Raw genomic sequence first — 72089 nt, 5'->3', positions numbered from 1 at the left:
ATTCACCCCACATATCCAATCCGTCACCAACACCTGCCGGTCTCACCTTCACAATATTGCCAAGATCTGATCTTTCCCCTCCATCCAAACTGCCACCTTGCTGGTACAAGTTTCATAATATCCCGACTGGATTATTGTGTCAGCCTCGTCTCTGATCTCCCTTCCTCCTGTCTCTTCCCGCTCCAGTCTATTCTTCATTCCGCTACCTGAATCATCTTCCTAGAGAAACGCTCTGGGCATGTCATTCCCCTCCTCAAAAACCTCCAGTGGTTGCCTATCAACCTTCTCATGAAACAAAAACTCCCCACTCTTGGCTTCAAAGCTCTCCATCACCTTGCCCCCTCCTACCTCACCTCCCTTCTCTCTTTCTACCTCCCACCCCGTACAATCTGCTCCTCTGCCACTCACCTCTTCACGGTCCCTCATTCGCACCTGTCCCACCATCGACCCCTAGCCCACGTCCTACTGCTGTCCTGGAATGCCCTCCCTCCTCACATCCACCAAACTAACTCTCTTCCCCTCTTCAAAGCCCTACTGAGAGCTCATCTCCTCCAGGAGGCCTTCTCAGCCTGAGCCCCCCCTTTCCCTCTGCTCCTCCACCCCTCCCCATTCCCCCTTCTCCCACCCTCTGCTCTTCCCCCTTCCCCTCCCTACAGCACTGTGCATATTTGTATATATTATTTATTACTCTATTTATTTTGTTAATGATGTGCATATATCTATGATTCTATTTATCACGATGATATCTATGCCAGACTACTTGTTTTGTTTTGTTCTGTTTTGCTTTGCTGTCTGTCTCCCCGGTTTAGACTGTGAGCCTGTTACTGGGCAGGGATTGTCTCTATCTGTTGCTGAATTGTACATTCCAAGCGCTTAGTACAGTGCTCTGCACATAGTAAGTGCTCAATAAATACAATTGAATGAATGATTAGAAACCAGGACCTCTGACTCTTGGGTCTGTGCTCTTTCCACTAGGCCACGCTGCATTTTGGGAAAGCCACTTCACTTCGCAGGGTCTCAGTTTATCGGTTTTCCCTCCCTCTTAGACTATGAGCCCCATTCGGAACAGGGACTGTGTCTGATCTGATTATCTTGTATCTACTCCAGCACTTAGTACAGTGCTTAAGAAACACCACAATCACCACTACTCTATGGTGGTGGGTAGAAAGACAGGGGCTTCTGTTCCCCAGAGGCAAACAGAGGGAGGGGGTTTACAATAGCTTGTGAAGGGCAGCCCAGAATGGAGCATTAAGAATCCCAAAGTGACTGAGAACTATCTCCCTCAAACCAGCAATGAATTGTCATTTTGCCATTGATTTTAATGTTCTTATTTCAGTCCATTTTCTTGCCCTTCACCTCCCACTTTCTCCCTGTCTGCCAGACCTCTTGGAGCGTGAGTTCGTTGTGCTCCAGGGACTGGGACTGAATCAAAGCCCAAGGATTCTCCCCCTTGCTCAGTACAGGGCTTCATACACCCTAAGTGCATAATTAAGGTTAGTATTAATTGATTGGCTGATTAAAAAAAAAATCACAGAGAGCTCAACAGGGATAATGAAAAACAAAGACAGGCTGTCCTGCAGTCCAGCTGTTGGTTGCTCAGTGATCAAGTCATCAACATGCATGACAGATTTCAATTCTAGTGTGAGATCAAATTTTGATCTGGAGATCAAAATATGGCACTCGCAGCATTTTAGATGGAAGGAAACTGGAGCTGCCTTTTGGAAATGATGAGATAAACAAGACTTCAACCAACAGAGGGTCTTGGGAGATATTGTCAACTGTGTTGTCTGCTCTGATTCTGTTCTAGAAAATCACAACCGAGAGTAATTCAAACAGGAGTGGTTATCCCAGCTCTTTGTCAGCAGTCTCAAAGCTAAACTCTCCAATAAGCAGCATCCATAATTCATACTGATTTTAATTAATGCAATCAGCAATTCCAGCAACTTCACTGCTTGCCCAGATACACTACTGAATGCAAATGAAACAGTTCAGCTCTCAGCCGTCACCTGTGCAACCTCCAACCCTATCCCTGCAGAGTACTGGGGAGGGCAAGCTAATTTGGGGTTTATGTGAAAATGCTCTTGGGCCTCAACCAAATCTGAGGCCAAGGTTACTTGGGAGGTGAGTGGCAAGACAAGAGGAAAATTCGCAACAGTCAATAAGGGCTTATTTTGTGAAGTGCTTTGTGGGTCAATTGACTAGAGTGCTAGTTGACACTACTCTAGAACGTTTGCAAATTCTTTGGGCCCTGTTCTTCCGGAATTATCATGAAAACGTTTTGACAACTTTCAAACTGGGACCACAGTTGGGGATTGGAAAAGTCCAGTGAGAGAGAGCACATTCAGTCATATCAACCCTTGGTGCCTCCCATGAGGCTCTAGGGCTGGACAAGCCTGATCTTAATGAAAAACCTGAAAGAGGATGCTACCAGGGGATGGGAGGAGGAGGGATGGAGGTGAAAGGAGACACTACCACTATCACCAGTTGCCTGATCAAGTTGACTTTGGACTTGTTTTTAGCCTTGACCTCAAGTTTATCTAGCACCACTGAGGAATCAGGTGTTACTCTACTTCCACTTTCTGAAGGATTAAAAGACATGAACCCAGAAACAGTCAAAGATGCTAGGTGGGAACAGATGCTGAAAACCTATCATTTTCCTCCAGCTGGAGTCTATCTCATCCAACTCTATGAGCAGAGGTCTCAGGCCTGTTACCTGAAGCCAGGCCAGGACCCCATTGAGAAGCAGCGTGGCTCAGTGGAAAGAGCACGGGCTTTGGAGTCAGAGGTCATGGGTTCGAATCCCGGCTCGGCCACTTGCCAGCTGTGTGACTGTGGGCAAGTCACTGCACTTCTCGGTGCCTCAGTTACCTCGTCTGTAAAATGGGGATGAAGACTGTGAGCCCTACGTGGGACAACCTGATGACCCCGTATCTCCCCCAGCGCTTAGAACAGTGCTCGGCACATAGTAAGCGCTTAACAAATACCAACATTATTATTATGCTTTTCTCCCCTTTGGCTTACTGACTGGTAGTTGATGCCAGAGTCCATCCTAATGATAAGCTTCTTAAGACTAAATGTCAGCAGTTACAAATCCTGGATCTCTCAAAAAGCTTGTAAGACACATAGCTTACAAAGTTGGACTTTGGGAGAACTGAAATGTCTGGTCAAGGATGGCGGAGGAAGTTCCGTTCTAGGGGACTTGTGAGGGAAAGCCAGTGCAGCCCATGACACCGGCTTACGGAAAGACTGACAGGGACAGAAGGCGAGTGGATGAAGAGCAATCTCCTCTGTCCAATCCCTCCTGCCTATTCCCCATGAGACGGGCCAGGTGGGAGCAGCTGGGCTTGCACGACTGGTAAATGCGGTCTGTGTCTGGAATGGGAAAAGAGGCCCTAGCTGTAAGTCTGCCTCTGGGATAAATGCAGGTTGTGTGCAAAGCAAACAGCACTCGACTTTATTTGAGTCTCTGGGCTCTCCCCACAAACGTAAAGTAAACCTAGGAGGAAGAGATGAAAGGGATAGGAGGAGGAGAAATCAGTGTCCCGAGAGTTAAGATTCTCTCTAATTTGGTCAAAAACATACCGTAGAGAGACTTTGCTAGTTATGGTCATCAGTGACCTCTGTAGAGCCAAAGGATTATACCCCACCCTGATCCTCCTCAACCACTCAACGCTTTTGACCCTGAGGGCCATTCTCTCTCTTGACAAATCTCATTATTATGGGAGAGACTGTCATAATTTAATTAATTTAATTTAATAATGGCATTTTTTAAACACTTACTATGTGCCAGGCACTGTACTAAGCACTGGGGTGGTTACAAACAATTCGGGTTGGACACAGTCCCTGTCCACATGGGGCTCACAGTCTTAATCCCCATTTTTTGCAGATGAGGTAACTGAGGCACAGAAAAGTTAAGTGACTTGCCCAAGATCACACAGCAGATAAGTGGCAAAGCCAGGATTATCCTCCTAACTCTCTGACTCCTCTTCTGCCCCACATCCTTTGACCGTTCTGTTCTGACCATTCTGACTATTCTGACTTGCATTCTGCAAGGCTCTGTTCTGGGTTCCCCTACTGGTCTCACTTTAAATGTACCCACTTGGGGAGGTCATTCACAGCCATGCCTTCAACAACACATAGTAAGCACTCAATAAACACCAGTGATTGATTGATTGATTGAGAGCTTATGTGTGCAGAGCACTGCTTCCCAAGACCCTCCATGTCAATCTGTTTTGAGGCTCTCCACCAACTACCCCCATCTTACATATCTACCCTCTCTATTCACTACTTCCCAGTTCGCTCACCATTCCTCCCAAACTCATCTTCTAATGATGCCTCATGCTCAACTCTCCCACTTCTATTCCCTCACTTTCCCTCTGTTTGGAACTCCCTCTCAAGATCTGATAGACTACAGCCCTGCCCATATTCAAAGTCCTCTTGAAATCTTGCCTCCTCCAACAAGCCTCCACTAATGAATTCCCAGCACAACAAATAGAATAAACCCATCAGGCATCTTTATCACTTGTACACTTATTTATACCTAACTCAGCACTTATGTATGTATTTTTATCATTTTAGAAGCAGTGTGGCCTGCTGGGTAGATTATGGACCTGGGAGTCATAAGGACCTGGGTTTTAATCCTGACTTTGTCACTTGTCTGCCGTGTGCCCTTGACCAAGTCACTTAACTTCTCTATTCCTCAGTTATCTCATCTGTAAAAAATGGGGATTAGACTGTGAGCCCCATGTGGACAGGGACAATGTCCATCCCAATTTGCTTGGATCCACCCCAGGATTTAGTACAGTACCCAACACATAGTAAAGCATTAACAAATACCATTATTAAATTAAATTAATTACATTATGTCAGTCTCCCCCATAATAATGATGAGATTTACTAAGAGCTTTACTATAGCACTCTATCAGCTCTCTTCCTCCTACTTGTCCTCGCTCCTCTCCCACTCAACCTACGCTTGACAAATCTCATTAAGGAACGCTTCTTTCCTCTCATGCCAACCTACTCTCTGGACCTTATTCTCATCCTTCTTGTTTCCAACCCCTTGCTAACGCCCTCTCTTCCACTTGGAACTCCCTCCCCTTTCACATTACATTACGTTCACATCTTTATACTCTGTCTCTTCCTCCTACCTGCAGTTTATAGTGTCTATCTCCCCCACTAGATTGTAACCTCCTTCAAGGCAGCAATCATGTCCACTAACTTTACTGTATTCTTCCAAGTGTCTAATGAAGTCCTCTGCACAGAATAAGCACCCAGTAAATCTTACTGATAGATTGCTATGTGGCCAAGCATTGGACTAAGCGCTGGGGTAGATATCAGATAGTCAAATTGAATAAGTCTCTGTCTCAGATGGGACTCACAGTCAATGAGCCAGTCAGTCAATCGTATTTACTGAGTGTTTACTATGTGCAGAGCACTGTATTAAGCTCTTGGGAGAGTATAATATAACAATGAACATTTTCCCTGCCCACAGTGAGCTTATGGTCTAGAGGTAGGGAGGGAGAGAGAATAGGATAATATCCTCACTTTATATATGAGGAAACTGAGGCACATAGAGGTTAAATCACTTGCTCAAGGTCACAAAGCAGGCAAGCAGCAGACCCAAGACTAGAATTTGGGTCTCCTGATTCCCAATCCTCTGTCCTTTTCACTACGCTATATTGCTTCCCCTATTTGAGTGGTAAGCTTCTTGTGGGCAAATAATTTGTCATTGTTTTCTACTTCCCAAGTGCTTAGTACAATGCATTGCACCCAATGGGTGCTCAAGAAATATTATTATTATTAATAATAATGTTGGTATTTGTTAAGCGCTTACTATGTGTGGAGCACTGTTCTAAGCGCTGGGGTAGATACAGGGTAATCAGGTTGTCCCACATGAGGCTCACAGTCTTAACCCCCATTTTACAGATGAAGTAACTGAGGCCCAGAGATGTTAAGTGACTTGCTCAGTCACACAGCTGACAAGTGGCAGAGCAGGGATATTATTATTGCTACTACATTTGGGCCCCTCAAGCCCCTTGACTAACCTCACTCCCCAGAGTGAAGGATTAATTGGCTGGTGTTGTAAATGCCCAAGGAGTCTCTCCAGGCTCCCTAAATAGGTAAAGTGTCTTATCATTAAGAAATTGTGAAACATCATCTGCATCACATCACCAAATTCTGTCAAATCAATACAGATTGATGGGTGGGACTTAACTCCCATACCAAATAACGTAGACTTTGTCTCGATTAATCAATCAATCAGTCATATTTATTGAACACTTACTGTGTACAGAGCTCTTTACTAAGCACTTGGGAGAGTACAAACAACAATATAACAGAAGTACCCCCTGCCCACAACAAGCTTACAGTCTCGAGGAAAACCATGGTTTCTCCGTTGCCTTGGACCATCATTTAAGGTTGGGATGTTTTCACTCCATTTCAGCTCCTAGAAGCCAATGTTCAAATCTATCGATCAACAGTCCTGAGTGCCTACTGTGCACTTGGGAGAGTGTAGTATAATAGACTTGGTAGACATGATCCCAGTTCCACAAGGAGCTTACAGTCTCATCAATTACAGCCTGGAGTGGCAAATGGTACATGCCAGTGTGACGTCTTCTCTTATAGATCCGGCCCCTGCCAGCAACTGAGCTGGGAATGCAGCTTGGTCTCTTCACTTCCAGTCCAGTGATTTTTCCCAGACTCACTGTGATGAATCATTAGTTAAATGTGCTGACGTGGTCCAGCTGGTATCTCCCCAGTTGCATATCGACTGAACTTTGACATTCGTATGATCAACCTTATCATGTATATGGCCATTAACCAATTCTGAATCACTTGAAGAAAAATGAGCTTACTTCAACGAAGTGTTATTCATTGATTGCCACTTCTTGGTTTTTATCTAGAAATGCCATTTGAATAGACAGTGCTCCTTTACACTTTCAAAGAGAAAGACTCTCAGATTTAGATCAAAACTTTGCTTTTGCCAAGAAGGTGAGTTCCCCCGCAGTCTTTCTAAGTAAGTTACCTCAACAAAGGTGCTTTGGAGAGCACTCAGTGATGGAAAACTAAAAGAGGAATGACTTGGTTTCAAGTACCCATTTTCTGGATATAGGGAACCTAATCAAATGGACTTCTTCCTAATCTTTGTTAGACAAGTAAGAATATAATCCATAGCCAAACACAGGACGTTTCCCCCCTCCCAGACTTAGCAACAGCCCATTTTCTCAATCTCCAGTAGGCTTGAATTGTGTTATTGCTAGTTTGCTTGATGGGAACCCAAATCAGGGCTAGCAAAGCTGATCAATTTTGATAGAATAAACAGTAATGATGATGATAACAATAAGAATTTTAGTTTTTGTTAAGCGCTTACTGTGTGCTGTACTAAACGCTGGGGTAGATAAATGATAATCAGGTCTCCCACAGGGCTCACAGTCTAAGTGTGAGGGAGAATAAGAATTTAATTCCCATTTTACAGATGAGGGAACTGAGGCACAGAGAAGTTAAGTGTCTTGCCCAAGGTCACCCAACAAACAAGTGGAAGAGCCGGAAATAGCACCCAGGTCCTGTGACCCCCAGGCCTCTGCTCTTTCCACTAGACCACGATATTTCTGTGATCAGAGCCTGTTGTTGGGTAGGGATTGTCTCTATTTGTTGCTGAATTGTACTTTCCAAGCACTTAGTACAGTGTTCTGCACACAGTAAGTGCTCAATAAATATGATTGAATGAAAATGAATGAATCAGAGGTCAATCGATCAATCAGTGGCATTTATTGAGGTTTTACTGTATGCAGAGCACTGTATTAAGTGCCTGGGAGAGTACAATACAGCAGAGTTGGTAGACACATTCCCTGTCTACAAGGAACTTACAGTCTAGAGGGGGAGACCAACAATGAAATAAATTATGGCTATGTACATAAGGGCAGTGAGGCTAAAGGTGGGTTAGCCCTTCCTGCTAGACCAAAAACCTCAGAGAATGAGTTTCTGTTTAATGGCAAGGGCTGGCCGATGTGGTTTTCATGAGGAATGGCTACTAATGTGTGCTGGGGTCTTCATCATCTCTCCCTGCCCACTGACAAGGCAGGTGTTCCCCACGTGGTGATCTGGGAGTCCTGACTGCCTAATGAGTTCTCAAGCACAAACCTCTGAAACATTTGGTTCCAATGTTCACCACAAAGACCAAAAAGACCGTGTGCCCTACTGGGGGCACACCGTTTCTACAGCCAAAGGGAATGAATGGAAAAGAGTTGTGATTGTACAACTCTGCCCAGCTTCTCCCACCACACTCACTCAGCTTTCACGGGAGCCCCCGTATCCTGAGACAGGAGAGCCTGAAAACAGAAAGGGAGCTTTCAGGCAGCGATTTTACATCAGAAAGGGCCCTAATATCAATAACAATGGAGGATAATTAATTAAAATCCTGAAAAATGTTTTGTATTGTTCTGCTGAATAATTTATCACCACGTCATCAACTAACTCAAAGAGGGCCAAAAGCAAAAGCAGCAGCTGCTCCCCTTCTGTCCCCCTACTCCCTTTTCAATCTCGGGCTTCACTGGGATTTTAGCAGTGGACCCCAGAAAGTAGGTGATTCTTTCAGAGAAGTTCAATATTTCTCTGCCTAAAATGGAGAGCAGAAATTTCCATTTGATGTGATTCCGCAACACAATGAACAGAATGACATACCATTTTCAGGGTTTTTTTCGACCAACTGTCACCCCTGCCCACATACACTTCCTGGTTATGCTAAAGAAAAAAGCTCCTCGGAACTTTTGTAAATTCTTCATTAAACCCCAGTCCGTAGGAGTCATTCTGGCCCTCATCGCCTGGCCATTCCCAAGGGTCCAGTTCCCAAGCTGAGTAAAACACCACTGTATCCTCCACTTGCTCAAGTCATCTTCCCAAGCCACCTCCCCTAAAGGGAAGAAGGATGGCCTAGTGGATAAGTCACAGGTCTGGGAGCCAGAGGACCTGGGTTCTAATTCCAGTTCTGCCACTCGCCGGCTGTGGCGAGTCATTTAACTTCTCTGTGCCTCAGTTTACTCAACTGCAAATTGGGATTCAATATGTGTTCTCCCTTCTGCTTAGGTTGGGAGCCCCATGTGGGACAGCAACTGTGTCCGACCTGATGAACCTGAATCGATCCCAGCACTTAGAACAGTGTTTGTCACATGGTAAGCTCTTAACAAATGCCATTAAAAAAAAAAGGCTCCCTGGGTGCAAGACCCAGTTCCCTTGCCATGGTAAAGTCAGAAACCCAGAAAGGGAGCAGAGGGGTTGTCACTTATCAATGACTGAGTGCAAGCCAGATGAGAAGTCTTGAAATCCTCACTGTTTCCACTGTGGCCCCTAGTTGAGGCCGATTCATAGGAACCAGACACATGAAAAAACAACACATTATGCAAATGCGGACACAAATGTAAAATGATAAATTAGCAAGCTACCATTTAATTATTACTGTGACTAATTCCTGTAGATAGTGCCCCAGCTAATGAACCTGAAGTTGTCTGGGTTGACTGCAGTGTTCTGTTGAAACATTTCCATTTGGTTTGTTGGCTGCTTGTGTAGCTCACTGAAGTAGATAGCATCTGTTTAATGAGCTCCCACTTCATTACAGAGCTGGACGACTTACTGAGTCATTCTCCTTAAGCATGCAGGCTGTGTGCTCTGGTGTTGTTTTAAAGCAAATACTAATTTATGATTACCTGTCACATTAGGCCATTGAAAATTGTACTCACACTGGCTTGCAGGAGCAGAATACTAATGAGCTGATTATGGACTGTAGTGATGTCTCTTGCTTACAACCCTTGAACATAAATTCAGATCCCAGTGCAATGCTGGCTCCTGAACAATGGATGCTGGTTTAGAGAGGGAAAAAGATTAGAAGGCCCAGGGTGGGGGGAATCTCTGCCTGTAAATGCACCGGATTTCAAAGATCAACACACTCAGAAAATGACCTGATTAACTGTTCGGGGATCATCAGAAACACCCAGTTATACTGTGTCATGTCCAGGGGAAGATGAATGGCTCTCAAGCTATTCACTCACTGTCATGGTCATTATCTAATTGAAGTCTGATGTCCATGCAAGGCTGATCCTGACATAGTGTCTGCAGACTCCTATTGTATGGGTTAAATCCTGTGGGCAAATCTAAAATTGAAACCGTGCATAGGAAATTGCAATCGATACTTCTTTTCAAGCAGCAGTGTCTCATCTCCAGAGCCCATATTTTCCTTTAAGCTTGGGAGTAATCCTCTCAAAAAAAAATAAAAATCCTTTTTTTTTTTTTCCAAGTGTGCCATCCCACATTCAAATTCAGGGAGAAGCAAAATCCTTCTTTGGATCCATTATTCAACTGTTCATTCCCTGTAATTTGCCCCAGCCATTACAACCAGGGGTAGAGGCACTGGATATTTTTATTGGTTGGGGGCTGGCTTTGTCTGATCACCCTGCACAGAAACCTTTCTTGCTAATACCCCCCCAGTCAGGAACACCACTCAGCTGGAGAGGTGCTATTCCCCGGCTCACACCTCCCCGGCCTGCTGGATGTTTCCAGGGAAAGGCAGTCTTTTAAACAAACAGGCACGGAGAGTAAGTGGAACCAAGAGAGTTGAAATGGCTATGAAATATTGGGAGTGTCTCTCATTTCCAAATCAGAAGCACCCCTAGACCTGTAATTTAAGTGTGTTGGGTTAGTATCCATTACACTTAAAACGGTTTTCCAACCTGCCAATCCACACCCAAACATTGGCAGGAATACAAGCGACATGCCTTCAGAACTCCTCCCCCTACACGCAAAAGCACTTCTCCACTGTAAAGGTCTCCTCTGGCTAGGGCAACTGCTCTTCCCCCAAATTCCATCTTTGTCTATCTGAAACTCAAGCTCACGGATAATAAATAGCTTGGGTTATATTTTTTTTCCTCAGGAACAAAAGTAAAGACACACAAAATGCATTTTAAGAGATCTATCCAGTACAGACTAGCCTCTGGGATGATGTATAGGAGAAAAATGTGAGTTTTCTTAGTCTTGACGTGTCTGCCTGCCAGGCTCATCATCAGAGCCAATGCGACACGCCCTCTTCCCTCCCCCCCACCGAAAAAAAGCACGAACAGGGATGATGCAGGTCCTCTGCAATCACCCGATCATTGTGGACATTAACAGTTACCACCAGTCTTCAGCCTGGATGAATGGCAATTGCGTTCCTTGTGGTCCCCCTACAACTAGAAATTCAGGAACATTCATGTTGGGTTCAGTTGTCTGGGACTGTAAGTTCTGGAAACATTCATCCTGACAGTTTTTATTTGCTTTTTCTCTGGGGACAAAATCAAAACAGCTTGAAAAACAAGAACACCACTCTCCAAATCCCAAACCCAGATTGAATTTGGAATACCACCCAATTTGCACGACCAAGGGTCCCACATGTCCATTTCCAAAAGAAAGCACAACTGAGTCATACCATCACACCCCCTTGAGAGGAATTTGTTCAGGCAGGTCTGATAGGGCTGGACAACCTGCAAAACCAATTGCCAGCCTTGGTGCTTAGCAGAAAGGGTTCTGGTGCAGTCCCAATCTGGGATTCCCGTATGCCAAATGTAAGCTTTAAGACATAGGGTGGCCAATTAATCATCTGCTTTTCACTACCCTTTGAATGGTGTGGTCTCTTTTCTAGACTTTCAGAGCATGGAAGGGTGCTGCAATTTTCCCAGGACAGACAACTCATCTTTTCTGATATTCTGGAAGGAAAAGATCGATCACAACCCATTTCACACCCTAGATAATCCAATTTGCTTATTTTGCAAACAATCAGAATTCTGCTTTCATAGTTGGCAAAAGCAGACTGGCACTCCCTGGGGCCCTTGCTACTTGAATACCAGGCAGTTGCATGAGCCCAGGGGCTGTACTTGATTTTCAAAAAAGAGTCAATTAAACCTATTCAGTTGCAGGAGAGCTCCCTGCATGCATTTCCAGGGCACAATAGCCATCCTTCATGTTTGAAGACAACAATTTTCAGTATGTACTTACAGAGATTACCAAAAAAGTAAAACCTGTTGGAAGGGGTGGAACCAGATGTCAAGAAGGATGCTGTTTTGACATTTGGTCAGTTAAACTTACGTGGCTTGGCCTGACCTGCCATTCAGGGCCTTGCAAGCCCCTCCCAGATCAAGCAGTGAGACTCAGCAGAAACTGAGATGAGTCTGATGGGGCAGGGGGGTGGGGGTTAGGGGGATGACATGAATTGCTTATGGAAACCATCAACACTAAGAGGAAACAATCACTAAGTCAAGAGCAACAAGGCTTAGAAAGGGCAATAGACTGGGGAAATATTGCTTTAGGTGTTGAGGAGCAGGGGGGCGGGGGGTGAAGGGCAGGTGGGGCAAAGAAACAGAACAGAATTGGCAGTTTTTCTGGACCCAACTGTGGGTTCAAATGGCATCTCAACCCCCTGGGCCTGGAGACCTTGACTAGACAAACATCAGAGCAAAATGCATTCTTCTTGAAAGACAACACTTAGATCTTCCTAAGATTCTGGTAAACCCACCAGATGGTCTTGCATCAGTCTCTTCCTCTCCCTAGTTCCCCTTCCCCTCCACCTCCACCCCTCCCAAAATAATGGAGAGGACAAAAGGAAAATGGAAAAGTGAAAAGAACTACAGCGCTCAACATCTTGACTTCCAGGAGAGACTTGGAAATAGCCCTGAGAGGGCAAAACCCTAACCGTCCCCTGGCAGTTGCAAGATCCTCTGAATAAAGAAAGCGACAAGCAAAACTAATTTGCAAAGGCGGCTGGCGAACATCCTGCCCTGCATAAAACAAACAAAAAAAGCCCCAACCATCTCCAAGTGTTTCCTTTCCCAGGGATATTTGGAGACAGGTTGGAGCTCTAAACACATTTTCCGGTCAGGGGGAGATTCTAGTCATCATTTTGCCACTGAAATAACTGAGCTTGTTGTAAAAATGGCCAAGTTAAACAGTTAGCAAAATCATTCAATTCACCCTTGTCCACAGTCAGGCACTTCCTGGGGCCAAGCTTTCTGAGTGTGACAAGCGGGAGGTAACACAACAAAAAGACCAAAGCCATCTAGGGCAGCGAAGCTTGGTCTTGGAGGAGACTCCAGGGCAGGTCTTTGAGGAGGTCACGTGTTCTGAATCCCAAGCCACCCGCGCTCCAGACCAACTCCTCTCTGAGGTCAATCCATCAATCAAGCAAGCAATGGTGTTTATTGAGTGCCTACTGTGTGCATAGCACTGTCCTAAGCCCTCGGGAGAGGACAATAGAACAGAGTTGGTAGGTACGTTCCCTGCCCGCAATGAGCTTACAGTCTAGAGGGGAGATACTTTTCCTTTGAAAGCTAGTCTTCCTCAAAAGGCATCAAGTGTGCCACCTGCATGCCTCCCCAACCGCCGCCCGAAAGGGTGCAAGCAGCAGCACCTCAGGCAGCAACCTTGACATAGTGGTGACGGCGGCAATGGGTGCAAAGAGGACTAAGCCAAGTTGGCAGAGAGGCTGCATTTATTGGCTTCGTTCAGACGTGCTGAAGCAATGATCCTGGCAGCATGTTAGCAAAACATTAGAAACACTTTAGTAAGCAAATAATTTAATTACAATCTTCTCTGAGGCAGTTTATATTGCTTGACCCTTGACCTCTTCTATTGCTGTACCGAAACTCGGCGTGGGATTCACACTTCCTATTCTTGTCACAGAATCTCTCCATCTTGTAGCATTTAATATAGTGTGCTCCAGGTGTTCTGTGGTGAATGAATAGTTATATTACTACCTGTCAGACACAATCACACTCTATTCATCATTTGCGGCTGGCTGCGTGAAGCCCTGCTTCCAGCAGGCTCCCTCTCTATTTCCTTGTTCAAACGTCTGCGCTGCTTTGGGTCCATCTGTCAAGGCTGTCATTTAGAGGGAAAACAGTATCAGCGCTTTAAATATATGGAGTTCTCTATTGAAACAGTGCTGCGATTGAACTGTCAGCATCCGCGGTATCACAGGCAGTAATTCATGAGTGGTCAGAGCTCCATTTAGGTTACTATTACTACGTTGACCCTGAAGGGTCAGGCTGAGGGTTTTTCCTCTACAGTTTGGTCTATAAATAGTGCAATTAACCTTTCAGAATTACCAAATGCTCAGTGCTTTCCATCCACTCATTGCTTATGACATTTAGAGAAAGGGGAAGGCGAGAAGCAGGGGGTGGGGGTGGGAGGTGGAAATCCTTCAAAACAGTTTGCTGCAATGTATGCCACACCTGATGAGGATGGGAGAGAAATAAATATTGCTCTGAGTGTGCCAGGGACAGAGAAACATAGCTTAAACCACCATTTGCTGTTTTGGAGCAAGACAGCATATGCTACATTTTCTAACTGAGATTAAAGGGTTTGGGAGTCTGAAATAAAATGTGATGGATACTAATGAAAAGACTTCTGTTCATCCTTATGGAAAGAATGAAGTGATGGTTTTCAATTCTCAAAGTCATTACATATTAAAGAGCGAGTCTTGAGATTTCCCGGCTCTGTTTCTTAGCCCAAACACCTGCAGTCCTAGCTGAACCCAGAGCTGAATGGTATGTATAACCTTGGAAAACAAAACACTGAAAGGAGCAGTTTGGGGGCCTACATTAGCCACGCATTTTCAAGAATAGGAAATGACTGCTGACTGCAGGTCTCCTGTGCTCTGGCCCTCTTTGTCTGAGGACTGGAAGGATTTTTTTAAAAAATGGATTTCCTCCCATTAGAGCCAATGGGAAACTGAGGCACGTGAAAGGCCCAGTCATTACTTTGGGACCTTGGAAAATATCGACAGGGGCATCAGGAACAGCATCAGGGATTACTTACTGTCCACCGGCAAGACTTCTCCATTGGGCTCCCCTGCCTCTCCAGAAGAGTGAGAGAAGGAAGACGGGGGAGTGGGAGAGAGAGCGAGAGGAAAAGAGAGGAATGGGAAAAGGCGAGGCGGGGGCAGAGGGCGCTCTGACAATGGCTCAAGTCTTTGTGCACCTCCCTATTCATGCATGCATGGGCTGACTCTTTAACGGTTCAAAGCAATGCCTTGAACTGAGTTACACAGATCAATTGTTTAGGCTCTTTCGCCTCTCCGGAACAAACACCAAAAACAGAAACAGGAATGTGCAGGCTCTCGGTGCTGCTCAGTTGCATCACAGATGAATGGTAGATTTTGCTTTTCTTTGTAGGAACATAAATGGCTGCATTATGCCTGGGAGCCCCACAACTCAGACACACGGCGAGTTCTCTTTACTGCACGGTACAGTGGCCAAAGCCAAGGACCCTTTTCAAGATGAGTGACTCCGGGGTCAGATGGCGGAAATACCAACAGTGGCTCAGATTGCTGTTCCAGCCTTTTCCCTTCTCCAGAAGGAATTTGATCTGGGTTTGGGGAGGTTGGGCCTATTTTGGGGTGTGTGGGGACAGCAGGAAAAGCTTCCGAGGTCCAAAGGGAGCCCTTACCGCCTGGATGTCAGCATGCTTTTTCACTCTTAAGTCCAGCAGGTGCCTTTTCTCCAAAGTGGCAGAAAAAAAATCACATTTTTAAAGAAATTTTTCTTTAACCCCTGATTTATCATGGATGTAACATTAGAAAACCTCCACTGGGTGAAATGATTTCTTAAAGACAGAAACAAAAGTAGAGGGGCACAAAACCTGCCCCAGCTCCTGGACTGTGAAAACAAATGTCTTTGCTCCTTACTGATGCTGAACCAGTCTAATTAAGAAGTAATTTCCACCAGTTAGGGAAGAGTTTCTTTTTAGGAAAGGTAGAGCAGGGCACAACAGACCTTGGCCTTCACTGTTTTCATCTGTGATCTTCGGTTTCCTCCACCCTCAGTAGGAAGGCAAAAAGCTTTTGCTTATTATAGAAGCGGAATAAGTGCTAGTCTCATCCCATTAACTGTCAGATTACCAGGCTCCATGCATTCCCATTTGAGTTTCACAGAGCATTCAGAACTGCTTAATTATGTACAGTAAAAACAGACTGCCGTGCCTTTTCCTTCCTGATTAACATGGCAGTGGAGGGGCAGAGGTCATCTGCCTGACTTATTCTTGCCTGGCACAGAATTAACTGAGAATGACAGAGGCCTTTTGTACTTCATAAAAAAATTAAAGAGCTGGTGAAAAATAGAGATGCTTGCATCCAAGGATAAAAGCTACGTTTGATTTTTGCAAGCTTTCCCTTCTCCCCTTACCGCCCCCCCACCCTTTGGAGGCAGTGGCCAACAGCACAGTGCATTCCTTAGGAATGATTCCAGCCTTCGTTAATTCCAGTGTGCTGACACTGCTCGGCAGAACTAAGTCAACTGCATGCTTTGTGGGCTCAGATTTTCAGAGCTGTTTATTCTTCAGAGTGTTGTAGGGCTGAGCAAGCAGTCACTGCTACCATCCCTTTCTTTAGCCTTTCCCGCAGGACCTATTTTCACCCCTGCCACTTCAGCCCTGAAAGACAGATGTGTGCTGTACAGACTGGCAGCAGCATGAATTCCCCCAGCCTAAATAGATGGTACCTTATGCTGCTGAGAAGCTGGAGGCAAAAATCTTCTCTAAACTCTCTCTTCAGTCCCTTTCCTGCCCTACAGGATTGACACATTCATTCAACAGAATGATTCCTTGTGGGTTCCCTCCCCAAACTTGGAGCGGGTAAGCCCTCTCCAGCAGAAAGCCCTGCCTGTTCTTGGATTCATTCTCAGAGTGCTGATTGGGGAAGGAGATTGGGGACAGAGGCAGGGCAGGCTGGCGGCAGTCCGATGGGCTCTATTATTGGGAACAAAATCACCAAGTGGAGCTGCCTCTCCTCCCTCCATAATTTTGTGTTCAAGCTATTTCAGTAAGCAAGTGCACATGCATGTACACACACACACATACACACAGCTTCTTTCAAACCCATAAAAGTGCCTGAACATACAACAGAGAGGAAAAATTCTAAGCAAATTTCACCTGTAAAGCTCTAGTGTTTTGACACACACTTCAGTTGAAAGGAACATTTTCACAAATGAAAAATCTATTTCCAAAGAAATATTACCTCTGGGATTAAAACAAAACATCCAAAATTGAGGCAGTTTGAATTTGAGTGGAGCATCTGCTTGGAGTAGCAGCAGCAGCAGCCACCACCGCCCCCAGTCAGGGGGTGACTTTGCTGTCTGCTCTGTCTGCCTAGAGCAGAGAGAGTCAGCGTGGCCTAACGGAGTTTGCAGGACCTGGGTTCTAATCCCGCCTCTGCCACATGTCTGCCGTGTTACTTTGGGCAAATCATTTCACTTCTCTGTGTCTCAGTTACCTCGCCTGCAAAATGGGGATTAAGACTCTGAGCCCCATGTAGGACAGGTACTGTGTCCAACCTGATTTGCTTGTATCTACCCCAGTGCTTAATACAGTGTCTGGCACACAGTAAGCACTTAACAAATACCACAATCACTGTTATCATCATTAGGCCATCAGCTGTAAAACAGAAAAGGGTGGTGGCCTGAGGGTGTCACTGTACCGGGCCCCAGGTTCTTTTGATTTGGGGCTGGGGGAGTGCTTGCCTGAGACCCCCTTGGCCTTGTGCTTCTTTCCAGCCAGGTTGTCTTTCCCATCTTCTCCTCCCTCTGGAGCCAAGGACCTGGTGGCTCTGTCCGACTCTGCCTTGCTTCAGTCCCTCACTGAGAAGAAACCAGAGGGATTCCTTTCCTTTCAATACTCCCTCGAGACATATTAAACCGATGTTAACAGGGAAATGGAGCCGCCCTTTATAGCATGGTAGAATAGCAACAGAGCTTGCAGGTAGGAAATGAACTAGCAATCTGTTCAAAGATCATTAGGTTTCTTCAATCTTCATCAATACATTTTTATAACCCCAAAATGCTTACTTTTCTAGATGTAACCACTCTGGCTGCATGCAGTCCATATTTATACTCTCCACTCCCCCTAGGTAAAGAGATGACAAGAGCCTGATTTTTCCATGACTTGTGGCATTTTCCTTAGCCAAAGAGGGATGGGATGGCTTTAGCCAAGCCAATGGCTAAAGGGACAGCTATCTGGGTCTCTCCCCACCATCCCCTCCACCCCTCTCTTTGGGAATAGGGGTAATAAGAATAATGATAATAGGCTTATTTATTATGTGTTTCTTCTATGACTAGTACTGTGCTATGGGTTGGGGTAGATACAATGTTATCAGATCAGACACAGTCCCTGTCCCACATGGGGCTCACAGTCTAAGCAGGAGAGAAAACAGGCATTCTATCCCCATTTGACAGATGAGAAAACTGGGGCACAGAGAAGTCAAGTGACTTGTCCAAGGTCACTTGGCCTGCAAGTGGTGGAACTGGGATGAGAACCCAGATCTCCTGACTCCCAAGCCCACGCTCTTTCTACAAGGCCACATTAAGGGTCTTTGCAGTGATGTGGATAACATGTTCTTCTCTCTGCAAGCTAAGTCCTGCGGTTAGTGTACTGCTTCAGCATGAACTCGAAGCTCCTCAGCTCAAGGCTACTGCTGAGGAAGAAGCCTTCTGGTCCAAAGTACTCTTTATATTGGGGACTCCATGCCTCACCTGGAAGGAAAAACTTCCAAACCTCAGCTGTCAGAATTAACCCCCCTCCTTTCCCACTCCAGCTCCCTAGGTGGCTCCAGGCAAGATAGAAAAAGGACAACGAGCAACTCAGTGAGTCACATATCCTTCAGCCTTCCCCTACTAGGCCCTCCTACTCCTTTCTGTGTCACCCTTGCACTTGGAATTCACCTCTCCTTCAGCCCCTCAGCACTTATGTACATATCCTTACTTTATTTGTTCATATTAATGTTTGTCTCCCCCTCTAGCTCATTATGGGCAAGGAACATGTCTACTGATTGTGTTATATTGTACTCTTATAAGAGCTTAGAACAGTGCTATCCACAAAGTAAGTTATCAATAAATATGATTGATTGATTCAGCCATTCAGGTCCTTCCAGGAGGCAGTACTGATTCCTGAAATTTACCATCAGAAATAGATTACCTATCCCACTGATGTTGAAAATGGGGATATCAAGGCACCATCCAAAGGGCCCAGTCCAAAAGGGCTAGAATTTGTTCTGGTCCTCCTCGATCTCTCCACTACCTCCTTGTGTTTTGAGGAGAAAGATACTGCAGAGTGAAATGTAAGACCCTAGTTTTGCTGACACAGTATTAACCTGGTTCTCTTCCAACCCCTCGACCATGCTTTCTCCAATTCGTTTGCTGGTTCTTTTTCAGCCACTCACCTCTTAACTGGGGGCATTCGCAAGACTGTTCCTGGTGTTCTGAGTCCCCTACTTCTCTCCCTCTCTTTTTTATGGTATTCATTAAGCACTTACTATGTGCCAGGCACTGTATTAAGCAAGGTAGAAGCCAATCAGATTGGACACTGTCCATGTCCCACACAGGGCTCACAGTCTTAATCCCCACTATAGAGATGAGGTAACTGAGGCACAGAAAAGTGAAGTGACTTGCCCAAGGTCACAGAGCAGAAAAATGGAAAAGCTAGGATTAGAACCCAGGTCCTTCCGACTTCCAGGCCCTTGCTTTATCCAATAGAAGCAACGTGGCTTAGAGGATAGAGCATGGGCCTGGGAGTCAGAAACACCTGGGTTCAAATCCTGGCTCTGCCACATGTCTGCTGTGTGGCACTGGGCATGTCACATAAATTCTCTGGGCCTCAGTTACCTCATCTATAAAATGGGGATTAAGACTGTGAGTCCCATGCGGGACAAGGACTGTGTCCAACCTGACTAACTTGTATCTACCCCAGCACTTAGAACAGTGCTTGGCACGTAATACAAATTCCCTAATTCCCCTAGGCCAGGCTGCTTCTCCATAGGAGCTTGCCTATTCTCACACTAGACTCACTCCTTTGGGGAGCTCATCTGCTCCCATGCCTTCAGCTACCACCTCTATGTGGACGATTTCCAAATCTACCTCTCTAGCCCCGATCTCTCATTTAACCTGCAAACCCTTATCTTCCTTTGCCTCCTGGACATATCCATATGGATGCCTTGCAGGTATCTCAAACTCAGTATTTTTCCTAAATGGAACTATTCATCCTCTAGATGCTAAGCTCCCGTGTGTAGGGAATGTGTCTAACAACATTTATCTTCTCCCAAGCACTTAATACAATGTTCTTAGGACCAGCCTCTCCCCTCTCCATTCTATAATAAACACTGCTGTATTGATTGACATTTTGAAGCTTCATGTGGTACACATCTCTCCACTCCTCAAAATCCCCCATTTGCTTACAGGTTCCCTCAGCATCAAGCGAAAACTCACAATCCATTTCAAGACTCTCCACCGACTCTCCCACCTTACCTATCTGTTCTCTCCATCTTGCTCTCTTTTCCTCCCAAACTCAACTTCTAATGGTGCCATGTTCTCAACTCTTCCCCCTCTGTCCCCTAATTCATGCTTTTCCCCCAGCTTTGAACTCCCTCCCTCCCAAAATCTGATAATCAATCCTTCAATCATATTTATTGAATGTTTACTCCATGCAGAGCACTACACTAAGCACTTGGGAGAGTACGAGACAATAGATTTGATAGACATGTTCCCTGCCCATAAAGAGCTTAATGTCTAGCTAGACCATAGCCATTCCCATATTCAAAGCCTTCCTAAAATCTCACCTCCTGAAACAAGCCTTTCCTGATTAATTCTCACCATCCTAAGTTACATAAAACCCTTAGCCATCTCTAGTAATAATAATAATTAGCTCAGTGGAAAGAGCATGGGCTTTGGAGTCAGGGCTCATGAGTTCGAATACCAGCTCTGCCACTTGTCGGCTGTGTGATTGTGGGCAAGTCACTTAACTTCTCTGTGCCTCAGTTCCCTCATCTGTAAAATGGGGATTAAGACTGTGAGCCCCACGTGGGACAACCTGATTCCCCTATGTCTACCCCAGCGCTTAGAACAGTGCTCGGCACATAGTAAGCGCTTAACAAATACCAACATCATAATAATTATAATATTTGTTAAGCAGTTACTATGTGCTAGGCACTGTTCTAAACACTGGGGCAGATACAGGATAATCAGGTCAGACACTGTACCTGCCTTACATAGGGCTTGCAGTCTAAGTAGGAGGGAGAGCAAGTATTGAATCCACATTTTACAGATGAGGAAACTGAGGCACAGGGAAGTGAAGTTATTTGCCCAGGTCACACAGCAGGCATCTGGCAGAGCCGATATTAGAACCCAGGTCTTCTAACTTTCAGTTCTGTGCCCTTTCTGTTAGGCCATGCTGCTTTTCTACCTCTTATGAACTTCTTTATACTCATTTTCAGACCTTTTTATATGAGTTTACTCAGTTGTATATTTAATTGTTTATTTTGAGTGCTCTTTTTGTAAATATTTTTACATCTGCCTTGCCTATTAAATGACTTCTTTCTGGGCAGGGAACATGTGACTGTTTGTTTTGTACTTCCCAAGTGCTTATTTAGTAGAGTACATTGCACCCAGAGGGTGCTCAATAAAGGCTATTATTATCACTAGTACCACCCTAAGCAACTCTTTTTCCCAGGGGACTCACTTCCTGCAATTGATTTTTCTGCACCTTTCATATTTCCAAAGGCCAGCAACTAGCCACTTCAAACTCACACTGCTTTCCTCCATGAAGTAAGAAACAACTACACAATCACTAATTCTCCAGTAACAGCTTAAGAGAATTGGTTTTTGTTTATGCATAATCCACAGTAATTAAAAAGTCAGTTATTGGTTACCTAATAGGCCGCATAACAATAATAATAATGATAGTATTTGTAAAGTGCTTACTGTGTGCTGAGCACTGTTCTAAGTGCTGGGGTAGATAAAAGGTTATCAGGTTGTCCCACGTAGGGCTCACAGTCTTATTCCCCATTTTACAGGTGAGGTAACTGAGGCACAGAAAAGTTAAGCGACTTGCCCAAGGTCACACAGCAGACAAGTGGTGGAACTGGGATTAGAACCCACAACCTCTGATTCCCAAGCCCAGGCTCTTTCCACTAAGCCACACTGCTTCTTAATAATGATGGTATTTGTTAAGTGCTTACTACGTGCCAAGCACTGTTCTAAGCACTGGGGTAGATACAAGGTTATTGGATTGTCCCATGTGGGGCTCACAGTCTTTATCCCTATTTTACAGATGAGGTAACTGAGGCACAGAGAAGTTAAGTGACTTGACCAAAGTCATACAGCTGACAAGTGGCAGAGGCGGAATTAGAACCCATGACCTCTGATATCCAAGCCCATGCTCTTTCCACTAAGCCACGCTGCTTCTAACAAGAAGAGCACAGGAATCAGGAAATTTGGGTTTTAGTCTCAGTTCTGTCTCTGGCCTGCTATGACCTTAGGCAATTTGTGTTACCTTTCTGGGTCTCAGTGTCTTCATCTGTAAAATGCAATTCCTACTTCACAGGGAAATTGCAAAGATAAAATAAGACAGTTGATGTGAAAGTGCTTTGAAAAAGTGAAAGCTCCATACAAAAAATAATATATAGGTCCTATTATTATTGCTTTGGTTTTCAACTTTGCTCGATCCAGTTTGAAGCTTGATGCTGGAGACTCTCCCTACTTGTTTTGGTTTCCTTTGGAATCTTTTCAGCAGTTTTTCCAACTTTTACCGAGCAGTCATACCGTGAAACTGTTCACCAGCAATGGGTTGTGCTTCCTCCATATGATACAGTACACATTAAAGCCTGTGAATAGCCCGTTTTTACCAGTACCCTCAGACCCATGCTGAATATAAGCAAAGTGTTCTGTCAGAAATAACAGACAGCTAATTTAGAAAAAAGCTACAGAAACTTCTAGGAAACGGAGTCAGTTCAACAAGTGACATGGGCCCCCATGCTGGTGGAGAACAAAATTGTGCACCCCACCCAGACTGGAGGATTTAAAAGCTGCAGAACCTCGAAGGGCACCCAGAAACCCATTGTCTGAGCAACCAGGATGCCACACACCAGAGACCAAAATGGTTCCTGCCTCCCATCCTGCAATGGAGTAGAAAAGGTAAAAACTACCCCTTGCAAGTTTTAAAATGTTGGGAAGACTGCAGCATCTCACCACATCCTCACCAACCTAGACACCTGTTCACCACATCCCTATTCTTTCTCCCCACCATCCTGAACCATCCCATTTCCAGCTTCCTGCCCTATCATTTCCTCCTATCCACCCAGACCAATCCCTAGTACCCTCCCCTCTCCAGGGCCCACCCTACAGCCCCATCTAGATATAACCTGTGGATCCTACCCCTATTGCAACTGCACCCCTATTGCTCTCTGCCGAGGGGGCATTTTCACCCATTCCCCAAGAATAGCTAGGAAAGGAGGAGTTGGCCTGCTCCTCTCCCCTCAATCAATGGTATTTATTGAGTGCTTACTGTGTGCAGAGCACTATGCTTGGGAGAGTACAATACACCAGAGTCAGTAGAGATGCTCCTTACCCACAACAGGCTTACAGTCCATGTTGCTTTCATACCTCATACCTCCCGCCACCTCCATCCCTCACATTCTCTTCCTTGGAAGCACACATCATCAGCCATTGTCTACCACCCCCATGACTCTGCCTTTGCTTTTCTGAGCAACTCTGATGATTCTGAGCAACTCTGATATTTTTCTCCCCTTCCTTCTCTCTTCCTCTACAACGTTTCCCAAATCTGTTCCTTCATATCTATCCAAATTGTGATCACCCTGGTCCAGGCACTCATCATATCCAAGCTAGATGACTGTATCAGCTTCCTCACTGGTCAGCCCACCTCCAGCCTCTCTCCTCTCCAGTCCTTCCCTCTGCTGCTCGAAGCCTCTTTCTAAAATGCCATTTTTCATCTTTCTCTTCTACTCCAAAACGTTTAGTGGTTATCCTTTCCTCACCATCAAAAAGCAGCTCCTGACAATTGGCTTCAAGCCACTCCATCATCCCACTCTCCCTTACCTATCCACTCTCTTTTCTTACCAAGCTCACCTTCTCACTGGGCCTTGTTCCTGACATTCTCGCCTCTGACCTCTGGCTCACACCGTTCCTCCTGCCTGGATCTCCCTCCCACTTCAAATCCCTAGATTTCAGGTCTCCCCATCCCTTCCCGAAATTCATTCGTTCAATAGTATTTATTGAGTGTTTACTATGTGCAGAGCACTGTACTAAGCGCTTGGAATGTACTATTCAGCAACAGATAGAGACAATCCCTGCCCAATAATGGGCTCACAGTCTAAACGACGGGCTCCCGAAATCCCACCTCATCCCAGGAAGCTTTGCCGAATTAATTTTTCTTCTCCCCAAATCCCAACCATTCAACTATCACCTCAACACTTTTGCACTCACTCCTGTTGCACTGTTGAACTAAATGATTGATATAATCTTCTCTTAAAGTACTCCTTCCTATCTGTAAATGATTAGGTGTTTGTTTATGCCATTAGATTGTAAATTCCTTGTGAACAGGGATCACATCTCCGACATCTCTGTACCATGCTCATCACAGCCCCCCAAGGCATAGGGACAGTGTCTAATTTCCAGCTGTGTATTCTTTCCTAGCGCTTAGTACAGTACTCTGCATACAGAAAAGTCAATCAACCAGTGGTATTTACTGAACACTTACTGTGTAAAGATGACTGTACTTCATGCTTAGGAGGACACAATAGAGTTGGTAGACATGCTCCCTGCCGACAACGAGACTACAGTCTAGAGGGGGAGACAGACATTTAAAGAAGTTATGGATCGACAAATCAATTCATCAGTCAAGTTGAATCAAGGATAATGTCAAGGTCATGGGCTTATGGTACAGGAAAAATAGTGCTGTGTTCTACAGTGATATGAAAGATAGGGGGAGAACAGCATTTGGGTGGAAATATGAGGAGTTCTATTTTGGACTTCTTTGATTTGAGGCATCAGCAGGACATCCAGGGCGGGAAGAAGCAGCATGGCATAGTGTAAAGTGCACAGGCCTGGGAGTCAGAAGATCATAGTTTCTAATCCCAGCTCCACCAATTTGTCTGCTGTGTGACCCTGGGCAAGTCGCTTTAAGTCACCCAGTTACAAGTCACCCAAGGTCACAAGTCACTTTACTTCTCTGTGCCTCAGTTACTTCATCTGTAAAATGAGGATTGAGATCGTGAACCCCATGTGGGCCAGGGACTGTTTCCAACCCAATTTGTTTATATCTACTCCAGCACTTAATACAGTACTTGGCACATAGTAAGTGCTTAACAAATACCATTATTATTATTATTACTATTATTATTTTTAAATGCGAGACTGAAGAGGAGGAGAGAGGTCAGGGCTGGAGAAGTAGATTTGGGAATCATCCATTTGGAGATGGTAGTTGAAGTCATGGAAATGAATGCATGCAAAATCTCATCCATTTCATTTCTTTGCTGACCTCTCTCTTCATCTGCCCTCTACACCTTTCCAACCATGAACCATACCTGACTCTCCATCATCATCACACCATCAACAGTGCTATTGAGCACCAGTAAATGTGAAGCACGGCACTAAGTGTTTGGGAGAGTATAATAGAAGCAAGACACACAATCAATGCCCTCCATTCATTAGGGTGGACACAGAAATTTGTGGGAGCAGGAGGAAGACCAAAGATATACTAGAGAGTACTACAAATGCATCGAGCTGAATAATTATAAATAGGATAAATAAATAATTAGGATAGGAATAAGATATTTAAGTACTAATGATAATGTTGGGTGGATGTGACTGAGATGCTTGAGGGCTGGGATCAAGTCTCCTAATTCTGTTGTACTCTTCTAAACATTTAGTACAATGCTCTGCAATAAATCAAGCAGTGATATGTATTGAGCCCTTCCTGTTTTCAGAGCACTGTTCAAACCACTTGGGAGGGTATGGTGCAATAAAGTTGATTGACACGATCTCTGCCTTCAAGGAACTTGCAATCTAGTGGAGGAGCTTACACTATGGAGAGTGAGCACTCAATAAACACTATTGTTTGATTTATCAGGTGCCGTGAATTCATTAGTTTGGCTTCCTGGATGAGATGAGAATTAAGGGGTTTGAAGATGAGAGCTGCATTCTGGAATATTTGTAGGGGAGTGAGTTACAAGCTGAGGGAGTAGAGTGAGTGAGGGGGTCAAAGGCGGGAGAGTCCAGAGTGAGTTTCAAAGCGAGCTTGGGTGGAGTGAAGAGTGAGAACTGGGAAGCAGCAGGATAATAATGATGGTATTTGTTAAATGCTTACTATGTTCCAAGCACTGTTCTGAGCGCTGGGGTATATACAAGGTAATCAGGTTGTCCCACATGGGGCTCACAGTCTTAATCCCCATTTTCCAGATGAGGTAACTGAGGCACAGAGAAGTGAAGTGACTTGCCAGCTGACTTGCCAGCTGACAAGTGGCGGAGCTGGGATTAGAACCCACGTTCCCTGACTCCCAGGCCCGGGCTCTTTCCACTAAGCCATGCTGTTTCCCAGGATATGTATGAGAGCTGATCTGTAGGGTGAAGAAAGCTGGTGTAGCAGAAAACTCCACAACTAAGGAGTTTTTACTTGGCATGGTAGGAGATGGATAGATGGTGAAAGTGTCTGAAGAGTGGAGAGGTGTGCCTAGGGATGCTTCAGAAAGGTATGTCGTGCAACATTTTGCAGCATAAACTGAAGCAGGGAGAGGTTGGAGACAGAGAGAGAACAGTGATGAGGCTGATTCGGCAGTCTAACCTTAATATGACAAGAGCTTGGACCAGGGTAGTAGCTGTTTTTGTGGGGAAGAAGAGGAAGATTTGGGAAATGATTTAAAGGAAGAACTGGTAAAATTTACCAGCTGAATGAATTTAAGAGCTGAAAGACAAAGTTGAAGATGACACCAAGGGAGGATGGTGGTGTTATTGACCAGAGATGGGAAAGGTAAGAGGAATTTGAGGTTCCATCAGGACACCTAAATGGAGATGTTCTGAGGACAAGAGGAAATGTGGGACCTTAGAGTTTAGTGAGAGTTTGGGACAGTGCTAAAATCTGCCCTTTCCTCTCCATCCAAACTGCTACCATGACAATCTAATCATTTATCCTATCCTGGCTTGATCACTGTATCAGCTTCCTTGCTGACCTCCCAACCTCCTGTCTCTCCCCACTTCAGTCCATACTTCACTCTGCTGCCCAGATCATTTTTCTACAGAAACATTCAGTCTATGTTTCCCCACTTTTCAAGAACCTCTTGTGGTTGCCCATCCACCTCCACATTCCTAAAAAGCCACCTCTTTCAGAACTCTTTCTCAGTTATTCCCCATCTCACTAATCAGAGCCCCTCATTATCCACCTTTAGCACTGAAACATATTGTTTTAGGTATTCCACTTATTTGGTCTTCGCTTACTTTAAATGTTACTGCTTGCATCTGTGTTTCCCCTTTAGCTCCCATTGGGTGTATAGGATCAGTACTCGCCTTTCTTCCCCATTCTACTGTATGCTCCTTGAAGAGGGAGTTGTGTCTTCTGTTTTTATTGTAGTCTCCCTAAGGCCTACTATACACAGTAGGCATTTAATTGATGATGATGGGGATGATGCAAGACGGCAACCATCACACAATCTCCAAGTGCCCTGGTGTCACCGTTGGAGGTGGACAGGCCATTGATCCAACCCAATAATGGCCCTACTCGTGGTTTTAAATTCCTAAGTGCTCATGTGGCTTTTATGCTCCCAGAAAAGGGATCATCAGTAGCACATGTTCATCTTCAGTCAGCCAAATCCTCATTCAAAATATGGCTGTTGCCCATCCTCTTGAATCCACAAACATTACACGCTGGGCGTTAGGAATGTTATCGAATGTAAAACCTGACAAATCAGAAAAACAGAACTGAAGCAGAGCAGAGAAGCATCCCCCAAGAAAACAAAAGAATCTCCCCTGGAAACACTCTTCTGGAGATTAGAAATCATTCTAACAGCTTTTGAAATTTTAACATTGTCCATTAGAGGGATTAAATCTCCGTCAAAAAGAACAACCTTCTCTGTGACAAAAAAATTCTGCCAATAGAAATGACTCCACCTGGAAAATGATGAGCAATTAGCTTCCCCAGAGACCATACTGGAGGAGCCAATGGTATTTGAGGGAAACTGAGCCAAGACTCCACGTAGGCTATGGAAAAGCAGGATTCCACCCAGAAAAGGTCTATAATCAGAGACATCTTGAATCTCTCTCCCTCCTCCTTGGGAGTGGAATCAACAGCAGACACTAAAATTGTTCTTTGATGCGGTAACGCTTAATTTGCACGTACATGTCATTTCAAACTTGTGGCTAGGCTCAAAAGCTTCTGTTTTTCTCTGTAGGGAAAGGCAGCAGGAGGCTGCATCCTACTGGGGAACTATTCATTAATGCCACCTTATCTTGTTTCCAGTTAGGGTCAGAATGGGGAATCATCGCACTGAAAATCCTGCAAACAACAAAAACATTCCACCAAGTTCTTGCTCTATAATACTGCATGCCCATCACACCCTGAGACTTGCTTTCAGTAAAACTGCAAAGGTGTTCTTCTGGCTCCCTCTCCTCACTGCACCTCTTTCTTTCCCCCAGCTCTGAGCACCAATGAGGACAGGGAGGGAAGGGGGCTTAAAATCCCAGGATTAAGGTGTGTGTGTGTGGGGGGGTCCTTTGTATTCTTCCTGTACACCAGTCAAAGAGATGCATGTGGCTGACTTTGGGAGGGTCATTTTCCAGAAGGATGTGGATTTCTCATGATCCCAAAGCATTTATCCCAGAGCATGGGTGTGGGGGGGAGACGGGGGTGACGGTGGCACAGGGACGGAGGATCCTCAAACCCCTCATTTGTTCCAGAGTCTTTACATCCCCCTCCCAGGTCAGAGTAAAGTCTGATGCAGCATCTGAGCCACAGAATCTGGTGGCAGAAGCCATCACAGAGGGAGTCTTGGTGCTGAAAATTAAAAAAAAAACAAAACCCACAGTCTGGTATAGAAACAAATGCATGACCAGCCACCCTTGCCAAGAGAAGCAACATGGCCTAGTGGAAAGAGCACAGACCTGGGACCCAAAGCACCTGGGTTCCAATCCTGCTTTGGCCATTTATTTGCTGTGTGACCTTGGGCAAGTCACAACTTCTCTGTGCCTTAGTTTTTGCCTCTGTAAAATGTGATTAATTAATCGATCGTTGGTATTTATTGAACAATTGCTATATGCGAAGCACTGTATTAAGCACTTGGGAAATTATACTACAACAGACTTGGTAGATGTGATCCCTGCCTACAGGAGCTTACAGTCTAGAGAGGAAGCATTAGTCTCAAAGTTACACTGGAAGTCCAGAAGAGGAGAAGGGTTAAAGGGAAGGAGGAGAGGGTCTTAAGAGTTGTCGGGAGCCTGGATCGGAATAACATAGGTCCCAAAGAAATACTACAGTAATAATGCATTTTCTATCTAGATTGTAAGCTCTCTAGACTGTAGCTCATTGTGGGTGCAAATTGTGTCTACCAGCTTTCTTATTTCATTTTATTGTACTCTCCCACTTAGTACGGTGGTCTGCACACAGTGAGTGCTCAATAAATATGATTGATTGATTGATCAGACACCCCTGTTCCTCACAGAGGAGCACAGCCCAGAATAATCAGTGAAGTCAGCTCTGAGGACTATCAGCCAACAAGCTCATGGGCACCTCCAAGCCGGATGGAAGGTGGAAGGGTGGAGCCAGCTGTAATGAGGAGAAAACACCCTATAGCTGAGTATTTGATGCTCTGAGTATCTCTCAGCTCGGCACCCAGATCCAGCTCTCCATACTCAAAACATTGTGAAGCAGAGAGGTGGATAGGGGTCTTACCTGCACTGCTACCACTGCAAGAGGGGAGGCATAGACAACATAGACACAAGAGCTCACTCCAGGTCAGGCACCTTTAACCCCACTCTTTCCCAAGAGGGCTCAGCACATGCCAGCGGTCCAGGTTTAACACATCCGTCCATTTGCATAAGTCCACACCTACCTGAACCAGTCAGTTTCCCTTGTCCCTACCAAAGATGCTCCCATGGGAGCAAACCATCATTAGTACCCATGCTGTGAGTAGGATTCTGTGGCTTCTCATTGGTGGATGAGCAGGAAGGGGGTATCATTCAGTTGCCAATGGTACCAATTCACCACTCTTGATCCCTCCCTCTAATGTTAATGTTGGTATTTGTTAAGCGCTTACTATGTGCCGAGCACTGTTCTAAGCGCTGGGATAGACATAGGGGAATCAGGTTGTCCCACGTGGGGCTCACAGTCTTAATCCCCATTTTACAGATGAGGGAACTGAGGCACAGAGAAGTTAAGTGACTTGCCCACAGTCACACAGCCGACAAGTGGCAGAGCTGGGATTCGAACTCATGAGCCCTGACTCCAAAGTCCGTGCTCTTTCCACTGAGCCACGCTGCTTCTCAATTATCTCATAGATCTGCCCAATCCACCATCTTGGAGCCACGTGGTCTGGAGGGCAGCCTTCAAATCCCAAGACGTTGGGAAAAAATGGGGTGCTAGGGTCAATCCCAAACTAGGCTGGGGCAGGGTTTGGAGGTGGCCTGCAGCAGCAGCAGCTCCAGGAGACACTACAGGCTGCACCCCGGGGCAGTGCTGGGGGATGCATCATGGTCTATGATGTTGGAATGTGTGTGTGACAGAAGGGGACGGTGGTCCTGGGCCACTGGAGCTGGTCCCCGGGATTAGTAAGGGGTCGAGGAGCTGTGTGCAGGCATGGACGCACCTGCTCATGGTGGAGGCATCCAGAACGGCAGTGGCTCAGGCTCTCGGGATGTGCCGCAGGCAAGAGGAGACAGGGACCGGGGCGGGGGGGGGGCAGTGTCAGCTCTGAGCCCCCCCTCTCTGCGCCACAGGGCTCATCCCAGACTGTGGGAGTGACATGCTTGGATCCCCCTCTCCTTACCCCGGACTTCAACCCAGACCACAGTTTGGAGTGGGGGAGGAGAGGGACCTGGGAAAAATAGTGTGGTGGCAGCCCAGGGATGCTCCATGCAGCAGAGGCTTTATGTGCAGGGCTCTGTGGTGGAAGCACGCTCTGTGGTGGAAGCACCCTAGGGCTCACCTCTCTGCCACAGAGCCTTAGAAAGGAAAGGTGTCTGTTTATTGTTAAACTGTACTCTCCTGAGCGCTTGATACAATGCTTTGCACACAGTAAGCACTCAATAAATATGATTGAATGAATGAAAAGGGTGACACCCTGGCAGGCAGAGAGGAAACTGAGGCACAGAGAGCTATGCCAGTAGATTCTCCCAAGCCCATCCATCAAGTCAGTAGTGGCATGAGCCCAGGAGTCCTAGTCCCAGGTCAGAGGTTCGCCCCAACCTGACTGCTTGTTCTTCCCTACAGGGCTCCTTTCCACACTTAGGGGTTAGTATAGATCTGCGAGCACTTGTCCTCGTGTGTTCCAGGGGCCTGGCGGCTCTGGGCGGCAAACAAGTCTTTGGCCCTCAGGGTGAGGTTGGCACTACCCATCACCTGGATGTTGGTGGTAGCCCGGGGAAGGATGAAATCACAGGGCACCTTCAGAGAGGCCTTTGTGCATCAGGGCTATCTCCATGAGCCGGTACACGCTTGTCAGCATCTATCCATTATACTCAATGTACAGTGACCCATGCTTCTTGGTAGAGGAAGACTTGGTCATAGAGAAAGCCTTGTTTTCCATAAACAGGCTCTGAGCCATTTTTTAATGGTATTTAATAATAATAATGATAATAATTGTGGTATTTGTTAAGCACTTACTACGTGCCAGGCACTGTACTAAGCACTGGGGTGGATACAAGCAAATCGGGTTGGGCACAGTCCCTTTCCCGCATGGGGCTCACAGTTTTAATCCCCATTCATTCATTCAATAGTATTTACTGAACGCTTACTATGTGCAGAGCACTGTTCTAAGTGCTTAGGAAAGTACGATACAGCAATAAAGCAATAAATCTTACCAGTGAGGTAACTGAGGCACAGAGAATTTAAATGACTTGCCCAAGGCCACACAGCAGACAAGTGGCAGAACCGGGATTAGTACCCATGACCCTCTTACTCCCAGGCCCACGCTTTAACTACTATGCCAAGTTGCTTTCCATTTTTTTAAGTGCTTATTCTGTACCAGGCACTGTACTAAGCACTGGGGTAGATACAAGCTAATTAGGCTAGACACTGTCCACATCCCACATAGGGCTTGCAATCCATCTCCATTTTACAGTAGAGGTAAATAAGGCACAGAGAAGTTAAATGACTTGCCCAAGGTCACACAGCAGATAAGTGGTGGAATCAGGATTAATTCCAGGTCTTTATGACTAACACTCATGCTCTATTCACTAGGTCATGCTGCTTCTCTTAGAGCCTTCTGCTCCTTTGGGATGGGTTACCCATCCCCTTGATTACTCTTCTCAGGCTCAGCTTGGTCATCTGGGACATATCAGGGGTGATATAGAAGAAGGCAAAGCATCAGACTTAGCCAGAGCAGAGTTGTCCCAGGTGGTACTCATTTGCCATTCATTCTCATTAGATGTATATGACAGTGCTTGGCACATACTAAGCATTTAAATACTATCATTATTATTATTATGAAAATCCAAAACCTTCCAGGTAGTGAGGGACACTGTGGTGGTGAACAGCAGTAAGAGCCTGTATTTCCACCAGCACATGAAGCTGCCGCAGAGGGTGGGCCAGGCTCTAACAAACGCCACCAGTAGGAGAAGCATGATGTAGATGAGCGCTAAGACGAAGTTCATGTTGGCCATGTTACATGAGGCCCCCTACCCCTGTGCCCAAACCCCCACCGCTGCCGGGGTTGTTACCGGGAAGCCTGATGTGACTCCCACCCTGGACCAGAGTGACGATCAACTACTCAGTGTTGATGACCTCCTCCACCGTGACTGACAGGAGGGTCACTGCAAAAAATCCCCAGCCCCGGGGGCCATGGTTCTTTCTCGCCAGGAGGTTGAGAGTTAAGATGTGAGCCACCAGGCAGGAGAAGCAGATCTCAAACAGGACCACAAAGAGGAAGTGCCATGAGGCGCGGGTGAGAAGTCAGGCTTGACCACACAGGCGAAAACAAAGCAGAAGAGGCCCAGAGTCATCAGGAAGAAGAACTGGTTCCCCGGCAGGATCCGCTTCCATATTTAAGTGCTCATTCTCCCTCCTCATTTAGACTGTGAACCCCATATGGGCTAGGGACTATGTCCGATCTGATTATCCTGTAATTACCTTTTTTTTTTTAAAAGTGGCATTTGCTTAGCGCAAACAAGAGGCGGAACCAGGATTAGAACCTAGGTCCTTCTGATTCCCAGGTCCGTGCTCTATCCACTAAGCCAAGCTGCCCAGTGCTACCTCAGTGCTCAGTAGTGCTTGGCACATAGTAAATGCTTATCAAATAACACAATGATCATTATCATTAGTATTATCATTATTAAGATGCTTGCCTGCCAACTGGCTGAGCCCAAAGAGGGTGCTTCATTCATTCACTCATTTTATCCTTTCACTTGTGTCTGCTCAAAGTTTGCTTTCAAAAACTAATAGGATGTTTTCAACACCTGTGAAGGCCTTTCCAGAAAAGGAAGGGTTTGCAAAAGGCTGGTACTAGTTTTAGTAGTGTTAAACAGAATTGCAGTCACTGTGATATTTGTCAAATGCTTACTATGTGCTAAGCACTGTACACCCAGGTCAAACACGATTGAAAAACAATAAACCATGTCCAAGTAGTATTCAAAGAAATCATCAGCAGATTATACATTTGCTTTCATCTCCGTTATGAAATTTCACCAGCTCTTTCTTGTACTGTGAATTAAATGGCAGTTTCTTCCGCCCCAGAAAGTATATGACAAATTAATGTTCAGACAGCGAAGATACCATCTCTGCTGAGAAATGAAGAAGACAAGCTAGGTTCAAAGTGAAACAAGAGAGAACTTCCTAACTGAAGGGTCACTGGGAACGTGGAGGCTTTTAAAAACAGGGCAGTCTGGAATCCTGCCCAAGGGGGGGAACCATGAAACCTGCTCCTCCCATAATTCCTCCACCCTGACATTGCAGTCAGGTGACAATCCCTTATTTTTCCTTGTCTCTCTTCATCCTTTATCTGTCTTCATCTTGATAATCTTTTTTTGTTTGGTTTTGTATTGCTTTGAGGAAGTGACCTCCATCGGTATTTCTGAAACCACATGTAAAGAGACACGTCTTTGGCTGCAAGTCAGAGACAACAAAAGACATATCCACTGACATATTCAGTTATTTATACACTTCTTTCCATCAGTAAATTATGATGTGTCTGTCTTGCCCGATAAATTGTAAGCTCCTTGGGGACAGGGATCATGTTTCCTATATCCATTGTACTCTCCCAAGCACACAGTAGCTGCTCAATAAATACTATGGATCGATTGATTACAGTGCCCTGCCCTCAGGAGGCACTCGATGAAGAGCCCACATACAATAAGCACCCTTTACAGTGCTCCACACCCAGAAGGCACCCAGTACACTGCCCTGCAAAACAGTAGTCACTTGGTATGATAGGTGCTCAACACATTGTTCTACCCATTAGGCATTAAATAAATGCTATTGATGGGGAGGATGATGATGGTCCTGGGGCTAAGGTTGAGGCTGAGTTGGGACAAGAGCTGAACCTGGGGATAGGCTGAGGTCATTCATTCATTTGCTAGAGGGCAGAAAGTTTTCATGTGGGGAAGTCCTGTCTGTGGGCCTTCTTTTACTTCCCTTGGAGGCATGAATGCAGAGATTTGGGGCCACAGGACTGATACCAAAACAAATAACACATGCCTCTGTCCCCATGACAAACTGTCAAAGGAGGATTCAGTGAGGGTGTCCTAGGAGCCCTTCCTGCCTACTACACTTGTGATGGCCTTGGCCACTTGCACGCACAGATCAGGAGCCTTGGTTGGCTGTTAATGACTGACCCAACAAAAACTCTAGTGACAAACCCCAATGCATTCAAACTCAGCAAGGGCATATTAGGAGCACATACCTAACAGCTGGTTAGGATCACATCCTCAGCTGCTGAGCCGCCTTGGGAGCGGGCATCGGGATGGGATGAAAGTAAGCTTGGGGGGGAGCAGAGGCTTTTGAACAAATCTTGGGCTTTCCAACATTTTGGTATTTTACAAGACGGTTCAGCAGGCCACAGTTCATGTGGCCCTTTCCTAACGTGTTACAAAAACCCAAAATGAGGAACTTGCCCGAATAAGCAGTTTCCCCATTTTTAATGAACACCAGAGACTCTCTGTTCTTAGCTGCCAGGTGCAGTATGAGCAAAAAATGTAAGTAAAATGTAGTGGCAGGCAGGACATAAATGGATTGGGAGCATTTGTCCTGCTAAGTTGCTCTCTCCTTTGAGAAAAAGGCTCATTAAAATTAAAAAGGCTACTCATTAAACAAAACAAAAATGTTTTTGGACAGCGAGCTGGAAGAGCAGTTCCCTGTCAACTCAGGGAGAGAGAGCCAAACTCTTCTTCTGAGATGCACCCACATCCACAAGTCCAGGTTGGAATATTGCTATTCAGAGAAGTCCTGCCAATCTGTGTTCCCTTTTCCTGCCAATCTGTGTTCCCTTTCATCTTTTCCTGGTTTTGAACCCAATTTTATTCTCAATGCAAGAAACCATTCGACTTGTTTAGCTTTGGCAAAAGTGGAGGGGAGGGCCAATATGCCAGAGTTTGGTACTGCTTTGAGGCCCTCCATTTCACTCATCATCCTTGTCAGGCCCTGGGCAACTTTGTTGTCTCACACTGATCCTCTCTCTCCAGCTCCCAAGATCTCTCTCCCATCTCTGATATTTGCCTGGCATCACACAGAATCTGCTGCTGCAATGTGGGAACATGTGGAGAAATTATGTGTTTTTGTCACACCCTATTAAACGGTATTCAAAACACAATGCCCCAGAAACTACATTGATTGTAGGTTTTATAACCCTTTTCAGGCTAATGGAAACAATTTAGTACCATGAACGAAAACATAGCTAGTGCAGCTGTGGGAATCTTAAACTGCTCAGCTCAGCAGTCCTGTTCCAGCTTAAGAAGGATGAAGTAGTTAAAGTTCAGTTGGATTCCATTCTTCTAAGTCTTTGACAGATCACTTCAGATTCATGTCTTCAAAGTTTTCAACATTCTTTGAACAGAGTTTGTGTCTTTGGCATTCTTGATTTGCACTTTTAACTTTTTCAGAGGCTAGGAAAAGTCTGCTGGCATGCCATTCATTCAATCAATCATATTTATTGAGAGCTTACTGTGTTCAGGGCACCATACTAAGCACTTGGGAGGGTACAATGTAACAGTAAACAAACATATTCCCTGCCCACAGTGATCTTACAGTCTAGAGGGGGAGGCAGACATTAATATAAATAATGCTTCTAACGGCCATCCTCTTTCCAGCGTGGTGTTTTCCCTCATACAGCTAAAATAACAATAATAGTAATAAAGCAACAACCTTAGCTAGCTGATGCTCTGTCCACCTGTGCCATACCACCACCACAGCATGGAGAGAAAAATCATTCCACTATCTTGGCTATAAAATCACTCCACTCTTTGGTAGCCCCAGCCTCAACCCAAAACTAGATGAGCAGCTGGAGAGAGGGACTTCACTTTTGCTCTTTCATTCCCGATTAGAATGAAAAAGGAGAACCAGTCCTTTCTCAGCTGGATCAAGAACTACATTCCACCAGGCAGAGCCCACCCCCCAGTCCAATATCAGAAGCTATCCTACATTCACTGAGTACCTGCCCCACACCCAGCACTCAGAAAAATATCTGCGAGTATTACGTGACAAATTGATGACTACATGAGCCATTAGCTGAAGGACCCGCCTTTTGGAAGGCCGGGTGGTGCTTGGGAGAAACGCTTACAGATACAAAAGTGATTGTAAACCAACCTGATGGGGGTGGAGGGCCAAGGGATGAATGGAGCTGAACTAGAAAATGCCCATTTCACAAAGGAAGCTGTTTATGAGAAGCAGCAGTAAAACTGCCTAATTCCTCGGCGTCTCAAGGGAGAAATCGGAGCCGTTTGAGAAGTGCTAGAGTGAATGCAGCCGATGGTGTATTTGTCAGGAAGAGAATGTTAGGGAAAGTGAGTTAGCAATTTCACCCTCTTGGCTTGCCAAGCACCAACAGGTGTGCAGTTTCCTACTTTTGGGAAAGGAAAGGCAGTTGGCTATCCCAGTTGAACACTCACCTATTGTTCCAGAGAGAAAGCAGAGAAAAACAGTCATCTCCTGCCTCCCAATACCAGACATCAAAAGGCAGACAGGTTCTTTTCCCTATGTTCTTGTGGTCTGACTGACTCTGTTTCATTTACTCACCCCCCGCCCCCCCCCACACACCCCAAAGCCCAGGTTATTTGCTGCAGTGAACTCTACTTCACAGGTATATCTCTCTGATTCTATTTATCTTGATGATGTCTGTGCTAGACTGCTTGTCTTGTTCTGTTTTGCTTTGCTGTCTCCCCCGTGTAGACTGTAAGCCCTTTATTGGGCTGGGATTGTCTCTATCTGTTGCCGAATTGTACACTCCAAGCACTTAGTACAGTGCTCTGCACATAGTAAGTGCTCAATAAATATTATTGAATGAGTGAAAAGGTGATTTCTTCACAAATGATGTCCTGTAAACAACCAATTGAAACTGGAGAGAAAACAGAAGCTGGGAAACATCAGGGTTAGATCGTTTCAGACCAACAGGAAACAATTATTTTCAAATGACAACTATAAATCTTTCAGTTTCTGATTCCTGAGAGATATTCATGATTAATAAATTCTTTGAGCACCAAAGGATTCCTCACTTGAGAATACAAATTTTCCTGTTCTAAAGACTTGAGTGGTGGAAAAAGCCCACTCCACTCTCAGTACTCCAGATGTATAGGCGATGTATTAGCTTTCTGCTTTGTGTTTAGGTAAGGGAGGGTATTAACAGCTCATGATAACCCCCTGCTACAGCATTGCTGGATACTCATAACAGCAGTGCAGTGATCCTGGAGCTGTCTGCTTGGATAATCTGGAGAGCATGAGTTTGGTTTGTGTTTATATTTACAAGATGAAAAACTGAATGCTTTCCCAGAGATAATTAAACTTTGGAACTGTTGGCTCTCTTCCAAAAACTCAGGTATTGTAATGAAAGAGGTAGTGAACCTCAAAAGCTGTAGTTGAGTTTGAAACCAGATAACATAATAGTAACCCTGTTCTCTCTAGAGCCTCTGGGATTCTACTGTAGCACATCAACCCAATCCTAGAATAATAATAATATACATAGAGCTGGAGTTGAGTTACCATGAAAATAAGCCAATTTCAAGTTAAGAGAAGGGGGTGCTTTATATATATATACCCAGAGGTATCAGAGGTGAATTTGCTCACTTCATTTATTATGTCTTCCGCCCAAAAAGCAAAGTAGTAACCAGAATTAGTCATGAGTCTAGTGTGGATTGTGTTTTCCACAGTCAAAGATTAATTCATTAAGGAATCATGGTATTTGTTAAGTGTCTACTACGTGTTAAGCACTGTTCTAAGCTCTGGGATAGATAGCAGCTTGCTTAGTGGAAAGAGCCCGGCCTTGGGAGTCAGAAGACATGGGTTCTAATTCCGACTCTGTCATGTGTCTGCTGTGTGACCTTAGGCAAGTTTCTTCTCTGTGTTTCAGTTACCTCATCTGTAAATGAGGATTAAAAGTGTGAGCGCCATGTGGGACACCCTGATTACGTCGTATCTACCCCAGTACTTAGAACAGTGCTTGGCACATAGTAAGTGCTTAACAAATATAATAATCATTATGGTACAAGTCAATGGGATTGTACACAGTCATTGTCCTACATGGGGCTCATAATCTAAAGATGAAGTTGTAGACAATTTTGGCACCCTGGATATCAATGAGGCTGAGAATCCCACTAGACTGTAGAGCCCTAGTGGGCAGGGAACATGTCTACCAACTCTGTTGTGTTGTAATCTCCCCAAGCAGTTAGTCCAGTGCTTTGCACAACATTAAGTACTCAGTCAATACCACTGATTGACTGATTGACAAGACCAGTTGAATAGGTGGCAGATATCTGTACAGTGAGATCCTGAATAGCAGCTGTCTACAGGGCCTGTCAGAGTTTGCTATTCTACTTCCTAGAGCTTCAATCAATTTGAGCACACCTGGGCTACTCTGGTTGCTGAATGACAGTGTAGTCTGTCTGCAGCAGAACATCCTGATTATCCAGCTAATGCTACTATGACAGCCCAATACCATAGTGGCCATTCCTGGTCCAGAGGTTTTGTGATCTGGGACCCAGAAGAAGCAGCATGGTGTAGTGGATAGAGGATGGGCCTGGAAGTCAGAAGGTCATGGGTTCTAATCCCAGCTCTGCCACTTGTCTGCTGTGTGACCTTGGGCAAGTCACTTTACTTCTCTAGGCCTCAGTTACCGCATCTGTAAAATGGGAATTGAAACTGTGAGCCCCATGTGGGAAAGGGACGGTGTCCAACCCAATTTGCTTGTATCCATCCTAGAGCCAATACAGTGTCTGGCACATAGTAAGTGCTTAACAAATACCATCATTATTATTATTATTAGGTATTAGGAGAATGGACATAGAACCAGCCCCTCCTCACTCCTGTCAGCCCAACCCTCCCTCAGCCAAGACCCACATTTCCCCGCCGACAGCAGGCTGAGCGCAAATTATCTCCCACAGACCCTGCTCACATGGTTCCCACCAGCTCCATGACCATTTCACCTGTCTCTGCTCTGCACCAGGTCCCGGTGCCTGCTGGGGACCGGGGAGTGCAGGGCCCCAGGGCAGGGAGGGACAATAACAATGCCTGCAAGTTATTTCATTGGAGCAACAGAGTGCAGGGAGTGAAAAAGAGAAAACAGAGGCAGGAACCACGTATGCAGCTTTGACTTCCTCCTCGGCATTGCCGGGGCCCATGCACAGGGAGCAGGAGAGAACTAACAGTAAGTGACAACTAACTGGAGTACAGGTGTGGGGCACAGGTGCACTTTAAACTGGGATTGAGCTACATTTACTTGATCAATCAGTCACATCTCATTTTCATGAGTATTCAGTCAACAGCATCTATTGAGCCCTTGCTGTGTATTAGGCACTAGGGAACAGTCAATAGAAGGAAAACAATAGGAATCCCTGTCCTTGAGGAGCTTAAAATTTCATGGATACATCTTGTTGAATTCAGCCTCAAAGCCTGCAAACAGGCACACAACATCCCTCCACCCCATTAAACTCTCCAGACCCTCCCAAGTATTGTCATATGCAGATACAGTTTAGAATAGTTTACACTCAAGAGACTTAATGTTCGTATTTGTTAAGCGCTTACTATGTGCAGAGCACTGTTCTAAGCGCTGGGGTAGATACAGGGTAATCAGTTTGTCCCACGTGAGGCTCACAGTCTTAATCCCCATTTTACAGATGAGGGAACTGAGGCACAGAGAAGTTAAGTGACTTGCCCACAGTCACACAGCTGACAAGTGGCAGAGCCGGGATTCGAACCCATGATATCTGATTCCCAAGCCCACGCTCTTTCCACTGCACCACACTGCTTCTCTGCAATTAGAGTAAAATTTTTGGTGGCATATTCCCAGCATGTTCAGAGAAATCACCACTGACACTTAGCTCTTTCTGTTTCCAGATGATTTTTCCCAATCTGTTTGATGTAACTACATACAGAACTGTTAACTATTCCTCCTTCACTGCTATTTTCTAGGTTCAGCTACCCGGTGGATCAATGGCCAGTTGAGAATAGAATCCACAACCACAGCAATTGAAACAGTTCAGACTAAGTCCCAAGTCAGGTAGACTGTAAACCTGTACAGGTACAGCTGTAGTTGGAAGCTAGGAGGGGTAAGGTTTAGAGGTGGAAACTGTGCCCATCTCCCTCCCCCACATCCCACAGGGCCCTGTGGTGGCCCAGTGCTCCTAGCATTTTCTACTCTGTCCACCTCCTCTAGCAATGTCCAATCCTTGCGGATCTCCAAAGAGGGGTCTGAACATAGTTCCACATCCCACACAACATACCATCTGAATCTGGGCTCCAGGGAGGAGCTGAGGAGACTGGGTTCAGCAACGGACTAAGTACAGACCCCTTTTCAGAGATCCACAGGGATTGGGCATTGCCAGAGGAGGTGGCCAGAGGTGAAAATGCTAGGAGCACAGGGCCACCTCCCCAGTATGGCCTATCCAGCTGCCCACTGCTGATCTCCAATCTCCGCCCTGCCCCGAGTCTGGTTTCCAGGGTAAAAGAGATGACATTGCCCCACTTTTCCCCCCTCCATCACTGGGGTACTCCGAGCCGGAGCTAGAGGGATGTTCCAGGGAGACCTTGGGTCCAAGAGCACCTTAGTCCTACAGCCCCTGTGCAACCCACACAATGGGCCTGTGCTCCTGTGCTCCTACCAGGCTGTGGAAAATAACACTCTGGGGACAGGAGCAAAAGGGATAGAAGGAAAATGATCCCTTCTCAATGTGGGAGGAGGGTCTTTGTACCTTACTTGACAGGTAGAGATGTGGGGTTGGGGGGGAAAAGGGGGAACAGGGGAGGGGCCTGAGTCATCCGGCCTTCAGCACAGCCTGTGATGGCATGACGTTATGCTGCATGATCTGTGACATCATGGGCGTTTATTTCAAAATCTACTTTCATCTCACCCCTAAAGGTGGGGAAGCAGCATTGCCTATTGGATAGAGCACAGGCCGTGAAAATCATAAGGACCTGGGTTATAATCCCAGCTCTACCACTTGTCTGCTGTGTGACCTTGGGCAAGTCACTTCACTTCTCTGTACCTCAGTTATCTCTTCTGTAAAATGGGGATTCAGACTGGGAGACCTATGTGGGACAGGGAATCTGTACAACCTGATAAGGTTACATCTACCCCAGCGCTTAGAACAGGGTTTGACACATAACAAACCCTTAACAAATGCCATCATCATTATCATCATCATCCCTGCTACTGTGGAGTGGCTTGGACTGCAGAATGCAGGCTGTGGGAAGTTTGAGACTCTTTGCCCCAGGTCTTCTTTCACTCGGAGATGGTGAGGCCTCTTAAGTGGGGCCTTGGTCTTTGAATTAGGGGACAGGTTCTTGTTCCCTACCTCCCCAACGTTATCCTCCAATCACAGTTTAGTCTCAGGTCTCACTTCATTCCCCCATCTCTGAGGAGAGAGCCTCCAGAGAGGGCAGGAATTGCATGTTTAACTTGATTATGTGCTCCTGCACTTCCAAAATATGTTTGTTTTTTGAAAAAGTACAAAGACTTCAGCTCATCCACAGGGGAGGATTAACTCCCTAATTTAGGCAACAAAATCTTGGAGAGCTCGAGAGAAGCTGGGCACCTCTGCCAATATCTCAACTAAATTCAGCTTTAAGATCTGTAAACATTTTTGTGGCCATTTCAGATGGCAGCCCAGCTACCACATTTTCATCAGGTGCAACTTGGCTAATGCCCTCAAACACAAAATTGCTGGAATAAGAAGTCAAATTGGAAATGTTTGTTATTTGCTCAGTAACTGGCATCTTTGGGCTTGTTAATTCCTTTCAAACCTCATTTCCCCTTTGGGATCATGAAGAGGCACCATCCTTCACCAATTCTCCCTCCTACTTACACTAGGAGCCCCATGTGGGGAAGGGATTGTGCCTAACCTGATTTACTGGTATCTACCTTAGCATATAGAACAGTGCTTGCCACATAGTAAGCACTTAAATATAATAGTCATAGCAATAATAATAACAACCATTAAGGGATGTCCCACCAGGAGCCCCTGGAAACAAGCAGATACTGACATTTTGGTGGGATGACAAAGCAGAAAAAGGCACACTCAAACTGGGTCTAGGAGTAAATAATAATAATAATCATGGTACTTATTAAGTACTTACTATGTGCCAGGCACTGTACTAAGCTCTAGGGAGGATATGAGCTAATTGGGTAGAACACAGTCCCTGTCCCACATGGGGCTCATGGTCTCAATCCCCATTTTTTACAGATGAAGTAACTGAAGCACAGAGATGTGAAGTGACTTGCCCAAGGTCACAAAGCACCACAAGCAGTGGTGGAGCCAGAATTAGAACCCATTACCTTCTGACTCCCAGGCCCTTTGCACTATCCATTACACTATAACAGGGAACACTAAATCAAGTCCCCACAGGAAGCAGAGCCTGAGAGGCTTGGAAACAGCAGACTCAGTCCCAACTCTCAGGGCACAGGGAAATCCAACTCCAAAACCCTCTTAAAGGGTACCATTCTCAGCCTCGCTGCCCCACCAAGACTTCAAGCTTCATGTCGGTCACCTATGAATTAGCTTTCTTGAATGTGCCCTTAGTCAGGGAAAATGTCCCTTGTCTTCAACATTACCCCACATCTAAAGAGCAGTCATCCATGGCTTTGTATCACCCGGCGGGGGAGCTAGGTAGTGAGGTCTACGGGGAAAGGGAGTGGAACGGGGGTTATTCAAGCTCTTTAATGGTGAATCGGATGACGGAATCTAGATCCCACTCATCCAATTAGCAGATGACACTAAATGGACAGGGCAGGCTAACACTCTGAAACACAGCCATAGAATTCAAAGTGATTTTGACAAATTAAGAAATTCATTAGGGACCAGAGTGAAGTAGGGCCCTTTCGGATGAAAAGCAAAAACCACAGATACAGGCTGGAAAAGACTGGCTGGGTGCAAATACAACAGAAATATAGAAGCTGAATGCAAGTCAACAGAGCAGGACGGTTATTAGAAAAGTCAATGTTATCCTGATAAATTCTAACAGTAGCATGACATAAAAGAGTCGGACAGTAATTAGGAGAGCTCACCTCCTCCAAGAGGCCTTCCCAGACTGAGCTTCCCCTTTTCCCTCTGCTCCCTCCCTGCTCCCCTTCCACCCTCTGGTCCCTCCCCCTTCCCCCTCTTCACCTCCCCTCAACTAAGCCCCCTTTCCCTCTGCTCATTCCCCTCTCCCTTCCCCTCCCTTCAGCACTGTGCTCATTTGTATTTATTTTTATTACCCTATTTATTTTGTTAATGAGGTGTACATCCCCTTGACTCTATTTATCATGATTATGTTGTCTTGTTTTTGTCCGTCTCCCCCGATTAGACTGTAAGCCCATCATTGGGTAGGGATTGTCTCTATCTGTTGCCGAATTGTATATTCCAAGAGCTTAGTCCAGTGCTCTGCACATAGTAAGCGCTCAATAAATATTATTGAATGAATGAATGAATCTTCTCTACTCTCATTGGTCAGACCCGATTTTGTGGCCTGTGTCTACTTCAAACAGAATGTAAGGAAACTGGAGAAGGTCCAGCGAAGGGATAAAAATGATTAAAAGGGTGGAAAATGAAAACTATGAGGAAAGCTTAAAGAAATTGATAATGTTTTGTCTGAGGGTGTCTAACTCTCTTCACATCAATCACTTCTGTTTATTGAATGCTTGCTGTGTGCTTGGGAGAGTACAACACAACACGAGTTGGTAGACATGATCCCTGCCCACAACAAGCTTACAGTCTAGAGGACTGAAGGGTTGTAATTTTTTTGTTTTGGGGTGGGGGGTTGGGGACATTCCTAACTAGCTTGTTCTTCATATCTACATGGGACTGAACCCCAGAAAATGGGCTTAAATTAAATCAGGAGAGATTTTGTTTGTATGCCAGAAAGATCATCCAAACTGACAGGGGTAGGCTACCAAGAGAAGATGTAGTCTTCTTCTGTGGAGATCATTACAGAAAGAATGAACACCAACTGTCCTGGATGCTTTAGTCATTCACTTGCCTCAAGGTAGGGAGGTGGACTAGATGGAGGTCCTGTCCAGCTCTGAGATTCTTAGATTCCCACTTAGTTGAAAATGCCACCTCTTCTTCCAGCCTCCATTTCACAGCATTTGCAGACATTCCCTGTTCCTGGGCATCCCCTGGATGATGTCACTGGTTTCACATTTCACAGATCAAATTATATGGTAGGAAAAAAAATGTCACACTCACACTAAAATCATTTTAGCTCAATTTAAAAACTTGGCCTTGGGGGTTTAAAAAGAATAAATACTTTTTAGCATGGAATGAAATGAGGACCCAGTTGTAGATGATTACTTAGCTTAGTGGGGGTGCCGATTAAGGCCTAAAAGTCATATCAATCCAGGTTCCCATGGATTTCCCTTTCCCAGTCCCCTGCAGCCCTGCATGGACACCCCTGCGGCCCTGCATGGACCCATAACCTGGACAAGGAGTCTCAAGGCCTTTCTAGGAGAAATTGCCACCCACTAATTCTTGACCACTCCTCACCTCCTGAAGTCTTTGTCAGCTCTGTTTCTGATGATCCCAAGAGAAAAAAGAAAAACCTGCTCTCAGACCTTAACTCTGCAGGAAGGAGCTACCAACAGTGCAACTAGTTGATCAATTATAATAATAATAATAATGATGGTATTTTTAAGCACTATGTGCCAAGCACTGTTCTAAGTGCTGGGGGAGATACAAGGTTATCAGGTTGTCCCAGGTGGGGCTCACAGTCTTAATCCCCATTTTCCAGGTGAGGTAACTGAGGAACAGAGAAGTTAAGTGACTTGCACAGAGTCACAGAGCTGACAAGTGGCGGATCCAGGATTAGAACCCACGACCTCTGACTCCCCAGCCCTTACTCTTTCCACAAACTACGCAACCAATCAATGGTATCTCACCTCCCCCAAGAGGCCTTCCCAGACTGAGCTCCTCTTCTCCCTCTACTCCCTCTGCCACCCCCCCTTTACCTCTCCGCAGCTAAACTCTCTTTTCCCCCTTTCCCTCTGCTCCTCTACCTCTCCCTTCCCATCCCCACAGCACTGTACTCGTCCGCTCAACTGTATATATTTCCATTACCCTATTTATTTTGTTAATGAATTGTACATCGCCTTGATTCTATTTAGTTGCCATTGTTTTTACGAGATGTTCTTCCCCTTGACTCTATTTATTGCCATTGTTCTCGTCTGTCCGTCTCCCCCGATTAGACTGTAAGCCCGTCAAACGGCAGGGACTGTCTCTATCTGTAGCCGACTTGTTCATTCCAAGTGCTTAGTACAGTGATCTGCACATAGTAAGCGCTCAATAAATACTATTGAATGAATGAATGAATGAATTGAGCATTTACAGAGTGCAGAGCACTCTACTGAGCACTTGAGAGAGTGTTACCCGTCGCCGGGGACAGGTTCTTTCGGAATCAGCGCGGCGAGAGAGAGAGAGAGAGAGGCCGGGGATGGAAAACCTGAGTTGTGCATAGAGTTTATTCCGCGGCGCAAATTGAATTAATTATTTAGACGCGACAAATCGGCCTTCCCTTTGGGAGAAATATGGTGTTAAAGCTTCCCTAACGGGAGGAATACACTGGTATGTTACCTGCGTGTGGCCAGACACCCAAGCCCACTTATGATTTACTCAATACGTGGTGAGGCGGCTGGCTCCCACCATGTGCTCACCCCACCCAGGGGGAATCCACCTTTGCATTAAATACACTTACGTGTTAAACACTAATAAGTTACATAGACTTATGAGTTACATACACTTATGCGATAAACCCAGTAATGCGTTACTGACTTATGGTTACTCGCACTTGGTGAGGCGGCTAGCTCCCACCATATTCATGTCCCACTGGGGAGGCACCCACTTAGACATCAAATCCACTTATGTACTACTCGCACTTGGTGAGACAGCTAGCTCCCACCCTGTTCACGTCCCCCTTGGGAGGCACCCACTTAGACATCAAATCCATTTAAACGTTACATACCCATGGTGAAGCGTCTGGCTTCCAACCCCACGAGGGCTCAGCAGGACAGGACACTCACCCATCCCACAGCTCCTCACTTGGTGCAGGCAGAGCGGCCTTCTCACGCTCTGGACAGAGGCGACCTGCAGCCGGCTGCTGCAAGTCCCATTCCTCTGCACAGAAGGTTAGAGGCAGCAGGTATTTATCACCTGTGCCCTTAGGCCATTCCAGCTTCGGGCCTCAGTTTATCCAATCTCTGCCCTCCCTGCTCCATTCCTAATTTGATTGGCACGGGGGTGAGGGGCACCTTCTGTATTCCCAGTTTGGGCTGTCAATCTGGCAGTTTCGGTTGTGGGGCGGTGTCCCACCCTCACTTCCTAGTTCCACCTGCTGGCTCAGGAAGTCACGAGATAGCATTTGACCTTGAGATGGTCAGTACCCCAGGGCCACCTTGGGACAGAGAGTACAATACAACAGAATTGGTAGACCTGCTCCCTCCCACAAGGAGCTTACAGTCTAGAGGGCAATGTCCTGGAGAAAGAAATAGATGTTTTGGAATAGGTATAGCTTATCCAATATTGACACATTGACCTCTGTATTGACATATTTAATGGATTCCACTCTCCTACTCCTACTCCACCTCTCAGCTGCTGTTGACACTATGAACTACTCCCTTTTCCTGGAAACACTATCTAACCTTGGTTTGCCTGATAAGGTTCTCCCCTTATCTCTTTGGCTGACCCTTCTCAGCCTCTTTCAGCAGGTTTTCCTCTGCCTACCATTCCCTAACTGTGTGTGTGTTGTGTCTTAAGGTTCTGTTCTGGGTACCCTTCTCACTTTACTCAATAATAATGTTGGTATTTGTTAAGCGCTATGTGTAGAGCACTGTTCTAAGTGCTGGGGTAGATACAGGGTCATCAGGTTGTCCCAAGTGAGGCTCACAGTCTTAATCCCCATTTTACAGATGAGGTAACTGAGGCACAGAGAAGTTAAGTGACTTACCCACAGTCACACAGCTGACAAGTGGCAGAGCCGGGATTTGAACCCATGACCTCTGACTCCCAAGCCCGTGCTCTTTCCACTGAGCCACGCTGCTTCTCTATCCCTGGGGAGCCCATCCACTCCCATGGCTTTAGCTAACACCCCTAAGGGGATGACTAGACCCAATCTATATACTTATTTGCAATCTCACATTTCCTCTTGCCTCTAGGTAAACTCCATCTAGATGGACCACTGGTACCTCAAGCTCAATATGTCCAAAATTGAACTCATCTTCCTTCCCAAATCATCTCCTCCACTTAATTTTCCCCTCACTGTTGACACCTCCACCAAATTTGGCATTATCCTTGGCTTCTCACTATCTTCCAACCCCCATATTCATTCTGTGGCTAAATCCTGCCAGTTTATCCTCCACAACATTTCCTGGATCTTCCTACCGCTCTCAATCAAAACAGCCACCATGCTGGTCCGAGAACTTATTATATCCCAGCTGTACTACTTTATCAGCCTCCTAGCTGACCTCCCTATTTTGAGTTTCTCCCCTCTCCGGTCCATAGTTCACTCTGCTTTTCTGATCGTTTTCATGAAATGTCACTCTATGCACATCTCCCCACTCCTCAAATGCCTCTCCACTCCAAGCAGAAACTCATGACCCTTAGCTTTAAAGCACTCACCTTCCTGTTTATGCACTCTCTTCTCCTGTTATAAACCAGCTCACTCTCATCTTTCCTGTCTCCACCATGAGGCAACTTCTATCTTGCTCACACTCTCCCCCTTGCTTGGAACTCCCTCTCCATCTTTAAAGCCTTTCTGAAATCTCATCTCCACCAGGAGGCTTTCACTGATTAATTTCTACTCTCTCCACCTTATAATAATAATAATGTTGGTATTTGTTAAGTGCTTACTATGTGCCAAGCACTGTTCTAGGCACTGGGGTAGATACGAGGTAATCAGGTTGTACCACGCAGGGCTCACAGTCTTCATCTCCATTTTACAGATGAGGTAATTGAGGCACAGAGAAGTGAAGTGACTTGCCCAAGGTCACACAGCTGACAAGAGGCAGAGCTGGGATTAGAACCCATGACCTCTGACTCCAAAGCCCATGCTCTTTCCACTAAGCCACGCTGCTTTATTTCCCCCAACCCTCCTTCCAACTGCCACTTCAGCACTTCCAGGCTACGTGAACTCTTAAATACTCACAACCCTCCATAGGACTTATGAACATATGTGTGTATATATATATATATATATATATATATATATATATATGCATACACACACACATATATATGTTTATAACTGTATATAGTCTATTTCCTCCTATCTGTAATTTTAAATTAAGATCTGTCTCTTTCGCTAAATTACAAGCTCTTTGAGGGCAAGGATTGTGTCTACTTATTCTATTGTACTCTCTCAAATGCTAACTACAATGACCTGCACACGATAGGTGGTCAATTGATTGATAAAAGTCCTAAAAATCAAGCTTGATAATTGAAAAGCAGACAGACTTTTAACTGTAATGGCTCTTCTAAGGGCAAGACTGGTAAGCACTGCTTTTCAAAATCATCAAATGATGGTCAGAGCCTGCACCTCATACTCAGCTGCCCTGAGGCAGAGCCAGAAAGCTCCTCCTCCAGTTTCCACAAAATGTGACATAATGAGATCATACTCGACATTTTGAAGAAAGGAGTTCCTCCACCACCAGTCCTCAACCAAATCTCCATGTGCAACTTGGCTCCGAGACATCGATTTATTCCCTGCTAATGGATCACTTCCTCCTTGCTGCCATCTCTGGAAGGTACTGCGTGGTCATCTCCACCACCTGCCACCATAAGCCAACTACTCATTTCGCTGACCTTCTGATGCTGGCTCTGATGATGCTTAAAGCACTACAGAATTTTCTCCAAGATAAATAAGATTGCATTTTTGATTGCAACATCTAATCAGTTTGTAGACTATGGTGATTTGAAAGGTAAAGCATTTATGGAACCTCAAGGTAGATTATGGATTTTATTTTGTATACAACCATATCATTGCTTGAGGATCCCTGTTAAATATTCATTTCCACTAGTTAACATTCAAACTCTTGTATTTGTGTGTGTTCAAATTAGGTATGAAATCAGGCCCAGAACCAGGAGTATCAGGCAATTTGGGCTTTCTGTTTATTAGTATGCTTTTCAGGGTGCCTTGAATACAGTAAAACTCAACACTGAGCTATTTAACTGTGAAATCTGGGACACAGGTCCCTAATTACTACTTTGAGCAAAATTGCATTTCAGTCATCCTTCTTCAGAGTCTGAGGTAAAGTTTGTTGGCTGTTCTCTGCTCATACTCTGGAGTTGGGCTGTACTAGCAAAGGTCAATTTGCAGAAATGATCTGCCCCAAAGCCACGTCCCCAGCTCTTCTTGTGATTGGGCTTCGTCAGCGGCTACATGGCAGAGCTATTGGCAGCTTGGGAAGCAGTATGGCCTAGTGGAGAGAGCACAGGGCCAGGAGTCAGAGGGCCTAGGTTCTAATCCCAGCTCCACTGCTTGCCTGCTGTGTGAACTTGGTCAAGTCACCTAACTTCTTCATGCCTCAGAATAGGGATTCAATGCCTGTTCTCCTACTTAGACTGTGCCCCCCATGTGGGACAGGGACTTTGCCAGATCCAATTACCTTGTATCTACCCCAGTGCTTAGTAACATGCTTGGCGCATAGCAAACACTTAACATGTACCATAATTAATCCCCAAAATTCCATTTGTCAAAGATTGTGTGTGCTAACAGAAATCTTGAGAAGTGATGAAGCTAGAATTCCCTGAACTTCAAAATGCCATAATCTGCTGATAAATGGCAAATTTTGAAGGCAAGGCCATGATGGACCTTGTTTTTGACTTCTGCTGTATGTTTTCCAAGCACTGAGTATGGTTCTCTCCATACAGTAGTTGTGCAGGACATTTCTCTGCACCCAGTAGGTGGTCAATAAATTCTGTCAGTGATGATGAATGACATCTTTACAGCCATACCACACTTGCTGCATGTGGCTTTCCTCAGAGCTCTCCCCTTTCTAGGTCTGTTGTTACTGGCACACAAATTCCCCAAACATCTATTAGACTAGACTTTTCTGTTGCATTTTATTTCTGATTGGAAGAGCATGGTGCAGTGGAAAGCACCTGAGTCTGGGAGTCAGAGGACCTGGGTTCTAATCCAAGATCCCCCACTTGCTTGTTATGTGACCCTGGGTAAGTCAATTCAGTTCTCTGTGGCTCACTTTCCTCATCTGTAAAATGGGAATTTAATACCCTTAGACTGTGAGCTCCATCTGGGATAGGGACTGAGTCCAACCTGATGATCTTGATTCTACCAGAGCACTTGGTACAGTGCTTGCCACATAGTAAGCTCTTAACAAATACCACAAAAATTAGTATTATTATTGTCAGGAGAAGAGAGCCCTCAATTTTTATTTTTTTTTAACACGATAGGCATTAAGTACATTCTTCTGAAGAACTCAAAGCAACCAATGGACAATGCTTAACATGGAATTCTTAAAGAGCAATAGAAGGGCAAAAATAATCAATAAAAAGTCTGGTGTTCAAGGGCAGACACTTGACAAGATCAGAAGTATCCCCTCTTGAATGAGAAAAGTCATCACCGTAGTAAATCTCACCCTTGATTCTGATTTTAACACTGACCTGGCCTTAAACACTGCCTACATGAAGCAGTTCCAGTAGGTGTACCCCAGTTGATTTTCAAAGCTCTTTTCTGATATTTTGTTTTTTGTTTTTCACTGAAACATAATCACTTTATCTGCTATAAAAAGAACATCATATCTTTATTTTTAAGATAAAATAACTGGAAAAATACAGAACTGCTATACCCTGAAAAATGATCACGAGGCAAAAAGTTATAATCAGGCGATGATGTGAAATCACATGAGCCATGAAGTTAGGGAATAAATTTGAATTGCATTCTTCTGGAACTGCATTTGCCCACAAAAGATTACACTAGAGAAGCAAACTTAGTAACAGTGATTGATGCAAAGTTGATAATAATAGTGATAATAATAATAACAATGATATTAATAACTGTGGCATTTGTCAAGCACTTTCTGTATGTCAAGCACTGTACTAAGTGCTGGGATAGATACAAGCTAATCAGATCCCACATGGGACTCACAGTCTAAATAGGAGGGAGGGCAGGTATTGACTCCCCATTTTGCAGATGAGGAAAATGAGGCACAGAGTAGTTAATTGATTCGCCCAAGATTACACAGCAGACAAGTGACAGAGCCAGGATTTCCAGGCCCAAGCTCTTTCCACTAGACCACGCTGCTTCTTGATGAATGGATGAATCTCCTGCCCTCCCCTGGTGGGTTTTTTCTCTTTGGGGAATAATACCATCTGTTTTCAATTATGTCCCTCTCTCTCCCCCGGGTAGTGAGAGAAGATGGCAGGATCCATGTTCCTGCTTATCCTCAGTATGTGCAAAGGAGGGAAAAAAATCCCCAACCAACACCAATGGCTGAAGCGTATGCAAAGGAAAAATTCTACAGGGGCTTGGGAGAGAAGGGACATTCTTCCCCCTAGACTATAAGTCACTGTGGACAGGGCGTATGTCTACCATCTCTGTTTTTCTGTACTCTCCCAAAGGCTTAGTACGGTGCTCTACACACAGTAAGTGCTCAAAAAATACCATGGATTGACTGATCTTCCTTTCCGTACTGGCTGAGGGCTAGTTCCTGGATACAAATCCCCACCTAGGACAACGCTAAACAGGATCGGGCACATTTTCAAAACAGGGATAGAACCCCAGAAAATACCAACCAAGGAATCCCAGCTCTGCCACTTGCCTGTCATATGCCTCAGTTTCCTCAACAGCAAAATGAGGATTCAATACCTGTTCTCCCTCCTACTTGACTGTGAGCCCCATCTCAAAGGGTTTTGCACAAAATTGTCGAGGAACACTCCTGCCCTTGACGATACGTAGTCAGGCCCATAGTCCAAAGGGCCGAGATAAATGGAATGGAGCCTGAATTTAAGCATAGCCTTCCTTCCTTCCTTGCTTGACAGACTGTGGGGAAAAATGGTCTGAACTCTAAGGTAGATTTCCCATCCCTCAGAAACATAAATCACTAAAACCTGGACCTAAACTTGGTCCTGGGTTCCCTAGATTATCAAAGGCTGAAATGTCCCCTGCCTTCACACCCTCTTTCCTGACCAGAGTAAGCAACTGGACATAGCAGGCCAGAGAGTTTGAGGGGTGGAGGGAGTCCTTGTGATGAGGGTTTCTGAAGCAGAACAGTATTTGACTCTAAATGTGTCCCAAACACTTGTTTGGACTCCAACTGTCTGGGTGTGCTCAGAGTGCAGGACACTTCTGGTCAGGTAATGGTAATACTCCAGTAGCATACCAGTCCTCACAGCCAGAAAATTAGGATATGCTATAGGTCGTTCAGCTGATTATTTAGGCTGCTCCTTTGGTTATATGAGAAATATGAATCTAAAAAAGCTAGATGGGACAGTCTTCTGTAGCCAGAGAAAAAGCTAGGTGGACTGGGAAAGATCCAGATAATAGGGCACTGCAGGGAAAAATTTCTCAATAGACATACACCGGTGACCCTTTTCTCTGCCCTTCATTCACACATCAGCTGTGAGAAAACCCACTGCCACAGCAAAGCCATGCAGGCCCACTTAGCACATGTGTCCTCATAATTGAGGGCCATTAAAAACAGCCTGGCATAGTGGATAGACCCCAGGCCTGAACGTTGGAAGGTCATGGGTTCTAATCCCACTCTGCCACTTGCCTGCTGTGTGTCCTTGGGTAAGTCAGTTCACTTCTCTGGGCATCAGTTACCTCATCTGTAAAATGGGGATTGAGACTGTGAGCCCCAGGTGGGACAGGGACTGTGCCCAATGTGATTTGCTTGTATTCACCCCAGCGCTTAGTACAGTGCCTGGCACATAGTAAGCATTTAACAAATACCACAGTTATTATTATGAGGAAAGTTCACAGCATTTAACTCACGGAGACACTGAAAAAGCTCAAGTGGTGGTTAAATTGAGCACAGACTTGCTTGCTGACCTGGTGAATTTCTAGAAATCCAAGCTCTCACTGCAGCTCTGATTAGAAAACAGAAATAAATGATGATGGTAAATGCTTGATCCGACTTTTAAACTGTGTGGAGGCATGAATGTGTCCATTGTAAAGGATCCAGTTACAGAAACCCGGCAGCCCATTAGCACATTATTTCATCACAGAGGGATGTCTTGGGGCCATGGGGAAGTGTTTCTTTAAAAACACGTCTGCTAGTCTGAGTTTAGCTCATTTTTGCAGGCCATTCTGATTGACTCAAGACCAGCACTGAGCAACCGCAATGCCGTTTAATAACCATGTGTGGTTTTTGACATTTATATTTAGTATGCTGAGGCCCAAGTCAGGCTGGGTGGCCCTAGACCACCTAAGATGTCCTAAAATCTTCAACATATGTTTGAAGACTTCAAGACTGATAATGACTCTAATTATAGGGTCATCACCATTGGCTCATCAATCAATCTTTGCATGTTAGAAATGGATTCCCGCAAAACAGCCTCCCCAAACTACACACACTTTTCCTCCCTCTCCCTGCTCCCACCCAACCCTCTCTTGGAGGACGATCCCATTATTGAAGAAACCCAACTTCACTGTGACCTTCCCTTGCACTCTATAATGAAGCAGCTAGTGTGAAACTGTCCTTGGATGGTCTCTTTGCAGATCATGTCAATCAATAGTATTTATTGAGTGCTTACTATGCGCAGAACACCTAAGTGACTGGGAGAGTATGATACAGATGATACAGCAGAGTTGGTGGACATGTTCCCTGACCACAACGAGCTAACAGTCTAGAGGCATACTGATATATTATGGATATATTGGTATATATGAGGTGCATATATATTGGTGTGTGCTGTGTTGATTGCATGATGGAATAATGGAACCCATTTCTTAGTTTAAACCATAGTTAGTGAAAGCTATTCTTGATAATCAATTATTTAGCATGAACATATTTTCCATTTGCCAAAGTAGTTCTACCACACTTATACACTTGATTTCAATTGCAGTTTCAATTTTGGATTCCACCCCAGTAACTGGAGATTAAATGGATTTTACTATCTACAGTTGAAGAACTTAAATTTAGCTCATTCAGTGGAAATTCTAGAAGAGAAGCCCAGCACATGCTGGTCAAAAATCAGGGTTGAAAGTTGAAGGTATCATGTCTGGTCTTTTCCTATTACTGTTGTAGTTCTGATAGACTTTTACTAAGCCACTACACTTGAGGATGGGGCAATAATAATACCCTGAATTCATCCAGAGCTTTGATTTTCCAAATTTCTTTTCTATTTTTGTCAACATCCCTGTCACTTCAAAGATGACACTGAGATCCTATCCAAGTATATGTACACGTCTCCCCCATCCTAAAAAAAACCCTCCCTTGTCCTCTTGCTCCCTCCAGTTATTGCCCTATTTCCCTCTTACCCTTCCTCTCCAAACTCCTGGAGTGAGTCATCCACACTCACTGCCTCTAATTCCTCTCCTACAACTCTCTTCTGGATCCCCTCCAAACTGGCTTCTGCCCCCTTCGCTCCACTGAAACCGCCCTCTCAAGGGTCACCAATGACCTCCTTCTTGCCAAATGCAACAGCTCCTACTACTCTTCGACTTCTCAGCTGCCTTTGACACTGTGGACCACCCCCTTCTCCTCAAAATGTTACCCAACCTTGGCTTCACTGACTCCATCCTCTCCTGGTTCTCCTCATCTCTCTGGCCAGTATTCTCAGTCTCCTTTGCAGGCTCCTCATCCCCCTCCCATCCCCTAACTGTAGAGGTCCCTCAGGGTTCAGTTCTTGGTCCCCTTCTATTCTCCATCTACACTTCACTCCCTTGGAGAACTCATTCACTCCCATGCAGTTAACTATCATCTCTATGTGGATGACATCTAAATCTATATCTCCTCCCCTGTTCTTTCTCCCTCCCTCCCTCCAAGGTCACATCTCCTCCTGCCTTCAGGACATCTCTCTACTTGGATGTCCTCCTGCCATCTAAAACGCAACGTGTCCAAGACAGAGCTCCTTATCTTCACTCCGAAACCCTGTCCTCTCCTGAACTTTCCCATCACTGTGGACGGCACAACCATCCTTCCCGTCTCACAAGCCCGCAACCTTGGTCTCATCCTTGACTTTGCTTTCTCATTCATCCCACATATCCAATCCATCACCAAATCCTGCCAGTCTCATCTTCACAAAATTGCCAAGATCCACTCTTTCCTCTCCATCCAAACCACTACCATTTTAGTACCAGTCGCTCATCCTGTCCCAATTGCATTACTGCATCAGCCTCCTTTCTGACCTCACAACCTCATGCCTCTCCCCACTTCAGTCCATACTTCACTCTGCTGCCCGGATTATCTTTCTACAGAAATCTTCAGGGCATGTTACCCCCCCTCCTCAAAAATCTCCAGTGGTTGCCTATCAACCTCCATATCAAACAAAACCTCCTCACTATTGGCTTCAAAGCTCTCATCACCTTGTCCCTTCTTACCTCACCTCCCTTCTCTTCGTCTACATCCCAGCCCGCACACTCCAATCCTCTAGTGCTAACCTTCTCACTGTGCCTCAATCTTGCCTGCCCTGCCGTCGACCCCTGGGCCACATCCTACCTCTGGCCTGGAATGCTCTCCCTCCTCAAATCCGCCAAACAATTGCTCTTCCCCCCCAACTTCAAAAGCCCTACTGAAGGCTCACCTCTTCCAAGAGGCCTTCTCAGACTAAGAAGCCCCCCTTTTCCTCAGCTCTCCCTCCCTCCCGCGTCACCTCGACTTGCTCCCTTTGCTCTTTCCCCCCTTGCCCCTCCCCACAGCACTTATGTATATATGTATATATCTATAATTCTACTTATTTATATCAATGTCTGCTTACTTGTTTTGATGTCTGTCTTCCCCCTTCTAGACTGCAAGTCCGGGGTGGGCAGGGATTGTCTCTGTTGCTGAAATGAACTTTCCAAGTGCTTAGTACAGTGCTCTGCACACAGTAAGTGCTCAATAAATATGATTGAATGAATGAATGAGAGGGGCTGACACTGTCTTTCGCATCATGTGCACACAAAAATAGATCCTTGCTATGCCAATGTGTTTAATCACATGCAGGATCTGCCTCTGCTTTTGAAAAGTCTCTTGGTATCCTGAATCTTCCTAAAGCCTCTGCCCAAAATAGAGCAACCATATGCATGAAAAACAGCATAGCAGAGTAGATAGAGCATGGATCTGGGAATCAGAAAATCATGGGTTCTAATCCTGGCTCTGCCACTTGTCTGCTGTGTGACTTTGGGCAAGTCACTTCACTTCTCTGGGCCTCAGTTACCTCATCTATAAAATGGGGTTTGAGAGTGTGAGCCCCATGTGGGAGAGAGACTGTGTCCAAACTGATTTGCTTGTATCCACCACAACGCTTATTACAGTGCCTGGCACATAGTAAGCACTTAATACCATAATTATTATGATGATGAGGATAGTTTCACATAATCTTTTTAACCATGCTGTAGTTCTGTGAATGGGGCCATATAGCTTTTTCAGAAAGTTCTTGGTGTGGTGGTGGTCAGCATATCTCTGGATCTCTGCAGCTTTGGCAGTCCAAAGCTGATAATGCATATTTCTAATCGATCTGCATGTCAGGTCACAGGATGTTTTAATCATCTCAAAATACTAATGATATTTGTTAAGCACTTACTTTGTGCCAAGCACAAAGCGCTGGGGTAGATACAAGGTAATCAGGTTGTCCCACATAGAGTTCACAGTCTTCATCCCCATTTTACAGATGAGGTAACTGAGGCACAGAGAAGTGAAGTGACTTGCCCAAGGTCACAAAGCTGACAAGTGGTGGAGCTGGGATTAGAACCCATGACCCCTGAATCCCAAACCTGGGCTCTTGCCACTGAGCCATGCTGCTTCTCACTCGGAGTTGTTGTTGATGCATTTGTTGCTTTACTGAAACTCATATTTTAATCTCTAAAGTATTTTCACTGGACCAATCTTGGAAGCACCCAGACACACACCAAAAGGAGACTCAGTACCTGTTCTCCCTCCCACTGAGTCTGTGAGCTCGTTGTGGGCAGGAATTGTCCATTTGTTGTTATAGTGTACTCTCCCAAGCTCTTAGTACAGTGCTTTGCACAGTAAGTGCTCAATAAATATGAGTGAATGAATGAATGTGGGATAGGGACTGGCTCTGACCTGATTATCTTGTATTACCCCAGTGCTCAGTAAAGTGTTTGGCACAGCGTGAGCACTTAAATACTATTATTGTTATTATTATTATAATTAGCTTTCCTAATGGGAAGCATTTTCTCAGAGAAATGCCCACTCACACTTGGAGCTAGCGTGCCTTGTTTTAATGGGGCTGCCGTAATGCTGTCACGGACCTCCCTGCACGTGTCTTCATTTATCGAGCTGCCCTGGTGGTTTAGATATTTCTTGAAATTATCATAAATTACTTATTTATAGTAACACCTATCTCCACCCCTCCCCAGACTGTATGGGCAGGGGATGTGTCTGCTAACTGCTGTATGGTACTCTCCCAAGAGCTTAGTACGGGGCTCCACACAGAGTGTGTGCTCCATAAATACCACTGATTAAGTGATTCATTGGCTGCATTGCCAGTTCCAGGTTGGGCCTTGTGAGATGATGGTCAGTCCAGCCCTCGGCTCCTCAATATGGCTGCAGCCCTCTGTGCTGGAGGATGAACTAATCTAGGAGATGCCTTTGCTTGGACTTTGGGTCCAGCCATTGTGTTTCTCTCAACTCTCCAGCCCTCGGCTCCTCAATATGGCTGTAGCCCTCTGTGCTGGAGGATGAACTAATCTAGGAGATGCCTTTGCTTAGACTTTGGGTCCAGCCATTGTGTTTCTCTCAACTGGGAGGCAGGAGATGGCCTTGGCGATTATGAGGTGACAACACAGTTGCCGAGCAGATGTAGACCATTACTATTTCGCTTTCCAACACCATGCGGTCTGATGACTTTCTATTCCTGTTTTGGCACTGTTAACCCCTAGGTCATTGAAATCCCTCAGGATTATCACCCAGGCAGGTTTTGGAACCGTGGTAATGAACCAAGCCAAATTCTTAGAGAATGTTTATTTCCCTTTATTGCTATTTGACTTTGATGAGGCATATGCACTGATAAGGAGATCAAAGCAGTTTTGCTTGGAAGGCAGGTTCAGGATCACCTGTCGGTTGTTTTATGCCTCCGAGCACATTTGGGAGGCCTCAGACTAAAGACTGCTTAATTGAAAATTCAACATGTGAACAATGAAACTCTGAGTGGGAGGGAGTCTCTTTAGTAGAAGGTGTATCTCTGGGCAGGAATCATGTCTACCAAGTCTGCTATACTATACTCTCCCAATCACTTAGTACAGTGCCCTGCACACAGTAAGCACTCAATGAATACAAGTGATTGATCTAGCACCAGTCTGTCAGTTGCCCTGCCAAAGGTAGTCTAGTTTCACTCAGTGCTGTAATGGCAACTCTGTTCATTGGACAGTTCATGAGCAACAAGTGTCATCCTTCTGAGATGGGAAGAAGCAGGGCCTAGTGGATAGAGCCCTGGCCTGGCAATCAGAAGGACCTGTGTTCTAATCCCAACTCTGCCACTTTTCTGCTGCATGACCTTGGGTAAGTCACTTCTCTGTGCCTCAGTTACCTCATCTGTAAAATAGGGATGAAAAATGTGAGTCTCATGTGAGACATGGACTTTGCCCAACCTGATTAACTCGTATCTACCCCAGCACTTAGTACAATGCCTGGCACATAGTAAGCACCACTTTTTTAATGATAAATATTAGCACTGTCATGTAATAATATCAGTAATGATAGTAATAATACTTATTAAGCACTTACTGTGTGCGGAGCTCTAGACTAAGCCCTGGGAGAGAATACCCAGATAAGAATTAGATTTGGTCCCTGTCCCTTGGAGGGGCTCATATCCTGTAGCATCCTATTGTTCCATGACCCAGTGTTTATTGTCATTCTGTGGGTTAGAATCATCTGTAAGTTCTTTGTGGGCAGAGATGGTGTCTGTATGGCACTCTCTCAAGTGCTTAGTGTAGAGCTCCAAAACCAACAGTCAGCACTCAACGGAGAAGCAGCGTGGCTCAGTGGAAAGAGCACGGGCTTTGGAGTCAGGGCTCATGAGTTCGAATCCCAGCTCTGCCACTTGTCGGCTGTATGACTGTGGGCAAGTCACTTAACTTCTCTGTGCCTCAGTTCCCTCATCTGTAAAATGGGGATTAAGACTGTGAGCCCCACGTGGGACAACCTGATTCTCCTATGTCTACCCCAGCGCTTAGAACAGTGCTCGGCACATAGTAAGCGCTTAACAAATACCAACATTATTAAAAAATACCCTTGGTTCATTTTCTGTTGGTTTTGGTGCTGCAAAATTAAAATTCACCAGACCCTACCTCTTGTGAGCCAGTTTTGAGCGGGTGAGGCAGACACCTGTTCTAACCTGATGGCCATTTAGGGTGAGGGGTGCATTTTCCTCACCCTGTTTCTAAAGCCTTATCAGGGCATCCAGCTAAGTCCAACTTGATTGAGTGCTATCGCCATCATTGGCAGCTTTCATGACAGAGAAGGTTTGTGAAGAACAAGAACATAGGCCATGACATTGATGGAAGAACAGCAGAAGACTTTGTGCAGCAAACCATAAAGGCAGCTGAAGCCATGGGTTATCGAGCCTTTCAGAAAGCACTGTTCCACTCATAAAGTTGTTATGGAAAATGAGTAGCCAGCTCCAGGGCCAGGCATCTCAGCCAATAATGAGCTGAACATTAATGGAAACTGACATTATTTCTTACCTATACCCCTGAACTAATAGACTAAATATCCTAGACATCTGGAATGACTTTGTTATAGACTGTCAGACGGCATATCATTCCATGACCTATTTGACATGGTCCTTTTTCTAGGCTCAGGCAGTTCTAGGGCTACAAGGAAATCCAGCCTGGAGAAGCAATGGCATTTGCCGATCATCAGATTGGAACCAGCGTAAAGAAAGAGAAGTGGTTTGGGCAGGGAGATTTGTGACTCGAGCACAACAGGCAGAGGATGGATCTGTGGGGACTGATGTGTTATTTTTTAAATTGCATCCCACCAGTCAGTCCATATCGATTGAGGAATCCAGCAGCGAACTAAAGATTCACGTTTGCCCTCAGAAACGAAGGAGCAGTTAGCTCATTCTGCTTTTTGGTAGCTAGTTAGATCAGTCTTGTCTTTTTAGGACAGAGAGTAATAAAAGCTGTGAGCATCTGGTGGGATCCTCTGTAGGGTTTCCTTGTTTTCCATCCTTTACAACTTTGGAAAAAAAAAATCTAATAGACTTCCTAACCTTCGTGTGGGAAAAGCCAATTTGATGTGAAAATGTTTTCTCCTAAGTAATAGGCTGTGCAGTCATGCACCAGCAACCCGAAGCCGATTTCCGGCTTGTCTGTTGCACGGGCAAACGCTCCTGGGCTCAAGCCCTCGCAGTTAGAAGGAAAAGCCCTTCAGTCCACGAAGGGAGGCCAGGCACTTTCTTTCAGAAGACGGAGGTTTATCTTCCGATTCTGGGCTTTCAAGTTATTCATATGCTAACAATATCACAGTTTCCTCCCGGCACTCAATACGTTGGCATAAAAGCCATCATTTGCTGACACGGAGCTCAACACTTCCTGTCCAGCATACTGATCGATGTTATGCATTCAGCTTTAGAGCTGCTCTGCCCCCAAATAACCCCAAAGTAACCTTTAAATTGTTCTTTCAACACTTCAAAATTCCGCTTAAAATAATTTGCCATTTTGCAGAAGAAAACGATGAAACAAAGAACTATCACTGCATTTTCGCTTAGCTCCTAAAATGTAGTTCCAGTGCCCCAGGGACTCCTTTCATCTCGTATAAGTGCTGGCATATGATGTGATTGTTAACATAGCTGGCCACCAGATGAAGTGAATTATCTAAACTGCCAAGGTTCCCACTTTCATTCCAATTTAAACATCAATTTAACACAGAAACTGAAGGGTATTATGAAAGCTTTAATATGAACCATTTCAGTCACGACAAAAAAGAACTGGAAGGTTTTTCGAACTACCAAACAAATATGTAATTTTTTTTCCCCCTAACCTGAAGATGAGTCAGAAAATGAACAGAGAACTGAGGCACAGCCTCTACCTTCAACCTATGCCGGTTGATAAGCACCTCTTTGTCTTAAATAAATGTGTTTTTCTGTTCAGAGGAGCATTTTAGCCAAGAAAATTGTCTGGATGAATGAACCAGGTCATCAGCCCAAGACAAATCCTCCACACCAATTGGCAAACGACTGACTCTGTTTCAAAGAGTCTGAAATGCCTAGCACTGGCCACCCAAAATATGCTTCCAGGTTCCCTCAGGCTGGCGGAGGCCCTCGATTGCACAACCTGACTTAGCTCATTGTAGGCAGGGAACTTTTCTACCAACTCTGTAATACTGTACTCTCCCAAGTGCTTAGTACAGTGCTCTTGCACACAGTAAGCGCTCAATAAATATGACTGATTGTTCAGGAAGGAAGTGCTCCTGTTTTTCCTTTCCCTCGGATGCCTAGCTCTTTGACAGAATGCAAGAGCATATGTCCTGCATATCTCCCAGAAAATGAGACTACTTCAGAGCTGAATCGTAACAATAAAGCATGTGTACACATTCACACACACACACCAAAATAATGTGTTTTCCAGGCTGCTGCTGAATTCAAATCAGGCCTGCTTGCATCCCTCCAAAGAGAATTTTTCGCATAAGAAATCTATAGCCTCTCCTCTTCTCCCAGACATGCTGTGAGACTGCCTGCATGCTCCTGTTGAAAAAGGGGTGAAGAATCTCACTCAAAAATAGGAAAATACACACTAGTCAGAAAAGAGTAACACAGGGGTTTCCAAGTGTGCATTTAACCAAGAGTCAGCAGTAGAGTACATGCTAAATAAATACCAGTTTATGATCAGAAAAACATATGCCCGGAGAGTTAACAGCCACGGATCTGATCCTCCACTTGAAAACAGGGCCCTTTATGGCCAATTCATAATAAGCCATCAGCACTCTCGCTAAACAGAAAGCATTCTAATCACCCATTAGCTGTCATTCAGGAAGGTGGAAGACTATCTACACCTGGGAAGCAGCGTGGCTCAGTGGAAAGAGCATGGGCTTTGGAGTCAGAGGTCATGGGTTCGAATCCCGGCTCGGCTACTTGTCAGCTGTGTGACTTTGGGCAAGTCACTTAACTTCTCGGTGCCTCAGTTACCTCATCTGTAAAATGGGGATTAAGACTGTGAGCCCCACGTGGGACAATCTGATTCCCCTGTGTCTACCCCAGCGCTTAGAACAGTGCTCGGCACCTAGTAAGCGCTTAACAAATACCAACATTATTATTATTACACACATTATTAGTATAAAACACAACCTGCACTATTCTAAGAAAGTAAATACACTTTGGCCATATAAGGATAGCAGAGATGTTTCCATATGGAAGGTGCAGAAAAACTTATTTTCGGATCCAGAAAAACCATATGCAATGTTCCATAGCACTTTGATCAATGAGATATAAATACAGCATTTAATACATTTACAGCATGCTAACTACCAACTGATCAAACAATTTACTGCAGATTAGTATACATGGAACAGATATGCTACAAATACCATATGTACCTGTTACAGGCATTATTTATCACATTTTCTAGATCTAATTAATTGGTACTTAAATGCTATCAAGGAAATATTCTGAGGATTTTCCAAGCCCAAGATTACTGGATTGGTGCTGCTGATCCACATTTTCCAAACAGCCTAAGAACCCCACATTATATATTGGGTGGGCAAAACGTGGCCCTCTGAGGGATTGGGGCAGGGGATGGAGCTACTGGTTTGGAACCAGGCAAGAGCTGTGGTTGGCTGAATGTGGCTGTTTTCCCTCAAACTCCTTCCCATCCGCTATCCACCCTCCTCACCATGCAAACCCGCCCCCCCGCCCTTCCCCACCACACACACACATACACACACACTTGCCATGACAGCCAGGAAAAGTGTCTAGCCCACAAAAGCTTGATATTTCCAATCATTTAAATGACTATGACTCACATCTTCCTTGAATTCACTGCGGTCCAGAGAGAGGTGTTAACCTAAATAAGAAAACCAAAATAGCTCTCTAGAATGATCCAGGGCCTGAACGAGTGTCCACCCTGGAGTGGAGCATCACACTGAGAGAGATGGTTAAAGGAAGCAAGTGGAATCGGCCCCAGAGTGCTTGGAGAAATCTATTTAACGTGTCCCAGAGCATCAGTACCTCAGAGCACCATGCCACCATGAGGAAACTCCTCAAAGCAAATCAGAGCACTCAGTGTGTCATCACAGTGATTTGTCTCTGCAAGGAAAATTCAGTCTGTTAGCACCTCGGGGACCATTTGGTCCCCTTGGAAGAAGTCATTTCCCAAATGCTAGCTGCTGCCTCCAAAAAGCTCATTTACTTTGGCATACTAAGTCTTGGCAACTCACACAACACTTGGTGTGACCTTGCTCCTCTGAGGACTAGCCATGATTCATGAACAACATCCAGCAGGCCCAGGGGGACCCCAGGAGGCCTTAGAGGGACCCTAAGGCCAGCCGAACACTTCCATTAACAAAACGCCACTATACTCAGAGCCTCTTTGGGGACCCAAGCACTCCCTCCCAACCCAGTTCAGGGTGGATTTATTGCTTTTATCCACTCTAGGCCAATCTTGAGGGACCTCCCCACCATTCTGTTTGGGAGTCCTACATCCAGTGTGGGCCCCTACAACCTGCCCAAACCCCAAGGGGGGCAGCAGAATTCACCAGGTTGCTGAGCGGCAAGGCTAGTCGGAAGAACACAGGCCTGAGAGTCAGAGGACCTGAGTTCTAATCCCCTCTCTGCCAATTGCTTGCTATGTGATCTTGGGCAAGCCACTTAACTTTTCTGTGCCTCAGTTCCCTCAACTGTACTTAGACTGTGAGCCCCATGGGGAACAAGGACTGTGTCTGACCTAATTTACTTGTACCTATTCTAGTGGTTAGAAATGTGTTTGACACATAGTAAGTAGTTAACAAATATCATAAACAATAATAAAAGTACCTTCCAGGCACTCCCCCAACACTAGAGCTGCACTCTGGGGTCAGACTAGAGCCAGGCTGGTGACCCATTTCACCTGGTCCGTTCTGGCTCCAGCTCAACTCCATGTCAGACCCCTTCCCCTCATCCCTACAGTGTGCAGGAGAAGAGGATGAGGGAGTTGGTTAATATGAAGAAGAGGGACTTATGTGTCTTCCTTATGCCCCCTCTCTTCTCAAATTCAGGGGCCATGCAGTTCCACCCAATTGTTTCCCCTCCTGGTTTTGTTCAGAGGGAGAATTGCATCAGACACCCCACCCAGGAATGTCATCCTGGGGAAAGAAGCCAATTTTTAAAAAACTATCAGAAATGCGGCCTGAAGCTGACCACACTGGCCACCAGCTAAACCATTCAGAACCCTTGACTGCTTAGGACTGGAGGCCAAAACCTGACAGTCAGCCCAAACGAAGTTTGTCACACTGTCTCAAGCACTTTGAAGTTTGTGCTGGAGCCTGTCATGCCTCATCAGATACCAGGGTCAAACAAACTTTGTGGGTAGATGTCAAACTCCAAGAAAAACAGGAGGGAAAGCAGCTGCTGTTGAGGAGTCACAGTGGCTCCTCTTTGCCTTAGTGCCCTCCACGCTGCAGGGGCAAAGACACAATGGGGTCAGAAACTGATCACACAGTTAGGAAGATGGGAGCAAGATGAGGCCGGAGAAGTCAAGTTCCAGATTGGGTCCTGTGAGATTTCAGCAGGACCTGGACTTCAAGCAGACTAGTCAATTCTGAGGAACAGGGTTCGAATCCTGACTCTGCCACTTACTTGCTGTGTGACCTTGGGCAAGTCCTTTAACTTCTCTGTGCCTCATTCCCTCACCTGCAAAGTGGGGATTCAACACCTTGTCTCCCGTCCAGACTGTGAGCCCTATGTGAGACTTGAGGATTTTCTATCTATCCCAGAGCTTAGTAGAGTGCTTGGGACATAGTAAATGCTTGACAAATACCACAATCATTATTATGACTAATGTATTGTGGTATTTGTTGTTATAGTCCAAGAAGAAAGGATGATGAAAATTATTTGAGAAGAATGCTGCATTGAGGATGATGGTGACAACGAGGACACTGTGTAAGCAGTCACAATAGGAGGCAGGCTCCCCATACCATTATCATCTAAAGTTTCTCATCATTGGCATGAGAAGCACAGTGAAGGATGTTCAGAGGGAGAACTGCATCAGACACCCCCAGGAATTTCATCCTGGAGTACAGAGCAAGTCCCCAAAGCACTCTGACTGTCCTGCCTCAAGCAACGAACCCCAGCCCAGATGCCCACATAGCAAGATGCAATTAACCATACAGCTAATACACACAGGCCTGAGGGGTGAAGAAGCTGCTAGTTGACCGTGGTCTGTTGTCACCTGCTCTTCAAGCTTTGTTTTGGGGATGAGCAGACTGTCTGGGGAAAGGTATGAGGGCGAAGGGGGCAGAGAAGGGGTGGTATGCTCTCTCTAATCTTCCGTGTGGAACACTTTGGGGAAAAAAACAGAGCTTTTAACAGTAGTGTACAGACGCCAGCCTCTGGCTCAGCCCATGTTTTGAAAACTCAATTCCCCGTCAGCAAGGAAGCTAGCTCCCATTCTCTTCTCCCAGATACAGATAACCTCTCTGAGAAAGCCCCGGCTGGGCCTCCTGGAGTAGACAAGGACCTATTCACCACCACCATCTTTCATCTTTCCTAACTCCCAGCTTCCAGCCCTCCTGTCCAGTCAGGGCTCACTCTGCAGCAGCAGCAACCCAGGCTGCTAGGGGCCCAGGGGTATGGAAAGTGACAGATTGAAATTCAGAGCACTTTGCAGAGTGATTTGTTTGACATACCCAGTAGGAAACTCTTGTTTGTTGAACTTATTATTCATTCATGTATTCATGAAAAAAATACAATAAATGCATAATCTCTGCATAGTGCCTCAATGATCACATTGAAATGAACCCTCAGTTTGCAGTGCTAAGCAAGGTCTTTAGTTTGCCACAGAACACTTTTACATTGCAATATCATTAACTGTGTCTAGAGTTTACATTATGCTTCTAAATCAGCAAGGGAAATTTAACCTGCATTGTGATCTAAGGTTATACAGAGAATAAGACATTAAAAATGCATATGCATAATAATAAATGCTTGTGTGACTTTTTGGAGTTTTCTCCCACTGAGTGATCTAACAATTACCATGTTGAACTGTAACTGAATCTGGGCAGCTAGTGTTTGTGTTTTGACTTTTTGACAACTGGAATATAAGCCAGGAGAAACACAGAAATTATATCAAACATCCATGGGCGACTTGGGAGACTAGTTCTTTAAATAGACTATCGGGGAGCGGAAAACATTTTATATATTTGGAAACAACTGCTGTTAAATGTTGGGCTTCAAAGCAACAGCTATGATTACACTTAAAACGATAAGGTCAACACATTGTAATAGGAGTCAAATTCCGCCTCCCATCCTCAGTGCTCGTGATCCAGGAGAATGGATTGACCGTTTTTGGGAAAGTCAAGAGGGAGGAGGGCTTACATTTAGCCACCTGACTTAGATTTGGGAGCTCTCTGACTGACCTGAGTATTCTCCAAAGTCATGACTTTGGACAGGATGAATTCCTCAACTTGTCGGGGCCCCATGATGACAGACGCAAAGATTTTGGTGGGCCCAAATCTTGTACATAGATGAAAAAAGTGAACACGGAGTTTCTGAGAGCCATCAACGATCATTATCTCCATCTGCGGCTTGGAGAAAGGCTACAGGTTCATACAAGCTGAGATTAATATTGATACCTAAAAGACCCCCAAAAACCCAGTGTATTTTTCGGGCTTACAAAGAATTAGAGGTCCTTTTGATTTTTCTGTTTAGGAAAAAAAATTTCCCTTGGCACTTACCCTCTATTCATTATCCATCTGTCATCACTTCGTCTACTCCTTCTCAAATGACTTAAAATTTCTTTGTGCATTTTACATTCCTTTTTCTGAAGGTCATTAACAGTGCAAACTATAAATCAACCAGAATCTAAAAGCTTAAAGAGACCAGATAGCAGCTAACAAGCCATTTGATAGCCAAGCTTTGAATCTGTTTGGAGCCCCTAACAGAGAACGCCAGCTATGAAAATCAGGATTTTATTTTTAAAATTGCTCTCTGATTGGGCTGAACTGAAGTGGGAAAGGAAACTCAAAAATGAATGTGAATAGTTCACAGACTACAGATCTTACAGATTTGATCCAAGTATATATTCAGAGCCCTAGAAATACTGACACTTCAGTTATGAAGCTATCAAAGACAGGGGTTCTGAAGAAGTTTTTGGGAGGGAGAGAAATGACAAAATAAAGGTGAAATTTTACGTTTTCATTCTTCTTCCCCCTTCCTACCCCTCTCCCCCAAACACACACACACACACACACGCACACACACACATTGGGTCTTCCTTAGGAGGTTTTGGTATGAACTTATTGATGTCTAGAGAGATCACCCAAGAGCCTGCTGTTTTCTATTTCTCCACAAGAGGCAGCTCAATATGAAAAATAGATACATAAAAACTCCAGCATACCTCATCCCCAACTTGTAGGGATACTCCAAGGAATGCGAAAGCATATATATGGTACGCAACATGGCCACCAAAGAGCCATTTGGAAGGCAGAGTATTATTGCTCTTAGCCAGGAGATGTAGCCAGAAATGATGGTCCCAAATGGTTACCCTGCCCCACAGCCAATGTGACTGAATCCCAGAAAGTGGCTGAGTTTTCTATTCATTTGCATTCTTGGGCAGTGTGGAATCATTGGAGGATGTAGATGTTGAGTTCAGAGTAATAAAAATGCTTGCAGTTTTAACATTTCTTTCAGGCAAGGATCTCCAAGGGAAATGGAAACCGAGATCTATCAAGATAAAGGGAAAATCATTCACACAGGCAGGACTGGGGTGGAAGAGGGGAATGGATTCTTTGAGAACAAATTCCTAGTCCTTGGCTCAGACCCACAGCTAATGTTGGTCAGGGGCATGGAGGGGAGGGGGACGGGGGAAATGAAGAGAATGCTTCCCTTTATTTGTCAAGAACTTAAAACTGGGTGACTTTAAGAGTGAACTGGAATACCCAGGTAAGCAGAAAGAGGATTCCTGCAAGCTGAATCTACCCTATACGGATCAGGACTTCAAAAATCAATCAATGATATTTATTGAGCACTTAATGTATCCAGAGCACTATACTAAGCACTTGGGAGAGTACAGTAATAACAGAGTTGGTAGACACAATCTCTTCCCAAAAGGAGCTTATAGTCTACGGAGGGGGCGGGGGGAGAAACAGACATTAAATTACTTCCCAAAACATACTTCCCAGAAGGCCTCCAGAAACCTACTCTGACGCATGGTTTGTCCTCAGGGCTGCAGACCATCCATACGGCAGATAAATTATTATTTTCATGGTATTTGTTAAGCTCTTACTATGTGCCAAGCACTGTTCTAAGCACTCAGGTAGATACAAGGTAATCAGGTTGGACACAGTCCCTGTCCCACATGGGTTACGTAGCCTTAATCCCCATTTTACAGATCAGGTGATTGAGGCAGAAAAGTGATTTCCCAAGGTTACACAGCAGCCAAGTGGAGGAGTCAGGTTTAGAACCCATGTCCTCTGATTCACAAGCCCATGCTCTTGCCACTGGGCCATGCTGCTTCCCAGGTAAATGTCAGAGGCCCCACTATGCATCAGCCTCCTTTCTGACCTCCCAACCTTCTGTCTCTCCCCACTTCAGTCCATACTTCACTCTGCTGCCCGGATTATCTTTCTACAGAAACGTTCTGAGCATGTCACCTCCCTCCTCAAAAATCTCCAGTGGTTGCCTATCAACCTCCATATCCAAAAAAACATAAAAAATCTCCTCACTATTGGCTTCAAGCTCTCCATCACCCTGCCCCTTCTTAACTCATCTCCCTTCTCTTCTTCTACATCCCAGCCCGCACACTCCATGCTAACCTTCTCAATGTGCCTTGTTCTCACCTGTCCCACAGTCGAACCCTGGCCCATGTCCTACCTCTGGCCTGGAATGCCCTCCCTCCTCAAATCTACCAAACAATCACACTTCCCCCCTTCAAAGCCCTACTGAAGGCTCACCTCATCCAAGAGGCCTTCCCAGACTAAGCCCCCCTTTTCCTCAGCTTCCCCTCCCCTCCTCATCGCCTCGACTCACTCCCTTTGCTCTACCCTCATCTCCCCGTTCCACAGTACTTGTGCAGATACGTTCATATCTATAATTCTGTTTCTTTATATTGATGCCTGTTTACTTATTTTGATGTCTGTCTCCCCCCTTCTAGACTGTAAGCCTGGTGTGGACAGGGATTGTCTCTCTTTATTGATGAATTGTACATTCCAAGCACTTAGTACAGTGCTCTGCAAACAGTAAGGACTCAATAAATACAATTGAATGAATGAATGAACCTCAGGTTGTGTGGCCCAAGTAGGAACCGACAAGACCTTTACAAGAAACAACTCCAGGGGCCACAACTGGTGGCTTCAGGAAGCTATGCTCCTGGTGGGGTGCTAATAAGGAGAGGCAGAGCTGAGGGAGAAGAGCAGGCTCCTAGAGAAGGTTTATGTGAGCAATGTTTGGGGCTATTCTCAGTCCCAGCTGTACATCATCTGAGAGCTGCAGGTTCTGTTCACCTGGAAAATGTAATCTACAATGAGGGAGAAAATGTACAACAGCCCAACTATTATGTCTCTACAAAGCGAAAATGCCTGCAGTAAAGAACACCATGCTGATTTAAGCCCTGCTGTCAACATTTGCTTCCTTTGGGCCCCAAGGACCAATACACTCTTACAGGGAAGCCAATTTGGGTCTTATAGACAGACAAAGCTCCTAGAACTGATTATTCATACACAAGTCCCCAGGAACTCTTAACACATTTCATATTTTTCCATTTGAAAGAACGAACTACTTATCTAGAAGCCTTCTTTCTTCCAGAAATATAATCCATCAACAAAAATCATAACATCAGCAAAAAAAATCTCATGGAACTAAATGTTTTCCTATTTATTGTCTCCTTGTAAGGGTCCCAATTAAAGCCTTCCTCTCAGGAAGTCTTTTTTTAAAATGGTATTTGTTAAGCACTTACTATGTGCCAGGCACTGTCCTAAGAGCTGGGGTAGATACAAACTAATCAGGGTGGACACAGTCCATCTCCCACACTTGGGGTTCGCAGTCTTACTCCCCATTTTACAAATGAGGTAAGTGAGTCAGCCAGTCAGTCAATCATATTTATTGAACACTCACTGTGTGTAGAGCACTGTTCTAAGCACAATATAAAAACAGACACCACAGAGAAGTTAAGTGACTTGCCCACAGCACACAGCAGAGCATGGATTAGAACCCAGGTTCTTCTGACTCCCAGGCCCGTGCCCTACCTACTAAGCCACGCTGCTTACCACCCCACTAGAGGTCAATAAACATATCCTCCTGAGTTTCGTCTGACCCACTTCCACCAAGACCCAGGATCACAGCAGCCCTGGTTCTGAGGCCCCTGCTTTGGAACTGGGTTTAAGAAAACAACATGAAGATACAGAGACTTTGAAACAACAAGGGATGCTGAAGGCCAAACTCCATCTCTTTTGGTAGGTCTTGGCTCCAACCTAAAGAATGCTGATTTATTTGTGATCTGCCATTCAACTCTGTGTGGGCTTTTACACCAATTTGGAATATATTACTTGCTTTAACGTTGGGAATTAGCTTGTGTTCTTGGCCAATGATGCAGGCTAGGCATGTGCCTGATGGAGCTCCAAGGGAAATCTGAAACAAACAAGCTCTTTCAGAACTGACATCTGGGCATAGACTACCAAAGGCAGTAAACTCTGAAAAACATGTACTGGATAGAGCACAGCCCTGGGAGTCAGAAGGTCATGGGTTCTGATCCCAGCTCGGCCACTTACCTGCTCTGTGATGTTGGGTAAGTCACTTCACTGTGCCTCAGACACCTCATCTGTAAAATGGGCACTGAGACTGTGAGCTCCACGTGCGACAGGGACTGTGTCCACATCAATTTGCTTGTATCCACCCCAGCACTAAGTACAGTGCCTGGCACATAGTAAGTGCTTAACAAATATCATTATTATTAAAACTGGACAGTCAAGCACAGCTAGAGAGGAGAGGAAAAGGCAGCTCTGAGTTAAGTTGGAAGGTGCTGCCTCATGGTATCTGAACAATATTCACCTGGCCCTTGAGGTGGAGGGTTAGTAGCTCTGGTGGGTATTTACCAACTCTGTTATATTTTATGCTCCCAAGCGCTTAGTACAGTGCTCTGCACACAGTAAGCACTCAAATACGATCGATCGATTGATTGATCAA

At 45.2% G+C, this 72089-nt stretch overlaps 1 pseudogene; it reads right to left on the bottom strand.

Moving 5' to 3' along the window:
* Window positions 1-31278: 31278 nt before the first annotated feature.
* LOC100075950 lies at window positions 31279-69120 on the bottom strand (annotated as a pseudogene).
* Window positions 69121-72089: the final 2969 nt, after the last annotated feature.

The sequence above is a fragment of the Ornithorhynchus anatinus genome, chromosome X5, assembly GCF_004115215.2.
Source record: "Ornithorhynchus anatinus isolate Pmale09 chromosome X5, mOrnAna1.pri.v4, whole genome shotgun sequence".
Taxonomy (NCBI): Eukaryota; Metazoa; Chordata; class Mammalia; order Monotremata; family Ornithorhynchidae; genus Ornithorhynchus; species Ornithorhynchus anatinus.
The sequence above is the reverse complement of the archived record's forward strand: the minus strand, read 5'-3'. Positions and strand labels throughout refer to the sequence as shown.